The sequence below is a fragment of the Benincasa hispida genome, chromosome 4 (genome assembly GCF_009727055.1).
Source record: "Benincasa hispida cultivar B227 chromosome 4, ASM972705v1, whole genome shotgun sequence".
NCBI classification, from domain to species: domain Eukaryota; kingdom Viridiplantae; phylum Streptophyta; class Magnoliopsida; order Cucurbitales; family Cucurbitaceae; genus Benincasa; species Benincasa hispida.
This window is the reverse complement of record NC_052352.1, coordinates 2,988,602-3,060,690: the sequence shown is the minus strand read 5'-3', so window position 1 is coordinate 3,060,690 and position 72,089 is coordinate 2,988,602. Positions and strand designations below refer to the sequence as shown.

General features: G+C 35.3%; 3 protein-coding genes across 6 annotated transcripts; 1 reads left to right on the top strand and 2 right to left on the bottom strand.

Annotated features, from left to right (window-relative positions):
• Nucleotides 1-29,944: 29,944 nt before the first annotated feature.
• LOC120075357 (UTP--glucose-1-phosphate uridylyltransferase-like) lies at nt 29,945-48,500 on the top strand. Of its 2 annotated transcripts, XM_039028667.1 has the most exons (20): nt 29,947-30,841; nt 30,921-31,021; nt 31,115-31,205; nt 32,098-32,158; nt 32,264-32,341; nt 32,422-32,472; nt 32,574-32,626; nt 41,268-41,340; nt 41,526-41,583; nt 41,676-41,722; nt 41,789-41,851; nt 42,769-42,801; nt 42,959-42,996; nt 43,079-43,154; nt 43,237-43,296; nt 43,378-43,461; nt 43,558-43,656; nt 43,728-43,832; nt 47,800-47,871; nt 47,952-48,500. In XM_039028667.1, the coding sequence occupies exons 1-20, from the start codon at nt 30,189-30,191 to the stop codon at nt 47,979-47,981; spliced, it is 1,926 nt and encodes a 641-aa protein (XP_038884595.1). In that variant the 5' UTR covers nt 29,947-30,188; the 3' UTR covers nt 47,982-48,500. The 2 variants fall into 2 exon arrangements, 1 of the variants encoding a protein (XP_038884595.1); XR_005481313.1 differs by lacking the exons at nt 43,378-43,461; nt 43,558-43,656; nt 43,728-43,832; nt 47,800-47,871; nt 47,952-48,500 and having other exon boundaries at nt 29,945-30,841; nt 42,713-42,801; nt 43,237-43,264.
• Nucleotides 48,501-49,132: 632 nt separating this feature from the next.
• On the bottom strand, nt 49,133-51,128 carry LOC120076461 (SKP1-like protein 1B). Its single transcript, XM_039030297.1, has 2 exons — nt 50,715-51,128; nt 49,133-49,526 (listed from the first exon to the last, which is right to left on the bottom strand). Exons 1-2 carry the CDS (start codon nt 51,012-51,014, stop codon nt 49,353-49,355), a joined length of 474 nt encoding a protein of 157 aa, XP_038886225.1. The 5' UTR covers nt 51,015-51,128; the 3' UTR covers nt 49,133-49,352.
• Nucleotides 51,129-63,207: 12,079 nt separating this feature from the next.
• On the bottom strand, nt 63,208-67,452 carry LOC120075002. 3 transcript variants are annotated; one of them, XM_039028136.1, is made up of 5 exons: nt 67,188-67,452; nt 65,866-66,333; nt 64,251-65,108; nt 63,803-63,827; nt 63,208-63,607 (listed from the first exon to the last, which is right to left on the bottom strand). In XM_039028136.1, exons 1-3 carry the CDS (start codon nt 67,296-67,298, stop codon nt 64,413-64,415), a joined length of 1,275 nt encoding a protein of 424 aa, XP_038884064.1. In that variant the 5' UTR covers nt 67,299-67,452; the 3' UTR covers nt 63,208-63,607; nt 63,803-63,827; nt 64,251-64,412. The 3 variants fall into 3 exon arrangements, with proteins under 3 accessions (XP_038884064.1, XP_038884063.1, XP_038884065.1); XM_039028135.1 differs by having other exon boundaries at nt 63,803-65,108; XM_039028137.1 differs by lacking the exon at nt 63,803-63,827.
• Nucleotides 67,453-72,089: the final 4,637 nt, after the last annotated feature.

Genomic DNA, 72,089 nt, shown 5'->3' with positions numbered 1-72,089 from the left:
TATATGAAACTGTTGTACTAATATGATTCTTTGAGTTTTGGCTTTTAATTTCTCTTTGTTTTCTCAATTAAATTTGTAATTGGCTCTTGCTTGATGAGTTATATATGTTCTTAAGAGTCTGTAATTTATTTGAAGTCATTAGAGTTGAAATTAAGCTGTAAATCAAAGAAACAAGTGAAGAGACCGAGTTGCAGATTTTAGTTTATCAGCCTCTGTTCATGTCTTCATTGAGCTTCAATGGCTAGATGATCATTTAGCTTCATATATTAGACGATGTGAAGAAAAGCTAAACGATCGTGTAGCTTCGGGCATTGAACGTTGAAGTGTTGTGCGCTAGACGATCGTGTACGGAAGCTAAACGATGCGTTGTATTGCTATACGATGGCACTACACGATCGTGTAGCTTCGCATGAGAACTAAATGATGAGTTGTATTGCTATATGATGGCATTACACGATCGTGTAGCTTCGGGTGGGAGCTAAATGATGCATTGAATAGCTATACGATAGCACTGCACGAGCGTTTGCCTCTAAGCAACAGCTAAACGATGTGTTGAAGAGCTATACGATATAATTACATGATCGTTTACCTCTATGCGGTAGCTGAGCGATGCGTCGATTACTATACGATAGCACTACACAATCGTTTACCTTTGCACGCGCTAAACGATAGACACTAAGCGATCATGTAGTGTCGTCCGACATTAGATGATGATACTATGTGATAGAAGGCAAACACTACATGATCATATACCTTGGTTAGGCGCCATGCATTGGTGCTACACGATCATGCAAACACTAAATGATCAGGCAACCGTATGACGATGGTCGTCAATGCTAAATGATGAGCCTTAGCAAGATATTGAGCAAGAGTGAGACTGAGGTCCGGTCTGATTCAGCCTCGAATGGTTTTTTGCTGGTCCGATTCAGACGATTCGGATCCGGTTTAAGCAATTTGAGTTCGTTTTGGAGTGGTTCGAGTGGTCTGGAAGCGGTTCAGAAGCTGTTTTGTAATAATTAGATTTTTGTTTGTTTGTTTTTGCCAAAACCAAAGCCATATCAATTTGTGTTTAATTATTTATGCATGTGATGTATGTTATAATTAAATAAATCTTGTATGTGCATACAGTATGCCATGTAGATTTAAAATTCCATCGTAGGAAACATGTTACATACATTGAAAGTATGTTATAAAATGTTATAATATATAGTATATATGTTAGGGTTTCTTTTATTTAATATAATAGTTATATTAAATATTGAAGGCCTTTGTTGTTTGTCATAGATGTTTAGCATGCTCTAAAATTTTGTAAGCTGTTATAAAATTGGGTTAGACGTTTAAAATCCATAACAAAGAACAACTGCATGCTCACTTAGGTTAACCACCCGTTTTAATAGTTAAAATAAGTCGTTAAACTCATAAAACTAGGGTTACAAACTCAATCGGTTTATAATCCTGTCGAAGACTGGGGGTACTTAAGTTGACAAACTACAGAACACCTTCTACCTGGGGATTATGGCCAAATAATTGAGCGTTGGTAACTAATTTTATGAGCATACGTGAGTGGTGTGAGGTAATAAAAATCGTTTATCACATAGACATCATAGGTTTAAATCTATTTATAAGTGTTATACTTGGATAAAACCACCTAGACTTAGGGTTGTTTTTATTAGCCAAAAAGAACCTAAGTATAAAATTTGCCTAAACATTTAGAACTCTTTAGCGGGAGATTAAAAGTTATTAGCTCTCACCTCCTCAAGTTCACACTGTAAGGTGCATGCTCGGCTTTGTGTCGATTTTACCTCGACTGATCCATTCAGAAAGTGTTTGCATGGGTCAATAACAAGGTGAATGGGGGAAGTCGTTCATAGTAAGTGGGTGAAGGAAATGTGTGAACATTGTGTTATGGTCTCCTCCGTTAGTTTGAATCGTAAAATTTCTATGTTATGCCTACTGTCATTTTTATGCGACACTAGTTAGTCATAAACCACGGCGATCCCCTTAGAGGGTTGTAACATAGGATTCGGAACAACCCAGGCTTCAGTAAAATGAATAGGGTCTTATAGTTCCATCTTGGGCATTGTCTTCTATTTCGGAGGCATATTCATATCATTCTATAAGATCTGAAAAATGGCGAGTCTACACTTACAAGAATTACTAAGTGTTAGTAAAGATCTTGACCAAAGACGATAACTAAATGGCTATCGGAATATGAGTTATTCTGGAGATAGTATTTGGTCAAGAATTGTCTTGCTTCTGTGAATGAATTCTTGACTGCCCCTCGGTAGCATTTGTTCTAAATCACTTAAGTATCGTTGTAAAAATAATGATTATGGGTACATTATCACTTTGTTAAAACTTGTTTGGATTTAAAAGCAATTCATTTATAAAAAAAAAATTTATAATTTCAGAATGATGAGTTTAATTATACAATTGTTGGCATTGGACAAACTTATCGGGGATAACTATGTGACATGGAAATCAAATTTGAACACCATACTTGTGATAAATGATTTGCGATTTGTCTTAACAGAGGAATGTCCTCCCATTTCTAGCTCTAATGAAAACCGAAATGTTTGGGAAGCATTTGATAGATGGATCCGGCCGAATGATAAAGCCCCTGCTTATATCCTCGCCAACTTATCTGACGTTTTGGCAAAGAAACACGAGGATATGAGTATAGCCAAAGAGATTATGGAATCTCTAAGAGGGATGTTTAGACAACCATCCTTCACCCTGAGGCACGATGCTATCAAATACGTTTATAACAGTTGCACAAAAAAGGGGACAAACGTTCGTGAACATGTCCTGGACATGATAGTCCACTTTAATGTGGCAAAAGTAAAATATGTTGTGATGGACGAGAGAAGACAAGTTGGTTTTATTCTAGAATCTCTTCCGAAGAGTTTTCTGCAATTCTGTACGAATGCATTGATGAATAAAGTTGAATACAACTGACTACTCTGCTAAATGAGCTGCAGACTTTCCAAACTATGTTGAGGACTAAGTGTTGGGAATCAGAAGTAAATGTTGATTCTGCTGAGAAGAGAGGAACGTTCTCTAAGCCGGATGTTGCCTCCTCTTTTCAGAGTAAGAGTATTCCTGCAAAGAAGGACAATGAGAAAGGGAAAAAGAAATCTGTTGGCAAGAAAAGCACTGCAGACAAAGGGAAATGTTTCCACTACAACGAAAAAAGGCACTGGAAGAGAAATTGTCTTAAATATCTTGTTGAAAAGAGAGCAGAGAAAGCTAAACAGGCAACTTAGTTCCTGGGGACCGCTTACTCAGCTTGACCAGTGGGAGAAATTATTACTTGTTGATAACATTACCTGCTTTTGTGATCATATAATGAACATATTGTACATATTTTTTTGTTTGAATGAAATGTTCATTTTTAAAAATATGTTTGTTTTATCTTATAGCAACTTTTGTTAAGAATCAAATTGTTAAAAGCCATTTTCATATATTTAGATATTTAAAAATGGCCTAGATCAAAGTATAGTAAAGATTTCTAGATCTAACTATTAACAAGAGTTTTTGAGATAGGTCAGACGCGTCTTACTCAAAGAGTTGAGAGTACCTCAATGTAATGGGAGAAAAGTGTACTTCCTGGTCAATATTGAGAATTATATGCATTCCTTATATAGTTTAATAAGAATCTTATTGTACACTAATATGTTTACAATGATTCTCTCGGCTAAAGTGTTTGAGAATCACCTAGTAAGACTAGGAATACCAGTTATATAACCTAGGGCAAGTGGGAGAAATATCGGGTATGGATTACCGAATGGTAAACCATGGGTATGGGATGCTCTAATTTATTGTATTTTCTATAAAACTCAGACACTCAGTCTTATACTCTTATATATTGATATATAAGTTACCACTGGAGTATTAGTCCAAGTGGGAGTTTATTAGGTTTTATGTCCTAAAACTCGTGGTTTGTAAACAATAGAACTTATTCTGAAAATTCAATAAGTTGTTAATGAATATATTTTTTTTAGAAATCCAATAAACCTAAAAGTCCCTTGACTATTACATGAGTACTTGAAATGTATGTGGAGACATACAAGTGGATCAAGTTTGAGTGAATAGTAAAAAATGATCTATAGTATATGAATAAGGTTAGGTGCCTTATTCTGGTAACACTATTGGATATGGCCTACTCTGTAGTTGTTACAAAGAGTTACAAAGTGCTTGATGACATGCAGAAATGCATGTCATCTTAGGCCTTTTACTTAGAATTATGAAGGTTGTTAGGCAGAATATGCGTCGATCATGATAGGAATTCACAAGAATATGAGCTTGCATCGATCAACATGTCGAATCTCAGCTAGCCCATTATTTTGCGTTAATTATGCGTTCAATGTTCTATTTTTGTAGCCAATGCAGGAAATGAACGCAAATACGGAAACCGAACCATCGCATAGATGACCGCATGCGGAGAAACACTCCATCGTAAGGCAAAAGAATCAATCAACGCATGGATGTTGCGGTAATCGATCGTATGCGTCCATCGCATGGGAGTTGCACTCGTCAGGCGATTGCGGTCATCATGTAGAGTTGTGGTATTAAGCGAATACGGTCATTGAATGATTTCGGCTACGCGACAACACAAATTAATGGATCAATGCAAGGTAGGTAAAATGAACGCATCAACGCATCTACCTCGAGAAAATCCAAAGCTGATGTTGACATTTCACCTACCACGTCGTTACTGGCAGAGGTTCAGAAAAGGACTAATGCACCGAACGTCAGACTCAGAGCAGTCCAATTAATGCTGTCAGCAATCCAAACTTTATAAATAGAGGCCGAAGAGCTGAAATTTGATCATCCGGGGAGATTATTCCTCAACCGGAGATTTTTCTCGCAATTCAGAAAAAATGCGTGAGAAAACGCCTGCATCCATTCCGAGTGATGACTGGAGCCTTTGACTGGAGTTAGATCTCGAGAGAGTCAGCTCCTCCGCCCATCCATGGCACCATCGGTAGCCTTTATACACATCCGCTGGAAGCAAAGTTTTGCTTCCAGCCGGTCATTTCTTTTCCTTTCTTTTTCTATATTGTATTGTATGAAATTTTGGAATTAAGGAATTATACAATCTGTTTTCAATGAATTTCTCTATTCCTTCGACTCCATCTTCATCTTATTTTCTTAGCATCTTTACTTTCATTGCAATACTTAGTGGGATTCAGTCATGTGGATTAGGGATATGAAGCATGTAGCAACCCACTGAGAGGTGTGCGTTGTGCGAGTATGTGAGTAATCTTATTTGCTTAGAGTGAAGCTGCTGCAACGCCTATCTATGGGCTAATGCATTGCTTGTCTATGAGTGTAGTCAGCAACAATCAACTGCCCAAGAGGGTAAGTGGTTGGACGCACTAAGCAAGGTATGCATTGTTCATTAGGGATAGTAACAATCTTAGGTCAACGAAGTTTATGCGATTGTCTTGTATTATGTATGTTTCGTTCGTCTATTAGGGATACTCGGGAGGGTAGTCTAAGGACAGGATCTAGGCTTGGGAAGGTCAGGTCAGAATCTAGGCTTGGGAGAACCAAATTAGAACACATAATACAAGAGATAGGCGCTTAGGAATGAGCACTATTTGTTATTAACATATCGCATGCATCCTAGAGATAGAATACGATTGAATGCGGTCACCTTGCTTTCATGCATTTTGCATCATCGCATAGGACAAGAGTAGAGACTTAGGAATAAGCTCTATGGACACTTTTTCATTCAACACATGCGTCCTAGAATTAGGAGCACCGCATTTCCATTGAAAAATGACTTGTCGTGTATGGATGTAACATGATCGCATAGTCTGACGCTGACTAAGGTTGCCCTTGCTGTCACTCTTAAGGGTTGCAATGAAAACATCTCGGCATTGTATCTATTTCCCATACATTTATTTAATATCAAGATTTGTCACATCTCTACCTTTCATGCATATTCTCATTGCGTTATCTGCTAGATAGGAGTAGGATTAGAATTAACGTAGCAATATCCCCTCCATTCTTTTATTCAACCGCCGCATGCACAATCACCACAAACATATAGTTACAAGTCCCTGTGTTCGACCTCGGATTACTCGAGAAATTTGCGTCCATGTTATATTTGGTATGAATGGAAGAAAACTTGTGGCAGAACGCATGGTCATCACATACATTTATTAACGTATATTCATTCCAACGCATGACCATCGACGCGTGACTATCAACGCATATCTTAGGAACATGCATCGCATACCGCATCCAAAGACAGTTGGTTGACGAGTAAAATTGACTTCCAATTTCCCACCATCAGTACTACATATGAAGTGATCCTAATTCGTACATGTTATCACATGAGGAGTGTTGGCGTCTGTGCAAATGAGTTTTGTATAAGATCGGACCACGAAACCAGTTATTCTTACTTTATAACGTTGTTTACTGTTTAAGACTGATTATTTCAAAGCGATGACCTAGGTAACTTGACCTTAATCCTGAGCTAACTATGAACTCCTGTTTGTTCGGGATTATCCTTTGATCTGCAAACGGTGAGAATAGACCAACGTCTCTGCTCAATAAGCCTCCTATTTTGGGGAAAAGACCGAATGAATAACGGGGACATAGCTCTGCAAGTCGGAATTCACTCCTACCCGATTAAGGTTAGTAGAGAGGTTGTTCCTTTTAAGTGCTGATTCTGGGTCTTGAATAAGAGGCCTCACCCTCTCATTGGTCTGAGAGGGATTCGATTTGTTGATTGGATCAAAAATCAATTGTTCATTAGGGAATTAGTATGACTTAAGGAACAAGAGGTAATTTCGGGGATAAAACCGAGATTCGACCTAGTTGTTATTATGAACAACATGTGAAGGGTTAACTTACTAATCATGGTTATATCGAGTGAACATAATATATCTATAGTGAGAGGAGTTCAGCTAGGGCTTTAGTAGAATCATCCATTAGTTAACGAATGGGGGTTAGTTCGGTCTAGTGAGTTTAGTCGATTAATCTCGGATTGTTAGAGCCTATGATCTGTAGGTTCATGATCTGTAGGTCCGCAAGGTCCCCCTACTAGCTTATAAATGGATTAGTTCTAGAGTAGCATGATAAGTTAATTAGAAATGTTCAAATTAGAATTAAATGAAATTGGAGAATTAATATTTAAATATTTGAAGATGGAATTGTGTAACATTAATTTAATATTTGATATTAAACTAATTAGAATTATTTAAATTATTTAAATAATTATTTATTAATTTTATTAAGAAAATTAAATTTGTAATATTAATAATATTTTTAATTTTATAAGATAAATGGATTTATGAAATCATTTATCAAAAGTTGAAAAAGAAAGAAAGAAAAACACATAATGGAAAATCGATTTTCTCCATTGTCTTCTTCAAGGTGCTCACACTAAACCCATCATCTAAGTCTTTATTTACTCCAAGCATGAGCTGCATCTCATGCAGCTATACTCATTGCATGATAGTCTGCAATATATTGAAGAGATTTGAGTGATTTTAAGGTAATGCAACCAAAAGAATTTTTCTCCAAATTCGTGAGAAGAAAGATGTTTTTCATTTTGGGTTGTTGCTATGAGCATTCTCCAACTTCCCTTAATTCAGGCTTATTTTATGTCCCAAAACTCAACCTAGAGCATCAAGAGGATAGTAGGGAAGATATTGGGGTGGTCTACAATAAGATCTGGAGAAGATCAGCAGTTGGATTCAAGTTTTGAGGAAGTTTTACAAAGGTATGTCACGAAACCCATTTATTTATGTTGAAGCATGCTTTCATTTCTGCCAAAATTAATGAATTAGAGTGCTTATGGATCCTGGTCGTTTCCACTGTGCGATGGTATGTTCCAACAATTCCCTGGTGCACCCCCAAATTATCCAGTAGTTTGGATCATTTCGAGCATGTCTGGTTTCATTTCGAATCTGGCTCCCTCAAATGTTGAGCGCATAATCCCAAATGAGAAATCATATAAATTTGGTGATGCATACTCCCTTACAGGTCTGTTATGATCGTGCGCAAGGAGTATTGAGTTGGCCTATGCCAACGCATTATTGGCATTGTTGGCTGCATTTGGCACCGTAGGGTTGTTCTGTTGGTCCTCCATGGTCCTAGCTATATATATATATATATATATATATATATATATATTTTGTCTTCTTCACCGATCTTATCTAATTCTTCTTTTAAAAGTCCTCACAATCTCTGGGTCAAATAGAAGTTATGGCGATGTGCCATCACTCATATACTATATGCTACGCTTTCAACTTAAGCATGCAATACACAATCAATCGAGTATCTGTGAAAATCAAACGCAATTCAAACACTAGTTAGTTAACTAAGTCTCCAGCAACAACACCAAAAACTTGTTGCATGTACAAAATGTTGATTGCTTTATGTCATACTTATGTAAAATTAATGAGTTGACCTATCTAAATGAACGCAAGTTTTCCTACTTAAACCCAAGTGTAAGTATAAACAAAGTTTCCTAGTGAGTCCAAGGTCGAACATATGAACTTAGACTAAAAATATGCTTGAACTGAATGAATGATCTTAACGAAATGGATACTAAAGAATATGTTGAGTGATGGAGTTAACTATTAACGAGCGAAAGTAATTTTGATCTTAAGTACTCTAATTAGGTTAATTCCATTGAAATAAGCATGCAATTTAACACAAGATAAGGAGCTTAAGAGAATACAACCTTCGTAGCCTAAATTCCTTCTTGGTTTTTCTATCAAATTTGGTTCGTAGACCATTATGAGAGTCTTCTCAACTATTCTTCGGCCTAAGAATGGGATGGTGGGATCTGAATGACCAATTTAGAGAGAAATTGAACAAGGGTTTGAAAGAGAATTAGGGTTATTATTTTTTTTTTCTAAAATCTCATGAATTTCTAATTTTGCCAAGAAAATTAAAAATCATAGAACTCTTTTATTTATAGGCAAAAACATGCAAATCATGCAATTTTTGAGTTAATGAAAAATTGATATTCAAAATTCCATAAACTCTTTAATAGGAATGAATTCGTGGGATTAGTGTCTTCAAGTGGAATCAACACCTAGCAAAAATATTTTAATTTGCAAAACAAATTTTGGATTTTCCCTCTAAAATGAAACTTAGATCTTTCCACTAACTTGGTCACAAGTCAGATTTGACTCTCAAAATCCATAGTTCAATTTGACTTTTTTAATCTCAAAGTCTAAAGTCAACATTTTGACTTTTCTCAATTTTGACCTAGTCAACAATTTTAACTTTTGTTGCAATTTTGACTTCCAATCCAACTTTGACCTCTTTAATTTAAAATTAATTTAAACAATTAATTTTAATTTAAATAATTAATTAAAACCAGTAATCCGATCAATCTTAATTGACCGTTTTTTAAACCTTATTTATAAATTTTCTATATTCAAATCTTATTTAGATATATTTTTCTCTCTACATATGTTTAATTTATAATTAAACATTAGGTTAAATATATCAAATATATTCAATACTTTACTTCAAAAACCAAATTAAAAAACTTTGAACTTGTTCATCACACTGTTATAAGGTTTAGTCTGATATGAGCTAGTAGGGGGACCTAATGGACTTACAAATTATGGGCTCCAACGATCTATGATTAACCAGCTAAACTTTTTAACCTAATTAACCAACATTCTTTAACTACCGGGTCACTCCACTAAAGCCCAGTAGTTGAACTCCCCTCATTGTAGATATATTTTTGTCCACTTGATATAACTATAATCAGTAAGTCAACCCTTTACAGGTTTGTTTGTAATAACGGTTGGATCAAAAGTTGTTTTACCCCTAAGATTAAATCTTGCTTCTTAAGTCCCACCAATCCTCTAATGAATAATTGATTTGTGATCCAATCACCAAACCGAGTCCCTCTAAGGCCAATGAGAGGGTGGGGTCCATTGTTCAAATCCCAGAGTGAACACTTAAGGGAACAACCTCTCTACTGTCCCTAAAAGCAGGTAGCAACGAATTTCATCCTGTACTCTATGTCCTCAGCTATCCATTCGGTCTTACCCCTGAAATGGGGGCTTACTGAGCCAATGTTGATGAGTTAACCCCCACCCATGCAAATATAAGAATAATCCCGAATAAACAGGAGTTCATAGTTAGTTTAGGATTAAAGTCAAGTTACCTAGGTCATCGCTTTGAAATAATCAGTTTTAAACAGTAAACAATGTTATAAAGTAAAAGTGACTTATTTCTTGGTTTGATCTTATACAAACTCTTTACATAGGACACCCTCACTCACATGTCTCTAGATGAACGAATCAGGATCTCATCATTTGCTTAAATTACAAAGTGAACTGCATCCGATAGTGTTTCCATAATAAAGTACCCAATCTTTTCCATATACTTATAGACCATTTAGACTATTTACTCAAACTTGATCCACTTTTATGTTGCTATATAAAGTCCAAGTATTCATGTTATAGCCATGGACCTTAATTTATTGGATTTAGGATTTTCTAAAATAAAATGAGCAATTCATATATTCAATAACAACTTTATTGAATAAACCTCAATAACAACTTTATTGTAAACATAATAAGTTTAAAGATTATAAATTGCAAGTTTTAGGACATATAACCCAATATTGAGTGGATTTTGTAAAACTAAAATGACAAATTGATTATAAGTGATGGTGAAAATGGATGAATGTGAATGGTGAAAGTGATAGTGGAGTATGATGCGTCAAATGTGTGTGAAGGTGATGATACGTTGAATGATGTGGTTGATGGTGTTGGTGATAGATGCAATCACAATTAAAGCAACGTGCGTTGAAATGAAGGAAAAGATAGTGATAAAGTAGGGCTGTGAAAGTTCACTAACATTCTCTTAAGCAATGCATAAGTTATGTGTTCATGTCATTAACTCATAAAATGAAGAATTCACCTCTTAGTGTCTTATGCCTCATTTATCTTATCTCTAAGATGCATGCTCAAGTTAATTTTAGACAAACTTTATCTTTAAAGCTACGTCTTTTCTTGTTTAATTAAGTCCACAATCACTTACTCTCTCAAGCAATTGATTATTTCTACTTAAATCGATTTTCAGATGGATTCAAGCATTGGATTAAGCAACATTAAACAAGATGAACTTTAACTTGTGCAAAACTTTTAAAAATCTCAGTTTTAATCTTCTCAACCCATTAGAAATTTAGTTGCTTATGATGAAGAGAAGAGAGCATGGATAAATGAGAGATAATGGAAATATATCTATATTAAGAAATAACAGGTTTTTGAATCTCAAGATCTTAATATAAATTGAAAATAACACGAAAATAGAGTAAAGTTTAGAAATGAAGATGTTAAGTCGCCCGTTTAAATGTCTTGCTCCCTTTGGCTTTAATAGTGGTTTCTTCAAGGTGGTTGCAATGGAAGTAGATGGTGCTCTCTTACTTTTCAGAGAAGAAGACTGAGCTCTCGCTCATAATTCCTCAAAGAGAAGCTCAAGATTAAAGACAATGGTGGAAAAAGGGAGAAAGTTGGGCAAAATTTCGGTTAATCTCTTGGTAGAAAGTCTAACATTTGAATTGAATCTTGCTAGGCTATTTATAGGCATCAAAAGGAAGCTTCTCAACCTCTTTCTAATAATAATCTGACACCTTGCATTTAATTCTATGTCCTGCGGTTTCAAATCTCGCGTCACATATTCACTAGTTCTGTCGTGACTGCCTCAAATCAACTACCAACTTGTACTTTGATTTGACGTCCACCGCTCATGCATTTATGTTTTCCTTTTTTCATGTTTTAGCTTAACACATAGTTCTTCGCATGCAAGATTGAAAGTTGATTGGATCTCTTTATGCGTTCTTAACTGTAGGTTTTGTTTCTTAGTTGATTTTCGTTTATTTTCATAAAATCTCGTGTTTAAAGACATTAGATTCTATAATTTTCAAGATAACGAGCTTTGTAAATGCTCGAACAAAAAATTTATCTATTTACATGAATTTCATTTCAAGTTAATGCATCTTTTTTCTAAATTTCTCTAATTATTATGAATAAAGAGCTACAATAACTTGTATTTGTTGGGGTTGATGCCCTAAATCTCGTAGGGTCTAGTTTGTAAATGTATTGAACAAACTCATTGTCTATTTAATAAAATATATGATATTTTATTTCATATTTTTGTTGCATTAATCACAAACCAATAAACTAACATCCAAGGTTATCTTGTAACTTTAACATGTATGTAGAGACATACAGGTGGATTATGTTTAAGCAATAACCTAAATGGTCTGTAGTAGATGGATAAGGCTGGGTACCTTATCCTGGTGACACTACGAGTATGATTTACTTTGTAGGCGTTACAATTATTGTAAAGTGCTACAAATAATCTGATCCTAATCATTCATGTATAGACATGTGAGCGGGGATATTCTATACAGAGGAATTTGTATAAGACCGGATCACGAAATGCTTAGTCTCATTATATAACACATTCATAATAGAGACTTACATTTTGCCAGGATGACCATAAGTAACATGACTTGAATCCTGAGTGAGTTGTAAACTCCTGCTTATGAAGGCGATCCTTTGATTTGTATAGGTGAGAGTGGTCAGATCGTCGACTTAACAAGCCTACCATTTTGGGGATTCGTCTGATTGGGGAGTTGGGAACACAGCTACACAATAAGGAATTCACTCATTCCCCAAGGTGGGGGTAAGTAGATAAATTGCTCCCTTAAGGGCTGATTACGGGGCTTGAACAATGTGGCACCACACCCTCTACTAGCCCGAGAGGGGTTTAGTTATATTTGGACTATGATCTATTGTTCATTAGAGGGATCAATGGTACTTAAGGGTTAGATGTAACTACATGGGCAAAATGGTAATTTTGGCCTAATTGTACTTACGAGCAACTTGTGAAGGGTCATCATACTGTTGATTGGTTATATCTAATTGACACAGAAATATATCTGTAGTGCAAAGAGTGTAGCTGTCGGTCTTTAGTGGAGTGCTCAACAGTTAACGGATGATGAATAATTTAATTAAAAAGTTTGATTAATTATTCATGTACTATTGGAGCTTCAAACTACAGATCCATGAGGTCCCTTGGTAGCTCAATAGGATTAAATGAGAATCAGTTTTCGGATTAATTTGAATTGTTCATATTAATAGAGGGATTTAATTATATATGATACAATTAAGTTATTTTAATTATATGTGATATAATTATTATAATGTATTTGGTATATTATAGATTAATTGAAAGGAAATAAATATTTGAATAAGATTAAAATATTATTAATATGAATTGGATTCATAATTGTTAAATTTAATATAAATGTGATTTATATTAAATGTCACATAAGAGAAAAAAAAAACTATAGATTATATTGTATGTGATACAATATTAAATCTATAGGTTATATGTTATATTTGATATAACATATATATATATATATATATATATATATTAAATATCATTTTTTATTTTAAATAAAAATGGGGACTCCATCCCCCTCTTTTCTCCCTACTCACATAAGTGGGTGATTGTGATATTTGGTTTTCTGAAAGATAAAAAAGAGTCTCCTTCTTCCATGATCAGTTCTTCTTCTTGATTGATAATGGAAAAACAACAGAGGAGTTTTGTGTGTAGGAGTTTGAGTTGTTGGTGAATAATTTCAAACCTTCCTCCTATCTACTCAAAATTTCCCTCATTCCAAAATAGCCAGAGTCCACTGCTTCTAGTTTTTTTATTTGAGAATACCAAGAAAGCCTTTGTAGTAGTGTTCGTGCTCTTGATTGAGGTTTTCTTGAAGAGAGTCTTCAAGACGTTCGTGTTCTGTTCGAGGGATTCTTGAAGAAAAGTCTTCATATGTAAGGTTTCTAAAACCTTTTTAATAGCAATGTAAATGCATATCTTATTCTTAATTTACTGTAAAATTTACATTCAATAAAAAATGGGATTTGGGACGATCTTTTTTCTGCTCACGGTTCCCTTCAATTTGAGATCCTTCAGTATTTCTACAAATTATTAGTATTCCAAGTGTCGAATCCCATAGGACTAGGTTGACTTTTAATCCAGTTATGACTATGAATCAATGAAACCGAAGTAACTAAGGAAGAGTTTATATTGTGATGAATGAGAGAAAGCTTTAAAAACAGTAAACAATGATAATCAAATAGGGGAAACAATGTTTCAACCTTTTAGGTTTTGTGCCTTAAGTGATGTGGTCGCATTATACCTCAACAGTGAATCACATGTGAATAAAAAAAACTACACCTATTTGGTCTTATGTCAAGTTCCTTTAGGAGGTTTAAGTAGCTAATGTCTAATGTTTCCTTGGTTAGCTTGATATTAGATTAATTTAAGTTCATTTTCTTTATCCTAAGGTGCACATTATTTCTAAGGTGACTTGACGGTCCTATTTCTAGACTATAAGTCTCATATCTCTTTGTGACGTCTGCTTACACCCTGACCTTCTCAGCACTAGAACTCCACTAGATCGTTAAATTAAGTGGTCAGTTCAACGTACTGATTTTATCTTTAAACTCAACAAAGAGAATGTGAAAAACAAAGTGATATGAAGTGCAACATAACTTAAGCCATAACAACCTTAGGGCATCCACATTGTTGGGCCCTTGGGAAGATTTAGCCTATGATTAATGATAAAATAATGAACTCTATTAAATCATAAATCATAGCTACAATGTGGAGTACGATGTTCAAAGAAAGTAAAAGAACTACAAGAAATAAGTGAATAGAAATGTTGAAAAATACAACTCAGGAGACCTTGGGACAAATCCTCAAATTCCTAATCTTTCTCTAGGTTGATTCCCCCTTTTTCAAGGAAGAATCGTTCGTTATCATATGCTTTCACATAATGAGATGACCTAGAACGCTACGCCTCAGAGGAACTTTCGTTTTTGAGGCTATTGACTTGAGAAGTTGAGAAAATGTCCAAAAGGACGGATGGAAATGACAGAATCTATGAAAGAAGAGGAATGAATTCGAAGGTAGAGAGTTTGTCTCGAAATGAAGGGCTTATCCTCTTTATATAGACTCAAAATCGATTGAAGAGGGCTGAAATCCATGCTCTAAGGATTTACCAGTTGAAATCGAAGCGTGAAAATCGCAACCACCTTTGACTAGGTTGAGTTTAAGAAAATTAAGGCTCACTGATGTGGCTATAATGAATCTAGTGATGCGGCCGCATCGGCAAAAAATCTACAATATAGCCTAAAAGTCCACAAAATTATCTTAACATCAATAAATAACATCTTTTAAACTCAATCAAACCTTCGTGAGCTCATTTTAACTAATTAAGACTAAATTTAAGGGAAAACACATGTGAAATTCCAAATTTTCAAGTAAAAGTGCACAAATAAAGGCCCAAAAACATGCATTCCATGGCATGTATTAAGTATATTATTACATAATTTTATCAATCTTGTTATTTAGCATTAATTAGGATTTTTTAGTTTAATTTTAAAATATCTAATTAGTTTAAATTGAGTATATTTTTAAAAAGTATAGTTAAACCCTATTCACCCCTTTAAGGTTGTAATATATTGGTCGAACAATTGGTATCAGAGCGTCGCTCTTGTTTTTAATCAAAATTTTTTACCAACAGCTTTTTTACTTGATACCTATTAGTTGAGTTATTTACTCCAACAATTGGTACCAAAGTGGGTAGCTCTTCTACATAAATTATTTTCAAGTATTATGTTGATACCTAAAGTATCTTACTAATATTTTAAAAAAATATTTGAAAAGCTTTGCTAAAGTTATATGGTAGAAGGTCAATGTATTGATACACCTCCTTTCTCTAATGGTAAAAATATTTGGAGAAAGAAAATGAAAACATTCTTACTATTACTTTTAATATCTTGTACGTTTGTGAATATAATTTATCAAAATTAAAAATATAATTTATTAAAATTAAAATTGAATGATCAAATGCTCTATTTTAATGCTCAGGACATAATTATCATATATAATGATTTAGATGATCAAGTAACTTTACTATATTAAAAGGGACTATGTAGGGAGAATCTTTACATGCCCCTTTTGCCCTTATATTTTTCATAAATTCTCATATTACCCTTTTGTCGAGTGGTTGTGACTTTTTTGAGTGTAGGTGTCCATTTGAAAGATAGTGAAGGTGACTTATCTAATTTTTAGTTTACAAAATAAATTCATATATTTAAAAAATAAGGTCTTAGGTTGAATAAGTGCAATTGATATTGATGGTATATGACTCTTTGAGATAAAGTGCAATAGATTGCAATTAAAACCCTAAAGACACCTCATTTACGAAACCACGCAACTCAAACAAAATCTTTCATCCAAGAGATATAAACATGCACATATTTATACATTCTTTCATTTGGAATCCAAGCTTTGGTGATGGGCATTTGATTCTCTCTTCTATCCCACTTCACCAAGAGAAATAATATCAATAGATCATTTTATGAAAATGGAATAAATATGAATGGCCCCTCCAACGCCTAAATGATGAACAATAAAAGAAATTTTCTTAGCCGAGTATCTTTGATGGGAGCAATTTCAAAATAGTTAGTTTTATTATTTTGAAATTTTTTATATTGTATTGAAATTATTATTTTCTTGTTTCTATTTTGAAGAGATTTGATTTAGAATTTTATTTATATATAAAAACTCAAATGCCAAGAAAAAATCTTCTCTGTTTGGATCTTCGCAACATGTAATTTTTTTTTATGTTGTATTGAAATGTGTTTGTTTGTTTTTTATTTTGAATTTTGTTGTTTAGTTTTTGGAGGGATTTGATCTAGGAGTTCATTTATATGGAGAGATAGATTTGGATTTCAAATGGGGAGTGTATAAAAGGTGTTTGATGATTTGTGTTTGCATATGTTGACTCTATTGGAAGGATTAATTCAAATTAGGGGTAATTTGTTCATTGATTTTTCGATTATAATTTGGGATAAGTGTATACAATTTATTTAAATTTATTCGTTCTAACTTTTAATGACTCGTTTAATTTTGTTTGTATTTCTTATTTTGCATGAAAATTGAAAAGAAAGAGCACTATGTGAAAAAGAAGATGGAGGAATGAAACAAATGAAGATGCTAAATAATCTCGCCAAATAAGGTACATTCGCCTTTACTTTCCTCACTTTTTCATAGATTATGGGATCAAATGATTTATTGTACTCAATTTTTTTTTTTAATTTAATTGCAATGTATTTAGATATGAAATTCACCACAATAAAATTTATTTGATTTCATAGATTAACTCATTGCATTATATTTTATAACAACAAAACCTAATAAAAATTTATTCGATTTCATAAAATTTATGATCTCCAACATATTTGTTTTACCCAACCTTCATTCTTTTAAATTTATTTTATTTTATTGCATTTATTTAAATTTAATAACTCACTTCAATAAAATTTATTTGATTTCATAGAATATATAATCTCCAACAATTTATTTTAGTCTTTTTTTCATTTTTTTTAGATTTATTTTATATCATTGCATTGCATTTAAATATAAAACCCCATTTCCAATTTGCAACAAAAAAAAAAATTAAATTTTAGATAATATGAGGTAGATTGGATGATAACTATATGGTTTCAAATATATTTTTATATTTAAAGAACCTTGCCAAGGAGAAAAAAAAGGGTAAAGATTTAAGCTCCTTTGGTAACCATTTTGTTTTTGAAAATTAAGTCATCTATTAATCGATTTAAAAAACCAAGCCAAGTTTTGAGAACTAAAAAAATAGCTGTCAAAAAGTTATTTTTGTTTTTTGAATTTAACTAAGAAATCAATCATTGTATTAAGAAAGATGAAAACCATGGTAAGATTGTTTTCCAAAAACAAAAACAAAAATCCAAAATGGTTACCAAATAGGACCTTAGTTTTTGTTTATTTAGCATCTCTTAGATTATTTTCTAATATATGCCCCACCAAAATCCAACCACTTACTTTTTAGCGATGAACCATTAATTAGGTTAAATGTCTACTAAACATTGGTTAGAGAAGAAAAATTAATTGAATGACTTTCAAAATTTTTAGAGTTTGAAAGTTTACATAATTGAAACAACTTTGTGGACCATAAAAAATATAGTATTTAGTAAATATCATAATATACAACATGTTTATTACTATATTATATCAAATTATGCTAAGGAAATCATAACTTTATCACTTTTATTATGAATTATTTTAAAATTTATTATTTATTAGTTATCAAGTGTCGACCTAAAACATAATATAATTGTATATGAATTGTATATAAATCTACATAAGTATAAAATCAAACTTAAATATTTGAAATAATAAACATCAAAACTATATGACAAATAATTGTGCAATTGATTCAAAACTCTTTTCAAAAAGCACAAAATTTTAAATTTGATTTTCACATTCACTTTATACCATATATTTTATATTGTGATGATGATAAACTATCTTATAAAAATAAATTATTAATTAAATCATGATAAATTAACTCTAAATAGTTCAATTGATAACACACATCAATAAATAAAATTTTTATATTATCTTATAAATTTGTTTATATGTTCTAGCATGTCATGCTACTATTATAAATATTACTAGCCACATGTCATGCACGTATTATTGAACTAGTGTGATAAAATTGCAGAATTTGATTATGTATATGATATTTGGAATTTTCTTGATAATATGTATGGCACAGAAAATTCTCCTTGTACTACTAACGATTTATTTGATGTGAAGGAGAACTGTTATTTTCAAAATAAACAAAATTTCTATAAAATGGAAAAAGAAAAATGTGATGGATCCTTTGTGCACAATGACTCATTCAGATAAATATTATGGTGATGAGAGTGACAAAAATGAAATAATCCATAAAACCCTAGCTTATGATGAATTATATGATGCATTTGAAAATATGCAATATGATCTTGAAAAAGTTAGCTCTAAATATTTGAAATTATCAAATAAGTATAAGATCTTGATTGTTGTGAATAAAACTTTGATAGATGAAAATGCATGTTTGGAAAATAGAGCTAATGATGTGCTGGTGCATGATTTTTGTTGTGATGAGAAAAATGTTTTGATTGATAGGATTAAATCTCTTGAAGTTAAGAATGATGAATTCAGATCTTTATCGTGTGAAATGAAAATCGATTAGAATGACTTGAGAAATTTGAATCTTACTATTTGAAATTTAATGATCAAATTGCTAGTTTGAAAATATAATTATTTATTTGAAAACTAGCAATATAGCAATAGAAAAAGAGAACATTTATTTTGTTGACAAAATTAAATTTCTTGAGCATGATGTCTTTGATAAAAATGAACTTCTAAAACTCTAAAAGAAAAAGAGTCAAATCTTGTGAATGAGCTTAAATGTGCCAAAAAAAAATATAAAGAAATTGACAATAGGTGCACAAAAATTGGATAAGATTATGACATAGGTAAACTTTATAATGACAAAAAGGGATTCGGTTATATGAATGAAAATTGTTCATCTCCTTCCAAAATCACTACTTTTGTTAAAGAAAGTTGTTCATCTCCTTCTAAAATCACTATGTTAATGCCGCCATTTATATATCTCAAGATGTTTGGCTAATGTTAGGGACACCGAAACTCCAGATATCTCCACAATGGTATGATATTGTCCACTTTGGATATAAACCTTCATGACTCTGCTTTTGGAACCATCCCAAAAGACCTCATACTATTAGAGATAGTTGTCATCCCTTATAAACCCATGATCATCCCTTTATTTAACTGATGTAGGCTCTGACCAGTTTGTTACAAAAACGACAATTAAATAATATAAAAGAACGTAAAAGAATTGACACACAGATATATATGGTTCACTAATAGTGTGTTAGCTACATCCATAGGGTAGAGGGATAACGGTATTATTAGAGAGAATATTTTCTGAATATACAAACGATGTCTCTAGGGTTAGAGAGTTTATATAACGCACTACTCTAAACCCTAGGGTCATAATCGTAAATAATTACAAATAAATAAATATGTTAAATATGATTTTTGAACAGTGAGACCCCGTACTTGGTTGTTCGAAGCGCCAACAAACAAATTCAAGACATTCCAACACTTAATATGCCTAATTTTATTGAAACTAAACTTTTGCCAAAGCATAAAAAGTTAGAGGCATTCATGGAAATCAAATTCTATACATAAACAAATTCATGCTAGATCAAAATGTGCTCATAATATGAATTTTGTGAATAAGCATGAAAATGCTAGAAATATGTTTGAAAAATCAAAATTTGTGTCTAAAGATGTTTATGAAAAATCTACATGCATGCATACTGCTAAATATGTAAACATGTAAATGCTAGAGATTTGCATGTAAAATCAAAATTTGTGCCTATATGTCATTATTGTGGAGTTAAAAGTCATATTAGACCAAACTGGTTTAAATTGAAAAATACTCCAATAAATAATTTTTTTGAGAAAAAAATTGTGCAAAATCGATTAGTTAAAATGAAATTCTTGCCTAATATTGTATGCTACTCTTGTGGTAAAGTTGGTCATAAAGTTAATACTCGTTATTTGACAAGAATGAATCATGGTAATGTTGGAACTTACTTAAATGGATTCCAAAATGTTTGCTCACTAACAATGAAGGACCCAAGAAATGGGTACTAAAATCTTTTGGTTGAGCTTTGTAGGTGTGATTCAAGAAGTAATTGTTGCTTGGACTTCAAAAGAAGAATTAATTCAAATTGGAGCAACTAGTATATCTTGCTTGAATCTAAGAAAGAAAAGGTTGCATATTTGGTATCTTTTTAATTATTAAGATAATTATTCTATTGGTATCTTTTATGGAAATTATATTTTTTGAATGAGTTTGGAATGTTTGAATTTTACTTATTGAATTGAATTGATCATGAGATTTAATGCCATGAAAAATTATTATATATATATATCTATGTATTATTTGTCTTTATTACTTATATTTTGGCTTTTTGGTCAATTAGATACTTTATTATTGTGGTTTCTTGGTAAGTTTTGAGCAAAAGAATATTGAGTCATGCATAAAAGTTTGTCATTATTTTGATGATTGATATATCTTGGTTATGCTCTTCGATGAAAATAGAAATACTATTACAAATAAAGCTAGACTCGTAGCTCAATGTTATGATTAAGAGGAAGGTATAGATTATGAAGAAATTTTTGCACCGGTTGCTAAATTAGAAGCTATTAGAATGTTGCTTGCTTTTGCTTCTGATGCGTATGTTATTTTATATCAAATGGATGTAAAAGTGCTTTTTTAAATGGTTATATTGTGGAGAAAGTTTGTGTAGAACAACCTCCAGGTTTTGAAAGTTTTGATTTACCTAATCATGTTTATAAGTTGAAAAATGCTCTTTATGGCTTATCCTGATGTTGTGACACTACGGATACTACCTGCTTTGTAGATGTTACAAGTGTTGTAAATGAAATAACTCTTATACAAGAGTACCTATGAGCGGAAGTGGATCTTTCCAATTTCATTGTGACAGAATTTTCACACATACATTCTAACATACAGATATACATCGAAAGACTAATTACTGGCATGCTTTAGAAGATAAAAACAAAAGACCAAGAGAATGTACCAGTTGAAGACTTTCTTTACAAGAACTCAATCCAACGTGAGCGAACTCCTCTCGTTTCTACTCATCCAACAAGTTATCGCCTAGCAGCACCACGGTCGTATACACGAACAGCAGCACACAAACAATAAGTGAACGGGGACGACACCACCACTCGAAGCCCTCGATATTCTCGGAGTGAGATTCCAAATAGTAGACTTTGATGGAATTGGTAGAGGGGAGGAGGAAAAGTGATTGTGTACTACGAACAAGCAAGTGGGAGAAAAGGGAAGACAATCGCATAGTCGAGTGCTTGGTTGTTTAGGTCGGGGTATATAATCGTGTAGTAATTGCTAAGCGATCATCTATCAAAAGTTAAGCAATCGTTTAGTTACGCTCGGTGCACTAAATGATCGTCTAGCAAACGTAAGCGATCGTTTAAGAAATCACAGATGATCATTTAGTAAACGCGGGTGTGCGATCGTTTAGTTAGGCAAACGCTATCGTATAGGCTCTCAACACTAAGTGATACAAGGCTTTCACACCGTGAGCGAATTAGCGTGTCTTTTTCGTGTCTCTTGCAAAATGAAAACTATTTTCATTTTATTTTTCAGTTACTAGAACTGAATTGAACTTCCCACTTTCGCACGAATTCGGAGAAAACTTCGGCCAATTATCTCATAACCGCCTAATTGATAAAATAATAAATATAATCATATTATATTCTCAACCTATAGTTTAATATCATATATCAACTATAGTGTTTTCTCTTTTACTTGATATAAATCATATTTATATCCAATTTCCTCTAAAATAATGTATCTCATATATTTAGTCAATCATATCATATATAATTAACTAGTTCAATTATATCATATATAATCAAACTCCCTCTTGTCAATTTGAACATTTCAAACTGACCTAAAGACTGATTCTCAACTTCTATCCAAGCTACCAAGTGGACTTTATGGACCTATGGCTCGAAGCTTCAACGGTACGTGAATAGCTGACTAAACTTTTTAGCCACGAGATCCACCATCTGTTAACTACTAGACACTCTACTAAAGACCGACAGTTGAACTTTCTTTCCACAGATATATTTCGGTGTCAATCGAATATAATCAATCATGAGTACGATAACCCAAATATAATCAATCATGAGTACGATAACCCTTCACAGATGCTCGTAAGTACAGTTGGGCCAATTTACCATTTTGCCCTTGTAGTTACATCTCACTCCTTAAGCACCACTGATCCCTCTAATGAACAATACAACATAGTCCAATTATGTGTGAACACCTCTCTAGCCATGAGAAGGTGTGTAGCGCTACATCGTTCAAGCCCTGGAACCAGCCCTTAAAGGAGCTATCTTTCTACTTACTCCTGCTTCGAGGAATGAGTGAATTCCATCTTATATATCTGAGTTCCCAGCTCCCAAATCAGATGAATCCCTAAAGTGGAAGGTTTGAGTCAGTGGCCTGGCTATTCGCACCCATGTAAATCAAAGGACCGCCCTTAATGGCAGGAGTTCCCAACTCACTCAAGATTGAGGTCATGTTACCTATGGTTATCCTAGTGAAGTGAAGTCTCTATCATGAACGGTGTTATATAACGAGACGTTAACACTTCGTGGTCAGGTTTTATATAAACTATTTGTATAAGACGCCCCCGCTCAGATGTTCCTTACACGAATGATCAGGATTAGACCATCCGTGACAAGTCACAACACTTGTAACTCCATAAAGTGGGCCGCATCTGTAGCGTTACCAAGATAAGATTTCCCTCCTATATCCATATACTACAGACCATTTTGGTTATCCCTTAAGACATGATCCGCTTATATGTCACCACATACATGTTTAAGTTACATAACGGCAACCAGGAATTTTAGTTTATTGGTTTGTGGTAAAGCAAATAAAACATTCAGATGAGCAAAATCAAGAAGTGAAGTAAATATCATTTATTATACATCACAAATGTTCACAAAAATTGTTTACATACTACAAGACACGAGACTTTAGGGCATCAACCCCAACAATCTCTCACTTGTCCTAAAGCGAAGTGGAGTTGATAACTAACAGAAATGCCAGTTATTATAAGCCTTTTATTTAGAATTATGAGGGCTAACAAGTAGAAAATGCGGTGATATTACTTAGAATTTGTGAAATTTTAAGTTTTGCGTCGGTCAGCACCTAAATCCTCACTAACCCCAATATTATGCGTTATTCCATGCCAAAGTGTCTATTTTTGTAGCTATCGCAGGTATCAAATGCATCTATTGGAAATAAGCAATCGCAAAATCAAATGCATGCGCTAAAGCCAGGACAACCGCATTCGGTGAAAGCCGAGCTATCTCATAGACGAACGCATGCGGTGATCGCATGTGTCCATAGCATGGAAGTTGCAGTCATCAACCGAATGCGTCCATCGCATGGAAGTTGCGGTCATCAGCCACATGCGTCCATCGCATAGAAGCGGTCGTAAAGCGAATGCGGTCATCAATGAGAAGTTGTAGTCATCGAGCGAATGCAGTCATCACATGGATGTTGTGGCTACAAAGTTATAACCATAATAAAAGAGCGATCGCAAGATGGGTGGAATGCGTCGATACTTCAGTTGAATCAAGCTCGAACGCATACTTTGGGAGTATCAACAAGATAAGATGATGTGACATTGCCCATACCGCGACAAAGGCAGCAGTGAGACATAATGCAATCATGATTGCTGTCGGCGTTTAAACTCTATAAATAGCCCCTTAGACCTTCATTTCAGAGCATCTGAACTTCTGCCTTAAGGCCGAGGTTTACGATCACAGATGAAAGCATGAGTAAGATTTTCTGCGAGGATTCTTCATCTCCACAAACCAGTCCGAGTGATGATCGAAGCTTTCGCGGGAGATAGAGCTTGGGAGAGACGTCTCCACCATCCATCCATGGCACCACCAACGACCTTGACGCAGATCTTTCATTTCTTCTCTAATCTCTGTATTGAGTACCTGTGAGCGGAAGCGCACCAACTTCATTGTGATAGAATTTTCACACATACATTCTAACATACAGATATGCATTGAAAGACTAATTACTGGCATGATTTTAAAGATAAAAACAAAAGACTATGAGAACGTACCAGTTGAAGAATTTCTTCACAAGAACTCGGTCCAATGTGAACGAACTCCTCTCGTTCCTACTCGTCCAGTAAGCTATTGCCTAGCAGCACCACGGTCGTCTACACGAACAATAAGCGAACGGGGACGACACCACCACTCGAAGCTCTTAGTATTCTCGGAGTGATAATCAAAAGGGTGGACTTTGATGGAATTGGTAGATGGGAGGAGGAAAAGTGATTGTGTACTACGAACAAACAAGTGGAAGAAAAGGGAATACTATCTATAGTCGGGTGCTTGGTCGTTTAGGTTGGGGTACACGATCGTGTAGTAATTGCTAAGCGATCTTCTATCAAAAGGTAAGCGATCGTCTAGCAAAGGTAAGCAATCGTTTAAGAAATCGTGGGCGATCGTTTAGTAAATGTGGGTGTGCGATCATTTAGTTAGGCGGGCTCTATCGTATAGGCTATCAACACTAAGCGATACAAGGCTTTCACACCGTGAGCGAATTAGCGTGTCTTTTTCGTGTCTCTTGCAAAATGAAAACTATTTTCATTTTATTCTTCAGTTTCTAGAACTGAATTGAACTTCCCACTTTCGCACGAATTCGGAGAAAACTCCGGCCAATTATCTCATAACCACCCAATTAATAAAATAATAAATATAATCCTATTATATTTTTAACCTATAGTTTAATATCATATATCAACTATAGTGTTTTATCCTCTACTTGATATAAATCATATTTATATCCAATTTTCTCCAAAATAATGTATCTCATACATTTAGTCAATCATATCATATATAATTAACTAGTTCAATTATATCATATATAATCGAACTCCCTCTTATCAATTTGAACATTTCAAACTGACCCAAAAACTGATTATCAACTTGTATCCAAGCTAGCAATGGGACTTTATGGACCTATGGCTCGAACTCCAACGGTACGTGAATAGCTGACTAAACTCTTTAGCCACGAGATTCACCATCCGTTAACTATCAGACATTCCACTAAAGACCGACAGTTGAACTCTTCTTACCACAGATATATTTATGTGTCCATCGGATATGATCAATCATGAGTACGATAACCCTTCATAGATGCTCGTAAGTACAGTTGGGCCAATTTACCATTTTGCCCTTGTAGTTACATCTCACTTTTTAAGCACCACTGATCCCTCTAATGAACAATACAACATAGTCTAACTATGTGTGAATACCTCTCAGGCCATGAGAAGATGTTTAAAGCCACATTGATCAAGCCATGGAATCAGCCCTTAAGGGAGCTATCTATCTACTTACCCCTGCTTCAGGGAATGAGTAAATTTCATCTTATGTAGCTGAGTTCGCAACTTCCAAATCAGACGAATCCCCAAAGTGGTAAGTTTGAGTCGGCGGCTTGACCACTCGCACCCATGCAAATCAAAGGACCACCCTCAATGGCAGGAGTTCTCAACTCACTCAGGATCGAGGTCATGTTACCTATGGTCATCTTAGTGAAGTGAAGTCTCTGTCTTGAACGGTGTTATATAACGAGACGTTAACACTTCGTGGTCAAATACTATACAAACTCTTTGTATAGGACGCTCCCGTTCGGATGTCCCCCAAATGTTCAGGATTAAATCATCTGTGACAAGTCACAACACTTGTAACTATTCTACAAAGCGGGTCGCATCCGTAGCGTTACCAGGATAAGGTTTTCCTCCTACATCCATATACTATAGACCATTTTGGTTATCCCTTAAGACATGATTCGCTTGTATGTCATCACATACATGCTTAAGTTACATAAAGAAAACCATGGATTTTAGTTTATTGGTTTGTGGTAAAGCAAATAAAACATTCAAATGAGCAAATTCAAGAAGTGAAGTAAATATCATAGATTATACATTACAAGCGTTCGTACAAACTGTTTACAAACTACAGGACACGAGACTTTAGGACATCAACCTCAACAGTAAAGTGCTACAAATGATCTGATCCTGATCATTCAAACAGAGACATATGAGCGGGGGTATCATATACAAAGAGTTTGTATAAAACTGAACCACGAAATGATTAGTCTCATTACCTAACGCCGTTAATAATAAAGACTTACATTTCACTAGGATGACCATAAGTGACATGACCTGAATCATGAGAATGGTCAGATTGTCAAGTCAATATGCCTACCATTTTAGAAATTCGTCTAATTGGGGAGCTGGGAAACAACTACATAAGACGAAATTCGCTCTTTCTTTAATGTCGGGGTAAGTAGATAAATTGCTCCTTTAAGCTTGAACAATGTGGTCGCACTCTCTTTTGGTCCGAGAAGGACTTGGTCATAGTTGGACTATAATTTATTTTTCATTAGAGGAATCAGTGTTACTTAAGGAGTTAGATGTAACTACAGGGGCAAAACGATAATTTTGGCCCAACTGTACTTACAAGCAATTTGTGGAAGGGTCATTGCCCTGTTGATTGGTTATATTTAATGGACGCATAAATATATTTGTAGCACGAAGAGTGCAACTGTCGGTCTTTAATGGGGTGACCGATAGTTGATGGATGTTGGGTAATTTAATTAAAGAGTTTAATTAATTATTCAAGTACCATTGGAGCTTCAATTTACAGGTTCATAAGGTCTTCTCTATAGCTCAACGAGGATTAAAATGAAAATTAATTTTGGATTAATTTGAATTGTTCAAATTAGTTGATGGAATTAATTATATGTGACATAATTAATATAATGTATTTGATATATTATAATATAAAGTATTTTGAGAGGAATTTGAATATGATTCAAATACTAATTATATGAACGAGATTCATATAATTAAATTTAACATAAATATGATTTATGTTAAATACCATAAATAGTTGAAAGGAATTAAAATATTTGAATATGATTTGAATATTAATTATATAGATGAGACTCATATAATTGAATTATATTTATATTATGTCATGCATTGTTGAGAGAAAATAAAACAATTGGTTATATTGTATTTGATACAACAATATAAAACTATAGATTATGTGTTATATTTGATATAATATATATATATATATATAAGATGGTTATTATATATATTTTATTTAAATTAAATTAAATTAAAATTAAAGTTTTAAATTTAATTAAAGGGAAGGAGTTACAACTCTCTCCCCCTAATTCTCTTAGGAAAACGTGCAGTGTGAGGAGTTGAAGAAAGGGAAGTCGTCTTCTTTCATTTTGTGTGGAACCAAATAAAAAAAAAAAAGAGTAGAGAATTCTCTATGGTTTCACTCGCAATCACACAGAAAAGATAAATTCTTCTCCTCCCTGTCATCCTCTTTTCCCCCTTTTAAGAATTCAAGCAAAGTTCACAACTCTTGCTTGAATCTTAATCCCAAGAGAATACATAGGCTTCTCGTGGCGGTTTCCAATTGGGATTTCGTTTTGAAGATCGGTACTTGATTTAGATCAAGAGGAAATACGTGAAAAAAATTGACTTCAAAGGAAAGTAAACTTTCTTCCATGTCATCTTCTTCCCTAATTCTCCCTCAAAAGCATGTTGTAATTTAATGTTTCTTAATGCACATTTTATTGATTGATAAAATTTATGAATTATGTGAAAATTAAAATGGGAACAATCCCCGCTTTTGCTGCGAAACCTTCGATGATTTCCCTTCAGAAACAATTTTGAAGATGAAATACCCAAGGATCACGTGACATGCAAATCATCAAATTGGACTAATTATAGAGTGTCACTTAGAGCTATAGAGTGAGTGACACATAAGGCTTAAAGTTGCCATGGGTGGGTTTTATTTTTATTTTCTTAAAAAAAGTTTATATATTATTGATTTTTTTATTTTATTTTATAATCTTAATTATCTCTTAATCTTCACTTTTAATTTAACTTTTGCTCAACCCAATGACCCAAATTAAAATCTTATTTTTATCTCACTTTCCTCTCTTTTTATACTTCATTTTCCTTAAATTTTCAATAACTTTTCACAACTTTATAATCCCTAAAAAATGGCAAAAGACAACCATTGTTGATCTCTATTAAAGCTCTCAAATTTCTTTATTTTCATCTTGTTCTTAAGAGAATTTTTATTGTATTTGAAGATTAAATATTGTGAGCTCAAACTTATACATTCACTATTTTTAAAGAGTTTCATTGAGTGTTTTAAAGCTTGAAGAATATTGTAATGGTTGGATCTTGACCCTTGGAAAGGATCGAGTTTGCCAACCCGGAAAAGGAGCAAAGTCGCAGATCGACTCTCATATGTGAAAAGAGTCAAATGAGATTTTTAATTGAAATTTCAAGAGGCGCTTGAAAAAGTGGATGTATGTCGAGTTTGATCAAACTACTATAAAAATCACGGTTCCTAATTATTTTTGCATTTACTTTTAATTACATGCTTTTGTTGATTGGAATTGATTGAGTATAGTATTACATAATTTTTATCAATCTTGTTATTTAGCATCAATTAGGGTTTTTTTTATTAATTTAATTTAAAAATATATAATTAATTTAAATTGAACATATTTTTTAAAAAGTTTAATTAAACGTATTCACCCTGTTCTAGAGTTGCTATACGAGTCCAACACCACTATCATAAATTACCATTCCCAACTATTTGATTGGTTATCTTCAGTTCCAACTCAGAAAAAACTTTCTTTTAAATATAAATTTTGCATACAATCTCTTAGGAAACAAGATTCGGAGAATTTTTCGTATTATTACTTGTTGATGATGGGCCCTTACATTTAACCATCAATTTCTTAGCAGGTTTTTGAACCAAATTCAATCCATACACATTTTAACTCATAAGTTCGTACATGATTATATAAATCAATCTTAAACACATATATGAAAAAAAAATAAAAAATGAAGACATACGAAGCATTAGTAAATCATAATTGTTATCTGTCTTCTTCTTATAACTCCACGGCCCCAATTTTATGTTCTTTAATTTATGATTTTTTTTGGCTAACTCTAACTTTTAAAATTATTTTAGATATGTATTTAGGTTTGTTTTGGCAACATAAGCACAAAAAAAATTATCAGTGAATTTAATGACAAAGCCTTTAAGGGTTAGTTTGAGAAGAAAAAAATTTCAAACTTCTAAAATTAAAATGAGACTTTTCAAAATTAGAAGTATAATTAAAACCAACCTCATACATGTTGTGTATGTTTATTATTATTATTGTTTTGATAATTTAAACTTGAAATTAGAATTTTGTATTATAATTTTGATCTTTAAAATATATTAACATGTCCTGTTTTTTTGAAACGTTAATATGTCCTCCTTAGAGATTTGAATCTTAATGAATGTTGATTTAGAGAAAAAAAAAAAAATTCCTCTAAGAAAGGTTTCTGTCTTAAACCCTAAAATACAAGAAATTGGCATTCAGCTCTTCCAGCGCCAATTTATCGTAGAATTCCGATGATGGGAAGCTGGTGACGGCGGTGTGAGGTCGTCGGAGTGGGAAACGGCAACGAGTAAGAAGAAAAGTTCAGAATCTCAAGAATCACGCGGCGGCTAAGATGACTCTTCACTCCATTTTAATTCAGAAGCTATTGAGCACCAAAGCCCATGTTGGTCGTCAGGTTGCCACTCACCATTTCAAGCTATATACCTATGGCTTCCGCAATCGAATGGCGATCATTGACTCCGATAAAACCCTAATTTGTATGCGCAATGCCTTGAACTTCATTGGCTCATTGGTCCGCCAGAAGGGTCGTTTCATGTTCGTTAATACCAATTGGCTTTTCGATGAAATCATTGAAGAAATGACGAAGAAGATTGGATGCTACAGCCCTAACGCCACCGCACTTTGGAAGATGAGTGGAATTCTCACTAATAGTGGAAATCCTAAGAAGTTCAGGTCGAGGCATAAGAAGCTCTGTTTTGGGCCTACTCAACCGCCTGATTGTTTGGTGGTTATAGATACGGAGAGGAAATCATCGGTGATTATGGAGGCGGACAGATTGCAGGTTCCGATTGTGGCCCTTGTGGATTCGAGTATGCCATTGGAGATCTATAAGAGGATTGCTTATCCTATTCCGGCCAATGACTCAGTTCAATTTATCTATTTGTTCTGTAACTTGATAACGAAGACCTTCCTTTATGAGCAGAAGCGATTGGGTTCTACTGAAGCAGTTGCTGTCGAAGAGGAACTTCCTAAAGCTCAACCAAGGTACCATTTTCAGTTGTTTTTAAACTCTTTTCCAGTCTTTTATTCATGAAACTGAGTTGTTTTGCACGTCATTTGTAAGAGAGGGATTGGATCACGTAGAGGAGCAGATGAAAATCGATGATGTTTTGAAGAAAGAATTGCTTCTTGTTCCCTATGGGAGTTTAGCGCCTCTTCCAGATGGTAACGTGTTGTTTTTGCTTCTCCATTAAGAAAAATATTACAGTATGGAAATAAATATGATGCCGAATGGTTCTATATGATTTGATGTTGTAGACATAGCAGAGACTAAAAATCTTTTGGATAAGCTCGTTGTTTTGAAGTTCAATGGAGTTTTGGGCACAGCTATGGGTTTTAATGGGCCCAAGTAAGCGTCATTCTTAGTTCCCAAACTATATACAGTACAGTGGACGTGTTAAATTTTGATGGTTTTTGTGATTCAAATTTGAAGAATGTATATCTTAGCTTATGTAGTTATTCTGTATTTTTGATATAGATGAAACTCACTGTGATTGCCTTGTTCATTCAATGGCTTAATCCCAATTGTCGTGATTTAGTGGTTGTAGTATATCATAGTTCTGTATTTTTGATATAGGTGAAACTCACTGTGAATGCCTTGTTCATTCAATGGCTTAATCCCAATTGTCGTGTTTTAGTGGTTGTAGTATATCATAGTTGTGAAATATCTTCTCTACATAGAAAAAAATGTCAAGACTTGAACTTGCATGTTTTAAACAATTAAAAGTGGTGGGCAGTACAAAATTTCAACTCTGGTAAATATATTCCAATTGTCTGCAAATCTGTGCAAGGCTATCTTTCTTTTCTTCTCTTTCAAATTATCTTTGTATTTTACCTTCTATTATGGTATTGGATAATATGCCATCACTAAAATCTGCTTAAATTGAAACGTGGGATAAGATTTATGAACACAATTCTTGTTTTTCTTCATTAAATCAACTCTGGGATTTAACACTGTCATTTAATAGGTTGTAAAGAATACTGACCTTTTTCCTCCCCCTTAATGACATATTATTAGTTAATTATATCATTCTCCATCAATGTTCTTACCATCTCTTCTTGTACTTCTCAATTTTCATGATGCTTCCCATAATCATTAAGCCTTCATGATGTCAAAATTTGAAGGACGAGTAGGTCTGTTTGTTATTTTTGAACTTCAAAATGTGTATGGCTCATGTTTCTTCCATCATCTCAATGTTGGAAAGTTAAATACTAGTTCTGGCAAATGATCTATTATGCAGATCCGCAATCAAAGTTTTTGGTGATTCAACACCCCTTGACTTATTTGTTGAGCAAATTGAGGTCAGTTTTTTTACTAGTACTGTTGATAACTTAGTCAGCATCAGCGATTTTCATTATATCTATTTGACAACTAATTGCGCATGTGCTACCATTCTAATTTTTCAGTTCCTAAATGGAAAGTATGGATGCAATGTTCCATTGATTATCTTGGATTCTGCTGAAACTCACGATGAGACATTGAAGGTGAAATCTGATCCCATACTTTATAATTTTCTTCACTTGGATAAACCTTCAGTGTTCTAATTGTTATTTATAATCTGTAGGCCATGGGACAATATAAGAAGTCGAGAATTGATGTCCATTCTTTGATTCAGGTTTATGAATCTAGAGCTTATTTCTCAGCAATATCTTATATGAATAGAAGTCCTATAAAGCCTCATTTGAGCTTGCGCTTAAAATTCTGCTTATTTATCAGGGACAAAATTTGCAGCTGAATCCATTTCAAAAACCAAAGGAACATGATGATTTGTAAGTTCTACTCTGTGATATAATTCTTACGAAATTTTTGTTTCGTAAAAAAGAAACCAGAGTTCGTTTGTTTGTTTTTTTTTCCCTATAAGAACAAATTGCTTTTACTGAGAAAAAAATGAAAGAATACAAGGGCAGGCAAAAAAACCAAATCCAAAAGAAAGGGGCCCTTACAGGAAGGGGTCCCATCCCAACTATGCAAAATCATGCTCATAGAATAATTACAAAAGGTCTTTGAAATTGAAGTGTAGAGAGACACATGAAAATGAACAAGGGACCAAAGCTCCCTGTAATCCCTCTCCACACCTCTAAAAACTCTATTGTTTCGCTCCCTCCCATAAAACCCATAAAATCGCACAAATACCAGCACTCCAGAGAAACCGGCCTTTCTCTCCAAAAGGCGGATTGAGGTGGAACTGCTCGATCATAGCATAGACGTCTCTGTGGTAAGCACGGGACACGCTGAATGTTCGGAGAGAAGAGTCCCAAACACCACTCGCATAATCACAGCACTAAAGAATGTGATCTAGGTCTTCCTCCGCCTTCTGACAGAGAATACAAAAAAAAGGCTCGACAAGCGAGGGCAACTTTCTGGCGAGCCTATCCAACATATTAACACGATTGTGAAGGATCTGCCAAGAAAAGAATTGCACCTTTCTAGGAATCTTGATCCTCCAAAGCACTGAAAAGACCGACTCGCATGAGGGGGAAGGATCAACCAGACACTAAAAGAAAGATTTACAGGAGAATCTGTCCAAAGGACTGGGATTCCAAACTCTCACATCCCTTCTACCCAATCTAAAGGGGTGGCTCTCGAGTAAAGAAAGAAAAGAAGCCATGTCCACCGTTTCTTGATAAGAAGAGGGCGACGAAAACCGAAAGAGAAGAGGCAAGAGCTCCCCATCCACACTAAGAAATCACAATGAAGTTGTTTTTAAGGGAAGACAAATGATACAAAACGAGGGAACCTAACACGGAGAGGTCTCTCCCACACTCAGTAGTCTTCCCAAAAATAAGTCTCCCCCCTCCCCCACCACGCAACCGACCAAATGAGCGAAAGAAGAGAGTTCTTTTAAGATATCTTTTCACAAATTCCGACGAGTACCTTTAATCCCTTTGGACAACCACTCAAAAGGATGGGGACTGTGTTTACTTACGATGATCCTATGCCACAGCGAGTTAAGCTCAGTGGTGAATCGCCACAACCACTTAGCTAGAAAGGTTTTGTTGCAAATCGTAAGATTCCCAATTTCCAAGCCCTCAAGGGTACTGATCTCTCAATGATCTCCCATTTAATCAAATGTGAACCTTTGCCTTTCCTTTCGTCAATCCCCTCCCAGAGAAAGTCGCGCATAGGCCTTTCTAAACACTTACACACCTCACCCGAGGCCTCGAAAAGGGAAAAGTAATACACAGGAATGCCAATCAAAACAAACTTGATCAGATTGTGCCTTCCAACAATAGAGAAAAAACCTTTCTTCCAAGATGCAAGTCTTTTTTGCACTTTATCCATCACGGGATCCCAAAAGGCAACTGACTTAGGATTGCTTCCCAAAGGGAGGCCAAGATATAAAGAAGGGAGATTACTGACGTCACACCCAACCCACTCAGCCTACCTCTTGAGCTTATCCTCTTCGCAATTGATTTCCATGACACTACATTTCCCCTTGTTGATCTTCCGCCCTAACATTTCTTCAAAAAAGCCCAAGACATGATTCAACATTAAAAACAAGTTTTCCTCACCCGAACAAAAAAGAAAAAGAAAAGAAAAGAAAAGAGGAAAAAATGTAAGATGGGAAAGGGGAACCTTATCCACCCTCACCTCAAAGGGCTTAATGACTTTGCTCTCGATGCATCTACTCACCATCCTACTCAGGACATCCACGACTAGGAGGAAAAGAAAGGGAGAAAAAGGATCTCCCAGTCTAAGGCCTCTTGTCGCTACAACTTTCCCTCTAGGGCTACCATTAATAAGGAAAGAGTATCTAATGTTCCTCAGATAGCCCCACATCCACATACACCCCTTATAATCAAAACCCTTCCTCTCCATGACCTTATCCAAAAAATTCGAGTCAATGTGGTCATATGCTTTTTCAAAGTCAATCTTGAAGAGTATGCCTTCTTTCTTTCTTCCTCTATAGTCCTCAACTGCCTCATTGGCTATAAGGGATTGATCTATAATTTGTCTCCCAGCCACGAAAGCCCCTCAAGTCGGAAATAGTTGATGGGAGCACCCTTTTTAACCGATTAGCTAACACTTTTGCAATTATTTTGTAAACACTCGGAATAAGGCTGATTGATCTAAAATCCTTAACCCTATTCACGTTCTCCTTCTTCAAGATCAAAGAAACAAACGTTTTCGGGATGGAATTGTTAAGGATGCCCCTTTCATAGAATTCTTGAAGAACTCTAACACCTTTGACTAAAGACCAATTGTCTTGATAAAAAGCCAAAGAGAACCCGTCCGGGTCGGGGGGATTTTGAGCTATCACTCCCAAAAGCAGTCGTCTTAATCTCCTCCGCAGAAAAGGGTTCGAACAACCCATTTCTTTCTCCTTCGAAAATGAGGTTCCAATCAAGCCCTTGGACAAATGGTTCAGCTCTAACCTTCGGCCTGTACAAATGGGAGAAGTAAGAAATGACTTCCTCTTCGACCTTATTCTTATCGCTAATAATCTCCCCTAAATCATTAATCAATGGCCCAATCCTATTTCTGACCTTCTTGCCACTAGCCACTCTAAGGAAGAGGGAAGTGTTGTCGTCCCCATCCTTAGCCCAAGCCACTTTAATTTTTTTGTCTCTAGCTACAAGTTCCCTTTCTAATCACTTCCACAAGAAGAACCTTAAGGGAGTCCTTTTCAGCCTTCATGGCCTCATCTGACAAACCATCTAACTCCAACTCATCCAACCCCTTGTTCTTAGATAAAATCTCCCTTTTTTGAAGCTTAACATCTCCAAACACCTCCCTATTCCATGACTTAAGCTCACCTTGCACAACTCTCAACTTATCCATAAAGTGGAATCCTTCCCAACGGCCTTGCATAGGAATGTTCCACCAACTGGGAATTTGGGTCTTAAACGAAGGGTGTTAGAGCCACATGTTCTCAAAATGAAAAGGAATGGGCTCCTAATTTTGGCACCTTGACAAAAGGATAACCCCCCTGGTAAACCGTCATCCAATCCACAGAAAGTAGAAATCTGTCAATCCTACTCCTCGCTCTACAATTGGCCCAAGTAAACTTACCATTCAACAGAGGAGGGTCAATCCAATTACCTCCCTAAAAAAAACCATTGAATCTTCGATTGGATCTAGTACCTCTCCCTAACGGAGCCCTCTTAGCTTGCGAGCGAGTCATATTGAAGTTACCCACAAAGCACCAAATAGAACCACACAACCCAAAGAGATCCCTCCCTTGAGTTCTAAGGGGACCATACACTCCTGTCACCCAAATAATCTCACCAACCTTCCACCTGAACGAAATCGAGAGCAAAAAGATGCCCTTAATCACCTCCAAAGCAGTTGATCCACATGAACACAATACCCCAGGCTTCCCCACCAAATCAATGCTTTCCTGCTCCAGCCTTTTAGATTTCCAAATACCTCCAATGAATGTCTAATTCATTCCATTTATCTCCATCAAAACCACAATATCCGGGATCTCTTACCTCAAAACCTCTTTGATTAATCTCCTCTTATCATGCACCCCTCCCCCCACCACCACCCAGGAGATAATTTTTAACATTGAGATGGGGAATTCCTGCTTCCTTAGAAGCCTTCTTTCGGTCATAATTGACTAAACTTTCGAGCTTGTGCAACTCTGTCACCACTAGGGATTCCCCGATTAGGAGGGGAATGGGGGAGGGAGTGGGGGAAAAAAATTCCCTGTGAACTAAACGGGGATGGGGACAGGGAATGCATTCCTTGTCCCCGCCCCGATTAGCTTTTACATATTTATTTTAATATAGTTATCTAATGTTATGTTATTATTATTATTATGTAAATATTACATTTTAAATTTCAAATTTTGATTATTTATTGGGAAAGATAATGAATACGTTCAAATTGAATGTTTAAATTTAGATTATATATGTGAATAATTTGATTTATATTTATTTCTTTTCTACTAAAAAAAATTAATTTGCTTTTTTAGGTCAAAATTTGAGTAATTTATCTTTAAATTCAAATTGTCATATAAAATTAACCATAATAAACAATTTAGTGATAAAGTTCATTATTTAATTAAAATTTGATCACATTAGTGATTTAAATCAATTGGCTTTTTACAAAAAAAAAAAAAAAAAAATGTAACGGCGGAAAAATTCCCCGCGGGGAACCCGATCCCCGCGAATTCCCCGTGGGGAATGAAATGGGGAGTGGGGATGGGGATGGGGAATGGCATCCCCGGCCTCGCCCTGCCCCGTGGACATCTCTAGTCACCACTTTGTTGCTCCCTTTCCTAAAAGATTTCTTCCCAACAAGCTGTTTCCTTTCCGAAACTGGAGTTGGATTAACTTCCTCAGCCTCCGCTCTTTGAATTCCCACAGACGCTAAGGCTCCCCATCCATAGGGCCAACTACAACAAGGCTCCTCGTTTGGCGTCAAGTACGGAATCAAAAGAGGGTTGGAGAAGGAGTGAGGATCCCCCAATAAAACCCCATTCGGCATGAGCAGAGAACCTCCCTTGCCCCTACGTTTGTCACGTTAGGCCAAGAAGCAACCCCAGAACTTCCCACACCTAAATGAAACACTGGTAAAAAGGGAAAGGCACCATTGGAATTAAGAAGAGAGTTCGGAGAAGGAAAAGGAAAAGGAGGATAATTTTCATTCCCTCTCACAGTCGATGGGTCACCCACTGCTAAAGGCCTCAGGCCCAACCCCTTAGGACAAAAGGACACGACCCCCTTTCCACCTGACTCCAAGACACCCCTGGGAGGAGCAAGATTCAAAGAACGGGAAGAAACACTTACCTAGTAGGTTGGACCAATCGGTCTTAATCAGAGGAGTTGGCTGAGAAAGTTGCCACTGAGCAGGACCCAAATGAGAAACTCCATTGGAACAAGGATGGGATCGGAACTCCCCTTCAGCTTCTAATAAAAGGTGATGCATGGGTTGAACCTCTTCGATCGAAGAAAACACTCTTGTAGTTCCTTCTTTGCCTACAACAATGGGCTTCTGGTTGACATCCTTGACATTACAAAGCAATCCCTCCGGCGACGAGCTGTGCTCAGGAATGAATGAAGAAGAAAGAAGAAAATAATCGTTTGATAAGCTCGCCACTGACGGGTTTGATGAGTTATAGTCTAAGTCATCGCAGGTTAGGTCGGAGGTATCCAGACCCAGGTCTTCTTCCCAATCCAGAATCTCCTTCTTTTTGGGCCCTTGAGGTTGGGTTTCCCCAGAAACCTCCATTACAACCTCTTTCCTAAACCTCTGAGTGGGCCGACCCACTTCTAACTGAAGCTTATTTGTCTTTCTGCCTGAGGGCTTTGGGTTAGCAAGAGGCCCATATCCAGATGAAGGCCCAACTCGCCAACTCACTACCCACCGTATCACCTACAGTACCCCCGTGAACCTTACCGTTCTGCTGCAACTAACACTTCTGCTGAGGAGAGGACAGAGTTAGGTAGGACCATACCTGAAGGCTTTGGGGAATCCCGTCCCACCCTCCTCTGCCTCCACACCTCTCCGGCCAATTGCAAGTCTAATTGGGAAAGAGAATGCATCGAAGTTAACTGGGTAGACCATCGGAATGAAGCCATTACTGTTACCTTTTGCTCGAAAACAAAGCTCCTCTTCCCATACCTCCGAAACTTCAAAGCTCTCACTTTCCGGCAACCCCCCACACCAATTCACCACTTTAGCTAAGAAATTCTTAGTTATTAAGAAAGGAGGGACATCCAAAACCAAAACCCAACCTCCTGCAAATGCCAACTTTCTTCCTTCGGCCACCAAACAGAAATTCCAAGCCGAGATCACAAAATCCTCCTTGACCACCTTACTATCACATACACAGACCATGAGATTAGAACAAAATAGACGGAAAGAAAATTTTTGACCCACTCACTTCAACAACGATTTCTCAATCTGAATCCAGCTAACCTCGGCCTTCAGACGTTCGATCAACACTGTTACTGAGAAATCAAACACAAAATCATAAATCCAATCGGAGAAAATCTCCTTCTCAGCTTCGTTTGACACAACCACCTTGCCACTTCCCTCTTCCACTCTACCTTTTTCCTTCCTTGGAACCCTTCAGGGCCTACCACTTCCTGTTAGCTGGTAAAGAGAGAGGGGTAGGTAAGAAACTGGTGAGCTCTCCTGCAATTGTTTTCCAACCTTTTTTTCTTGGATCCCTTCGGAATGTAAATTCGATCATTTCTTCCTTTGAAGGATTCCAAAGACACCAAAGCAAAATGCCCCCTTGAATTCGATAGCACTTGGAAGAAAATGATTGTTGGATCTAGTCTTCTTCTGCGTCGAAACCCATCTACAGCTCTTGAAGCCACCACCGAGTTCAAACAGCCATGGACCCACGCAGCCGTCCCCAACTCCAGCTCTAGTTTACTCACCCTAGCCCCATTCCGTTCTTTGATAGGAATTCATTTACCTTTGCCTGAGCTTTGAAGGTCGAAGAATTTCCTATCTACTGCAAACCCTCCCATAGATGTCACATTGTAGAGAGCTTTTAGAGAGAGATAATAAAACATGCAGTTTTTCTAGAGGATGACGTTATAGAAACCAGTGTTTGTTTTCATAGCTTCATTTTTTCTTTCTAAGAATAAGAAACGGAAGTAAAGTATACCTTATCGATGATAGTTAAGCTTCGGAGCATGTCTTTTCTACTCTTATACGTCCCTGGCTTTGGAGTAAACTATATCGGGAAACAAGAAAAAGAGAAACCAACTTGATAGGTGATCAGTAGCGTTTTCTTGTATGAGAAAACTGCCAACTATGATCTATGTGTAATTTATGTAAGTCTTCACTTGTCATTTTGAACTTGTAGCATGATCAATGATCATCCATCAACTGCATATGTTTCTCTTCTCAAAAGCAATCTTCCATACACTGCATACCTGGTTTCTCTTAATAATTTAGAAAACTTGGCATATTCTCAATTTCTCGAGCAGCATATTTTTCTGGGTTACAGCTTTCCATTAAGAGAAAGTAGGTACAAGAGAAGGAAAGATAATAAGGGTGTGGGCTCTTGATATTGGCTCGATCTAGTAAACTGTGGTGCAGACACTATTTTGAGTTGGTTTCTATTTGTCCTTTGTTAACCCCCATGCTTTAGAAACTAGTTTGAGTTTCTCTTAAATTTTCACTCTGGATACCCTTTCCATGGTAGCTCTAAGGCACATCAATATTTATCACTAAAAAAGGAAGCTCACATTGGTCACAAAAAATGTAAAATACAATGTGAGGTACCAGTTGTCCACATTTTTTAGATATCATATTCGGTTTGGTAGATAGCCTACTCTGGCCTTTAATTATATTCTAGGAAGCATAGATACTTCTAATTGTGCAGAGAATCAGTATCAGATACGTATACGTCCAGATATGTGGCAGATACGTGTCTGATACGTGATTTGAAGTATCTGATTTTTTTATTTTTATTTTTAATTTTCAGATACGCGTATCTGCTTCCAGATACCTGGGTCAATTTTTTGTTTCAAATTTAAGCCCAATCATTTAAAAAGCCCAACCTACAACCCATTTTATTTTAGTGCATCTTTAGGAGTGATTTTAAAATCATCAAAAATCAATTTTTTTCATTTTTAAAATCACTCGAAAATACAATTTTAATTACTCAAAATTAATTTAATTTTCAATTTTATACTTTTAAATGCAATTTTCATATCATCAAAATTAGTTTTGAAGAATTAAACATGTTTCAGAGTGATTTTGAAAATGATAAAAGTGATTTCAACCATTTTAAAATTACTTCCAAACATAAAAGTCCACTTAAATTGAGCACTCCAAAACAAAATAAATTAAAAATGATAGAACATAAATTTTTTTTATTAAAAAACCCGAAACATAATTAAATCTTCATTATTCCATTCTCTCTCACTATTTAAATCATGATTCACACCTCCTTCATCCTCAACTTCATTATTCAATCTTCATCTTCTACTTCTTTCCTACCGTCTACTTTAGTCACTCAACAATCACTCGACGTTGCTGGATTTTTTTTAAGTTTTCACTCTCTTCTTGAATCTATTATAATCTAACTTAAAATATGTATTATAGCAATTAATTAGACATATATATATATATATATAATACGTATCTTCAACGTATCCGTATCTTAGTTTTTTAGAAATTAACGTATCGCTGTATCGTATCGTATCCGTATCTGTGTCTATGCTTTTTAGATTATATTGATACTGATGGCAATGCTGGAGTCTCTGTAAAATTTTCTTATTTTTTATGCAAATAAGTGTAGATTTCTTTTGTCGATTATATTCTTACATCTTTTGTAAATAATGCCTTAGAGCAATGCCCTCATGTAATGATATACATTTGGACAGGAGAAATGGAGAAACTTCATGGTTGAAATTTAGACTGTTCGTTTGATCTGACAAAAATTTCATTTTTTGGATGAGAATTATAGTCCATATCTTTTTATTTCATGTGCAGGTATACTTCTGATCATGGCCCGCTGCTCCTTTCCTTGCTGACTGGTGGAACTCTAGACGTACTATTATCAAAGGTTGGACTTCTATGCTTAATGTTAGCCAATTGATAATACATTATTTTATCAGAGAGATGGTGGGTGAAAATACTTGCATATATTATATATAGTCGTTTGGAAAGCTAGGGGAATAGAGAAGAACGGTAACTTGCAAGAAAGGGATTCCAACATCAATCTAATATTTTCTTTAATTCATTTTCCAGGGTAAGGAGTTTGCTCTTGTTGTTGGCTCAGATAATGTTGCTGCTGTTATTGACCCACGTATCCTTTATTCTGATCTGATCTTTTTTAATCATAATACAATGATTTATCCTTTTTTTTTTAATCATGAATTTCTTGACTGAATGATTTAGAAATCTTAAATTATTTGATCCAAAATAAGATCGAATTCTGCTTGGAGGTATGCAACAATATTGCTATATACCGTGCTTCCTTAGTTCAACTCTTATGCCTTTCATTCTTATAGGTAACACCTGCAGCAGCATTGGAATCAAGTAGCAGCACTTATTCAACTCCAGAGAGGTGTCAGGTTGGTATTGTCATGAAACATTTCAATCTTTCACCGGTATCTATTGGAGTTTATTGTGTTTTGACTTTTGCCATTGTTAGATCATTGCACATCCTTGTATTTATTACTGCCCGTTTCCTGTCCGCTTTCCAGTCTAGAAATAGATCTTGTTACATGGGAAAAAATATATATACATAACTTTGTTATATATTGATCAGAATCATTATATTCAAAAAGCAAGATATGATAGGAAATATAGCCCTCCATCCTTGGTAACTTGCATTATTATTGAAATATAGCCCTCCTCCTTTGTCCTGTATGGGGATATTTTGAATAAATGCATATCAGAAAGCACACAATAAAAGGTTCCTTGAATAGTTTGATTGCCCAGGGTTGCTGTCATCAGTCCAATGTCATCTTCCAATACCTCAGTAACGACTAGTTGCAGAAATCAATCTCAACAAGGAATTAGGTTCAATATGAGAGATGTACTGATGTGAAAGTTTGAAACTTAGATTAAAATTGTTTGTGTTGGTGGCTAAACTTGACCTTGGATTTTTGAGGATAAAAGAGCCTTGACTAAATTCTTTGTAATAGTTTGCAGCTCACTATCCCTTGGTGGTGCTGTAGTCACCAGAAATTCTTTTGTAATCTTACTATGATTCTTTGCTACAAGCAGGTGTTTCTTGTAATCCTTTTGGGCCCCTGCCCGTTGGCTGTTCATTTGTCAATTGTATTTTTATATGCTCTGTTTCTATATTTGGAAAAGTGAAAATATATCCTCTGTTTCTAATATATCCTCTGTTTCTTACATTTTAAAAAACGAAAGTAGTTGCTTAAAAAAAAGGTGGTCGTAATATTGTTATTATTTTGTTCTTAAAGCTAGGGTGTTTTAGGTTCTTGACGACGGGTTTGATGTACATTGTTTCTCAATGCAGCTTGCAGATATTTCTCTAAATTCAAGTCAATCTGTAAGTGTCTTTCCATTATCTTTCAAATTTTTTGTTGAATTACTTATCCTTTTTAGATTTATGTTTTGTGGTGCTGTTAGTTTGTTTTTTTTTTCCAGTGGATACTTTTTAATTTATCTAATTGATTGAAGTTTCTCTTTATGTTAATTTAATCAAGCCAATGGTCAAGTTCAAATTTTCTGATACAAGAAGCTTGTGAGTACGAACTTTCTTTACCTTTTTGCCCTCCTAGCCATTGGATATGTACTTGACGTCAACTTTGTGCTATATTGTTCAGGTGGCTGAATTTGACTACCATCAAGAGACTAGTAGATACAAATACACTAAAGATTGAGACCTCTTCATTTTCAGAGGTCAAAGGCCATTTACAAAGCGACTCACCTTTATATTTTTTATCCTTGTAGAAGATACTGATGAAGTTACTTGTCTCATCAGGTTGGAAGCAGCGATAAACAATTGCTCTTGCAAAAAACTGCAGTAGGTTCAATGATTAAGGTTTGTTTAAATTGTAGATTTTATGTTGGGTCACATTGTATGACTACTCTTTTCATGCTGTACTTTTAACTATTGAGACAGTTCTTTGATCGAGTTGTTGGAATAAATGTCCCATATCCTCGTTCACTACAACTGAGTTCAACTTCAGATTTACTTCTTTTACAAGTAAGTGTATATATGTGAACTTACTGTGTACCGAATATTGAATGAGACAGGAAAACCACATCTGGTGAAACTAATGTTTCTTTTACATTTTTGCAGTCAGACCTATACACATCTAATAAAGGCTTAGTAGTAAGAAATGCAGCAAGAGCTAGCCCTGTAAATCCATCAATTGATTTAGGTCCTGAATTTGAAAAGGTAAAATTTGGAAGTTCCACTAGTACGGTGATTAAATATTATTCTACTTGTGCTTATTCCTTCTTTCCCAGATTAATGATTTCCGAAGTCGATTCAAGTCAATTCCGAGCATTGTTGAGCTGGATAGCTTGACAGTAAGAGGAGACGTATGGTTTGGGTTGGGTGTCGCCCTCAAGGTGCATACATTTCATCTTTATATTCAATACCCACATTGACCTCGCCTTTATTTGACATGCTCCCTCTTGTGGAGGCAACTATAAAAATGAAGTGCATATAACTAAAATGAAATGTTCATGTATATGTGTGATCTAAAGATTCAACCTATTCTACCATCCATTACTTGATAAGAAATAATACCATATCAATCCAAATTAAGCTACCCAATTCAGACAAAGTATATTATCCAACAATCCCAAATCAGATTCGAATTCCAATATACAGTGGAATAAACTAATTGAAATTCGTAGGCTTGAAAGAATAGATACAATAATCTAAGCTTCAAGCAATAAGAACAATCCTAAATCAAGTTTAAGGGAATAGAGATGTATTGGTTCACCTAGTGTAGGCTATGTCCAGCTATCTGCTACCGATGTAGGTTTCACTAAAAATGATGGGGATAAGAACCCAAGAGTTTACCATGCTCAAAGAATATTCTCTCTTAATTTTCTCTAAAGAAAATGATCACAAATTACTCTTACAATAGCATTCAAACTCTTTAATTGGAAGAAAACATATATGCACGAAGGCCAAGAGAAAACACATAAAAAAATAGAAATTTCGATGATCTTCTTCAGCATGAAAAACCCATGGGCAGGGAGCAAATAAGGCTCCTGTCTTCTTTTTTTTTTTTCCTTCCTCACATACTATTTTCAGTAATCACCTACGAGAGAACCCCCACTGCAGTTTTAATTTTTCAGTTATCGTGTAAATGGGCCTTTTGCTTATTTGGGCTCCATATTTCTCGACAATCTCTCACTTGGAGAGACAAAACAAGCAACATGTCCCCCTGCAACGATAGTGACTCCTCTCTACTCAGGGAGAAGTCTAACTGAAGCTGCACACAACTTCAGTTTATCAATAGGAATGGCCTTGGTACACACATCGACTGGATTCTTACTCCCTGAAATCTTTAAGCATCAGCACACCATCTTCCAAAGTTTGATCAAATAAAATGGTACCTCACCTTGATGTGTTTCATTCTTGAATGAAACACTAGATTCTCTGTTAAATGTATAGCACTTTGACTATCACCATGAAAAGACCCCTTTCCCAGTTTCAAGCCAAGTTGTTCTAAGAAAGATTGAAGCCATATCATCTCTTTACTTGCCTTAGTTACTGCAACATACTTAGTCTCTATAGTAGAAAAAGCTACTATCTTCTGCAGTCTAGAAACCCAACTAATAGCAGTATTACCCAAAGTAAAGATATATCCAGTAGTACTTTTTCTGCCATCTATATCACCTGCCATATCTACATCCACATAACCTTGTAGTTTGAAATCTGATTTTATAAAATGCAGAGCATAATCAGTTGCCCCTCTTAGATATCTCAAAATCCACTTCACATCCTCCTGGTGCTGCTTCCCTAGATTACTTGTGTACCTGCTAACAACTCCCACTGCATGTGCAATGTCTGGTCTTGTGCAAACCATGACATATATTAGGCTACCTATAGCTAAAGTATATGAAACTCTAGTCATGTGATCTCTTTCCTGCTTAGTAGTGGGTGAATGCTTTTTGGATAATTTAAAATGAGAAGCCAAAGAAGTACTCACAGGTTTTTCATTTTCTATACGAATCAATTTAGTACCTCTTTCACGTGAATCTTGTGACAATGTCAATGTACCATCTTTCCTCTTGATCCTCATTACCAAGATTTGTTTGGCAGCTCCCAAATCTTTCATATCAAACTCTTCATATAACTAAGCTTTTATCTTCATATTTTTTTGTTTGCCTGTACCAAGCTTTTATCTTCATATTTTTTTGTTTGCCTGTACCAGCTATCAACATGTCATTAACATATAGTAGTAAAATAATGTTAGAGTTACCTTGAGATCTTATGTAGTAACAATGATCTGTCTGGCACCTATAAAATTCATTATTGCAAATAAAGTTATCAAACTTCTTATACCACTGTCTGGGAGCTTGTTTGAGACCATACAAGCTTCCTCAAAGTTTGTAAACCATTTTTTCCTATTCCTGTATTATGAATCCATGTGGTTGTACCATGTAAATTTCTTCCTCCAAATCACCATGAAGAAACACTGTCTTTACATCTATTTGTTCTAGGAATAAATCCTCTTCTACCACTATCGATAATACAGTTCTAATAGTAGTTAATTTAACTACTGGAGAAAATATTTCATTAAAGTCATACCTTCCTTATGTTGAAAGCCTTTGACCACAAGCCTTGCCTCGTACCTTTTTTTGTCATTAGTTTCTTGCTTGATTCTGTAAACCCATTTGTTTTGCAAAGCTTTCTTACCTCCTTGTAACTCAACTAGTTGCTACGTCTGATTCGTCATAAGAGAATCCATCTCCAACTCCCACTTGACAAAATCTTCCATTTGAACCGCCTCATCATAACATTCAGGTTCATCTCGGTCAGTCAATAAAATATAATTTAAGGTAGGGGAATATCTCTATAATATGAAATGATGCACCTGAATCTAACACCCATGTATCATGAGTGCTCTCAACTACCAGAGCTATTGCAACCTGAATCTCATTTACATCTACATTTGCATCAACTTCATTCTCGGTTTTTTCACTTACCACAATTCCAACATACAACCTCGTCGTTTTTGGACTTCTATTATTTTTCGATTTGTCTTTGTTCCCTTGACCTCTATTATTACTCCTTCCTCTATCAACATTATTGCTGAATTAGAAGTAGATGCAACACCCGAGTCCTTTCTACAAATATCTTCTGCGAGGGCAGAGTGTCTAACCTATGAAAACTGAATTTCTCTTTACCACATGAATTAGAAAATGCAGCTTTCATGCTTTCCCAACTATCAGGCAAAGATCTCAACAACAATACTGGATTTACTTCATCAATAAATTTTAAGTCGATAGCAGCTAATTTGTTAATCGAAAAATCAAATTCATTCAAATAATTGAAAATTTTAATTGCGAGATTCACCTTGTTATTTACTGAAGGCTTTTCATACATGTTAGACAGAGTTGTCATTAGTCCTGCTGTGGTCGTTTCCTTCGCCACATTACTTTGTACATTCTTTGTCAAAATTAGGTGAACAGTCCCCAACACTTTCTTGTCCAACTTTTTCCATTCAGCTTCTCCCATGTCATCAGGTTTTTCTTCTAACGGCAAATCCAAATCTTTGGAATGCAAGTAGTCTAGTATCTGACACTTCTAGAAAGAAAAATCCGAACCAATTTTTCATCTCTATCCGACATTGTTCTTCAACCCAACTTGGCTCTGATACCAGTTAATTAGAGATATCAATCCAAATTAAGCTACCCAATTTAGACAATATATATTATCCAACAATCCCATATTAGATTCAGATTCCAAAATACAACGGAACAAACTAATTAAAATTCTAGGCTTAAAAGAATAGATAAAATAATCTAAACTTCAAGCAATAAGAACGATCCTAAATCAAGTTTAAGGGAATAGAGATGACACCGATTTATACTGGTTCACCCAATATGGGCTACGTCCAGTTTTCTGCTATCAATGCAGGTTCCATTAAAAAGGATCGGGAGAAGAACCCAAAAACTTACAACGCTCGTAAGAAATTCTCTTAATTTTTTTTCAAAGAAAATGCTCACGAATTACTCTTACAATAGCATTCAAACTCTTCCATGGGAAGAAAACATACATACACAAAAGCCAAGAGAAAGCATGTCAAAAAACAGAAGTTTTGATCTTCTTCAGCATGAAAAACCCACGTGCAGAGAGCAAATAAGGCTATTGCCTTCCTCTACTTTTTTCTTTTTTCACACACTGTTTTTAGTAATCACCCACGAGAGGAAACCCCACTGCAGTATTAAATTTTCAGTTATTGTGTAAACTGCTTATTTGGGCTCCATATTTTTCAACATTACCCATCATCATAAAGATTAATTTCTTCTCTTGGTTACATTACTTAGCTTCATGATGGATTTGGTTTTGAAGGGGAATGTTAGTATCATTGCAAAACCTGGGGTAAAGATGGAAATCCCAGATGGTGCAGTACTCGAGAATCAGGTAAAAACATCAAAATTCTGAGTCTTCGTCAGCATTTATAGTTTTCAATTTAAATGGAATGTGCTTTGGTTTTCATCCAGGAGATCAACGATCCCACGGATATTAAATGATGAGATCATGTCTCGGCGAAGCAGGAAGCTTTAACAGAATAATGTTCTTTTCTCATACAAACTGGTTTTAGAGCTCTACCCTTCTCCCAGAATTTCTTCAATCTCTTCTTGTTTCATTTTTAAGGATGGGATATAGGAAGTCGTGGCAGAGCAGAAGACATTCTTTCATTAGCACTGAACCAAAAAGTATGAAACACAGATTCGCCTAGTAGACAGAATTCCCCTCTGTAACTTCATGAGTTCAATAAGTTAGCCTTGACCCCATTTATGTATGTTGGCACCACGAGAGATGGCTCATAATATCGGGAAAATCAATTCAGATCATTCATTAAATCATATTTTGCGATACATATTTAATGGAAACAACAGGTACTGTTCTAGAATCAATAGTTTCAAATTTGGACTAGGGAGGATATCCACATTTTCAATGTTGTAACTTTTGGTCTTTCAAATTTATGTGATGTTCAGCTAACTGCGGGCATCTTTTTGCCCCTAATGTATCATTTCATTTTCTTGCAATTCTGTGGAAATGTTGATAATTTGTTTCTGCATAGCTAATAGCTGGAGGTTTTGCAATCATCCCTTTCATTTTACCATTTTGATGATCCCTTGGAAGTGATATATATAAATGTCATGGCATAATTATCCGTAGGAAATTTCATGGGCCTTGTTATCTTTAGTTGAAATTTAGCAGATCGCAGGGAGAGAATGCAAAAATACAATTTCCTCGACTAACATTCCAAGGAAAACGATAAAAGCGAAACGTTTAAAGGGGGTGGTGGGATCCGATGAAAGTTTTATTCCCTACTACTGTCATCCTCATTAAATAGGCTACAGGCTATGATGCTAGCTTGGAGATGAATGTTCCAACCTCCAACGCTAATATGCATAAAATGTATGTACCATTATAAGTTTAATAAGTTTAATTTGATACCGTTCCAATAAAAATTAGAGATTGCCTTGACGTTATTCATGGTGATCGAGCTTAAAAAAACATGTACTGGATGCACTGTCTTAAAACCTGTGATCTATAATTCAAACTGTAAAGTAATAAAATACATGTAAATGGCCTTGAGAGTTATAATGTAGGTCAGGAGTTCACTACTCCCAAAGTTTCACCACTTCATTTCTTGCCTGAAAAAACCTTTGAGTTAACAAAAATGAAAACATTCATGGAAAAAGACAATGTACGATATTAATAAAAAATGCCGAAGTCTGGTAAGTTGGATGAAAGATAACATTGTAGAACATAGTTAAAACACCCAACGAACATTACAGAGTTTTAACATAACTGATAACACAAGCATCAAACATTACCATGCGACAAGAGAAAAGTAACATTATAAGTGATCCATTCTCCTTTGTTCTTTTTTATTCAAAGGCCCATTGGTTCTCCCTACGAACCTCCTCTTCTTCCTCGGGCGTAAAGTCGTTCTTGATGTTAAATGTCTTACGGATCTCCTCAGGAGTCTTCCCCTTGATCATGTCTGCCACTGTCTGACAAGTCAGATCAAGCAAGCTTTTGATGTTGAGATAGTTTGCAGCCTGCAAAGATTCTCACCATAGTTATCACACGTCAATTTCAGAAAATTAGCAGAGATCTGAACAGTGACCACCAATGATGGTTCTACTTTGGGGAGTTTCAAATGGTAGGGCCGCTATTTCAAGCAAAAGTTTTAATATAATAGATACAGCATCTTCACCATATCCGCTCATAACATATATAGCAAGTGAATTTTTGAGAGAAAGATAAGAGACTTATCATTAAGAAAGAGTATATAGCAAGCAGATTGATTTAATGGATACCATTAAAATTTTCAAAAACGTAAAAAAGATTACAATCCAAAAAGGATTTAGGTGGATTCAAGATGATGCTAGTATAGAAGAGAAGGCAACTTCTTGGTTATCGTTTGTCAAAAATACGATGAAATAACTGGGTACAATTTAAAGTAATTGAGAAGAACCAATAAACTTTAGATAAACCACAACCAAAAACACACACACATACAGATGAATGAATAACGTATGATAAGTGTCATATGATTAGCAGGAGTCAAAACAGGAGAAACTTCATAATATAAATACAGAAATTCAAATGTTCGAACAAACTAGAAATTTCATTAAAGTCTTATAAGAAAGGACCAAAAGTAGAAATAAACTCATTCAAACCAAAACAATTCCGAAAAATCAAGTTTAACGGGTAAAAAGAAAACGATGATTCATCCATATCACACTCGCAGATAAGCAATTTACATCGAGTTACCTCAACTAAACTAAATGGGTACTTCCATATCCACCATAAAGCTTAAGAGATTGGATTAAACATGTTAAACAAGTAGAATGGTAATCGGAACACCCGTGTGGTTATTTTGCTAGTAGTTCAAGCATTTCTAAACTAAGTGGGTACTGCCAAATATTTGCGAACCTTCCATACAAACCCTTATAAATCAATAAATGTGCTCCCCTACCGACTCCAGTTCGAAAATAAAACTGCAGGAGGCATTCACGTTTCAGTAATTTTGCAATATCCCATTTAACAATTTGCGATATCTCATTCAAGCATCAGACCAGAACAGAAAACAGTTTATGCAAACTTAGAGTAAGTACCCAAATCTACCGAAACCCTAGACTCCAAAATTAACCAAACAATCGGAGGGAGGGCATAGATAGAAAGGCAAAAAGACAAAGCCCTAAGGAAAAGCAAGCGAACTGAAGAAAGTAGAATGGACAAACCAGAATGAGATCGAATAAGGTAGCCTGGTCGACTTTGACGAATTCGCTGTCCCAAGTCTTGAGGTCGTCGTCGACGGAGCCAGTACGATCCTCCGGCTTAGGGGACTCGACGTGCTTCTTGCAGTACTCGATAACCTTGGACAAGATCTTGCTGTTGACGTTAGGAAGGGGGATTCCACTATCGGCGCAATCGTCTTCAATCATGTGCTTGATGGTCTGAGACTCCAAGGCCACCGCTTCGTCGACCTCAAAGATCTCGCCGTCGGAGCTCTTCAAGGTAATTTTCCGGCCAGAAGACATGGTGGCGTATTTCGGTTTCTGGAGGATTCGGTGCGAAAACCCAGAGAGACGCTTTGCGATTTGCGAAAGAGAGAAAGAAAATGTAAGAAACTGACCACAAAATGGCTTTTAAAGATCAAACCTCACCGATAACCCATTGCCTTTTATAGAACAACAATAATTATTATTATAATAATTTTGATTGTCACACCGTTCTAAGTTTCAATTTTTGTTCTATTTTAATAATAGATTTAAAACATCTAGGCTATATTCACAATAAATAAAAGGTAATTTGAAAAGTGGGATCCACTTTTTTGCGTTTGTTAGTATTTATTGACGTTCCGCATCCTGTAGACTCTAGTTGAAAATCCATAATGATTGACAGTAATCAGAATGAGGGACGTGGAGAGGTCAATCGAATTATGTTTGAATATTGAGTGGGACCCACACCCTCTTTGTTGATAACTTGATTCGAGTTTCCAAAAGTTGTCCTCACACGTCATTAGTTATTATTACACCGCTTGGGTTGATTGGTGATGGTGAGTGGTCTAAATGATTGTTCCCGTTCATCCAATTTTTAAGATTTTTTATCTACCGTTAACTAAATAGGAATCCGTATCGATAAATTTATATTTTATCATTCCCATTATTCATCTTCATATTTTTCATATATGTGTTCACTATCAGTATGTGAAATGTTTGTTTGTTGAAGAATTTGGCAAGATTGATCAAACCCAAACAAAATATATTATAAATAATATAGGTAAGTTTACATTTTTTCCAAAAAATATATTTTTTTCATGGCGGATGGTGATTCGCCAAAACACATTAACCAAAAAGAAGAAGAAAAACATAATACACCTTATTTCGAATCGTTGGACAAGATTACCAGTGCACATCGAGCCTTGTTCTTCATCTTTTTGGCCACCGTCTCCCTGTCAGTAGATCCTTTATTAGCACGACGACAATTTTCTCTGTGACTCTGTTCCCATCTTCTTCTCTTTGTTCTCCTTAATCCTGCCTATTGGGAAGGGCAGTTGACTGAGCTAAAGGATGTCTCGCAGGGGGAAGGCTTGTTCACACTTGGCTATGAAGGTTCCTTCTCGTTTTTGGAGACAATGTGAGTGATAGATGTGGGGGGACTCGTTGTTCGAGCTTCCATTCGCCTTGTGTGCAACTTGATACAAAGAGTCGTCCATGGATGACTTTGGTGTGATTGCATCGATTGGTGGGCTCTCTGGTTCTGAGCTCGACCACTGAGAAGCCGATAGGTACTCATATGAGTTGAAACTATTGTCCCTATCAGACCACATTTTCTTTTGTCCAAGAGAAATTTGAAAATTTTACATAATGCTAGTTGTATATATACACTTGAAGGGGTGCATGGTTTGAGAGAGGAAGATGGAGGGACGTCTGGTTATTTGCACTGACACATCGATTTACAAATCACTACATAATTACCGTTAGCATTTCCATTTTGAGTTATCGTTCATATGAACCCAAATGATAAGCATATACATGTGATGCCCATATGTGAACACGTAATGTAATAGTTATCGTTCGATCATCTAATTGAATGCATATATTCAATAGGTAGATTAATGGCGTTTGTTGGGGTTGATGCCCTGAGGCCTAAAGTCTCATGTCCTGTAGTTTGTAAACAGTTTGTACGAATGCTTGTGATGTATCATATATGATATTTACTTCACTTCTTGTTTTTGTTCATCTAAATGTTTTATTTGTTTTACCACAAACCAATAAACTTAAAATCTTTAGTTGTCTTTATGTAACTTAAACATGTATGTGGTGACATACAAGTGGATTATGTCTTAAGTAATAACCAAAATGGTCTATAGTATATGGATATAGGAGGGAAACCTTATCCTGGTAACGCTATGGATGCGGCCCGCTTTGTGGAATAGTTACAAGTGTTGTGACTTATCATAGATGGTCTGATCCTAATCGTTCGTGTAGGGGACATGTGAGTGGGGGCGTCCTATACAAAGAGTTTGTATAAGACCTGACCATGAAGTGTTAACGTCCCGTTATATAACATCGTTTATGACAGAGATTTCACTTCACTAGGATGACCATATGTAACATGACCTCAATCCTGAGTGAGTTGGGAACTTCTACCATTGAGGACGGTCCTTTGATTTCCATGGGTGTGAGTAGCCAGGCCGCCGACTCAAACCTACCACTTCAAGGATTCGTCTGATTTAAGAGCTGGGAACTCAGTTACACAAGATGAAGTTCACTCCTTCCCTGAAGCAGGGGCAAGTAGATAGATAGCTCCCTTAAGGGCTGATTCTAGGACTTGAATAACGTGGCACCACACACCTTCTCATGGCCTGAGAGGTGTTCACACATAGTTAGAACATGTTGTATTGTTCATTAGAGGGATCAGTGGTACTTAAGGAGTGAGATGTAACTATAGGGGCAAAACGGTAAATTGGCTCAGCAGTACTTACGAGCATCTGTGAAGGGTTATTGTACTCATGATTGGTTATATCCGATGGATACAGAAATATATCTGTGGTAAAAAGAGTTCAGTTATCGGTCTTTAGTGGAATGCCTGACAATTAACAGATGGTGGATTTCGTGGCTAAAGAGTTTAGTCAGTTATTCACTTACCGTTGAAGCTTCGAGCCATAGGTTCATAAGGTCCCCTTGGTAGCTTGGATACAAGTTGAGAATTAGTTTTGAGTTTGAAATGTTCAAATTGACAAGAAGGAGTTCAATTATACATGATATAATTGAACTGGTTAATTATATATGATATGATTGACTAAATGTATGAGATACATTATTTTGGAGGAAATTGGATATAAATATGATTTATATCAAGTAGAGGAGAAAACACTGTAGTTGATATATGATATCAAACTATAGGTTAATAATATAATATGATTATATTTTTTATTTTATTAATTAGGCGGTTATGAGATAATTGGCTGAAGTTTTCTCCGGTTTCGTGCGATAGTGGGAAGTTCAATTCAGTTCTAGTAACTAAAGAATAAAACGAAAAATAGTATTCATTTTTTTCAAAAGACACGCTAAATCGCTCACGGTGTGAAAGTCTTGTATCGCTTAGTGTTGAGAACCTATACGATAGTGCTCGCCTAACTAAATGATCGCACACCGGCATTTCTAAACGATCGTCTGCGATTATCTAAACGATCGCTTACCTTTGCTAGACGATCGTTTAGCGCTGAGGTAACTAAACGATCGCTTAACTTTTGATAGATGATCGCTTAGCAATTACTACACGATCGTGTACCCCGACCTAAACGTCCAAGCACCCGACTATACGGTAGTCTCTCTTTTCTCCCACTTGTTTGTTCGTAGTACATGATTGCTTTTCCTCTTCCCCTCTACAAATTCCATCAAAGTCCACCTTTTGGATTCTCACTCCGAGAATACTGAGGGCTTCGAGCGGTGATGTCGTCTCCATTGCCTTTTGTTCATGCACTGCTGTTCGTGTAGACGACCATGGTGGTGTTAGGTGATTGCTTGCTGGACGAGTAGGAGCGTGAGGTTTTAGTTCACGGTGAGACTAAGTTCTTATGAAGAAAGTCTTCAACCGGTACATTCTCTCGGTCTTTTGTCTTTATTTTTTAAAGCATGCCAGTAATTAGTGTTTTCAATGTATATCTGTATGTTAGAATGTATGTATGAAAATTTTGTCACAATGAAATTGGAAAGAACCGCTTCTGCTCATAGGTACTCTTGTATAAGAGTTCTTTCAATTGGTATCAGAGCCAAGTTTCTGATATTCCAATTTCATTGCTGCAAAGAATTGTATATACATTCTTGGTGGGTGCAGCATATCTACTCTCTGTTTAATAGTTAAATTCGTTTGTGGATGTGTGGATTAATGAAGTTTTCCGGGATGAAAGCTCGGTTTGTTAAATTCTTTTACATTGTCAATTAATTGTAAAGGCCCCTGCATTTTTGGGCATAATTAATTGTTATTGAGTCTGTAATTCAAAGTTAGTTTGAGTTTTGCATCGTTCGTGAAGAAGTTCGAAGCAAAGGTTGTTGTTCTTCGAGGAAGAAGACGATCAAGAGTTGGTCGGGTCGTGTAGACGATGGGGTAGGCGATCGCTGAGTATCGATACTCGGGTTGTCGTTTAACGCGTGCATGAACTAGACGATCGTATAGCTCAGCAGCCTCATCGCTTAGTTACTGAACTATAAAAATCTCGAAGTAAAGGCGGGGTAAATCGTTTACCCTTTTTCGCGTGTTAAGCAGTTCGTACTAGACAATCAAGCTTCGCACCTCGTTATCGTCTAAGCGACGTTTTAGCTTTCCGCATTATCGTCTAGTGTGCGATAAGCGATCGTTTACCTGGAGGCATTTACTAAAATGATCGGAGCTTTCGCCCGGCGGTTTCACAGACCCGATTCGTCTGTGAACCGGTTTGCTCGATGGAAAAATGTAATAGATAGAATTTTTCATTCCGATTTTGTGTAGGTTCATCCCGGTCCATTAATCTTTGGTATAATACATGTGATGTATGTTTATTTATATGTCATATGGTATGCACATATAGGAAAATCCCACCTTAGGTTATGCATTGGTCATGCATCATCTCTTTATTATAAATGTTATAATTTAGAGAAGCATGATTTAAATTACGTAAGAACATGCTCATGCATCAAATATAAGAGTTATATTTATGCATGCATAAAAAGCATTGACATGCATCATCTTTATATATAATTGTTATAGTATAAGGGTGTATGGAAAACATGTTTGCTTGGTTATTACATGTATATAAAAGTTATGTATAGTAATGACCGGACATTGCATGAAGCATGACACATTATTTTATAAGCGTTATAAATATCTTGTTATGTGCAATGTGTTTTAGTTGTTTCTTTTTAATAATTAAAGAGAAACTAGAACTAAAAGCAATAAAAAAGACATGCATGCTCACTTAGGTTTAATTCATGGGTTTAAAATGTTTAAAACTTGGATGACATAGACCTAAGATCACGGTTCTGATATGATTAGCAACCTTTAGACTTTAATCTTTTAATTAGTTTAATAGGATTAAATTGACTAATAAAAGGTTAAAGTGTAGAAAATCTATCTATAAGGGACCTTTTGTCTGAGGCGGGTTCTGTCTAGGCTGGGTATTTAAGTTGACGGAAACGTAATACCCCTACCTGGGAACCTACCTGAAAAGATGAATTAGATAGATTTGATGCATGCATGCAAGTTAAGGACAGTCCATTAAAGTGTTTAAATGTGACTACTTGAGCTTATTTATTTCATAGACAAAAGTTGTTTATGAGCGGACTTAAAAGATGACTTAGACTAAAATAAATAGTCGGATTGTCTAGGTTAATGAACCCCTAGGTAGAACATTCAGTGGGAGGTACTTGGGGCATATGATACTTCATTTAAACCTTTCACGTTTCTCCCATATAGTCTACACCGTGAGATCTATCATCGGCCTCGTGGCACCCTGGGAGTGTCGCCCTAAAAGATGGTGTTTGGATAGGTCAATATCAAAGTGGATGGAGAGAATGTTCATAGCAAGTGAGAGTGAGAAGTACGACAACATATCCCACGATCTCCCTCATTGGATTGAATAAAGTTCATGCGCATTGCCTCGAGGCACCCTGGGAGTGTCCCTCCTATAGGATGGTAGTTTTGCACGTTTCTTTATTTAATCTTCTGTAAGAGGATTATGTTACTTAGTCTCTTGTCCTAATCTAATTCTTCCCTACGGTGGGCTCATTAGGGCGGGACTCTGGCATCGAAAGCGAGGGGTCATACTTACGCGGAATTGTTAAGGGTTAACAGTTCTTGACATAAGATGGGTGTGTTGTTAGTTCTAGTATTCAGAGTTGGTTTTCTGCTATGTTGAGAATGATTCTCATCCAGGAAGGTGCAATTATCCGCACTGTTATGACGTTTATCTTCTGTTGGGCATCATTGCAAATAGAAGTCGTTATACACTTAGGTACTTAGAAACTGTTTTGCTAAATTAATTGGTTTAATGTAGTTTTAGAAAAATCTTATAAAAGTTTGTTGTTTTTTAGTGTAACAAGTGGTTTAAAATGGCATAGCACTTTAGTTTGCTTAGCACGGAAACTTACTGGGCAAACAACTTTTCGAATGGGAATATATTATTCCATGACAATTATATATCGAGGATCTATGCTGCCCTTACAAAGTTCTCTCCTTTATTCAGTCTTCAGCGTCGCTCGGGATATGTTCGGGAGCTATAAGCGATGGACACGGGACAAATGAGAAGCCCGAGCCTATATCATGGCAAGTCTTTGACGTGTTGGCCAAGAAGCTTGACCCATGAGTCTGCGCGTGGACATGGATCCCGCTGGGTATGTTTTGGACAACCGTCTAAACGATCAAGTACGAAGGCTTTAATACATTAATTCAACTCTAATGGACGAAAGGACCTCTATTCGTGAACATCGTGACATTAACATGATGGTCCACTTCAATGTGGCGGGGTGTTTGAATGAGTGTAACTATCGATGAGGGTAGTTAGATTAGCATCATCCTACATTCTTTGTCGGAGAATTCTTGTTACATTGTTAGTAATGTGATTCTTAATAAAGTGAAATACACCCTTACAATTCTCCTCAATGAGTTGCAGACATACTAATCTATTACTTAAAAAGTAAGGAGAGGAAAAAGGTTGAGGGCAATGTTGCTTCATCCTCAAGGACGCTCCATCGAGGTTCGACCTTAGGAATGAAGTCTGCACCTTCTACTTCTAACTCTCAAAGGGGAAAGAAGAAAAAGGGGTGGTAACGGGAAAGGGAAAGCGCCTGCTAACCCGTTCACCTACCGCCCAAGAAGGCGTCCACCACCGGTTGAAAAAGAAAATGTTCCAATGCAATCAGACGGCACACTAGAAGAGGAATTGTCCTTGTCGGCAGAAGGAAAAGAAGGTCGCCAAGGCAGATAAACGGTAAATATAATTTACTTGTACTAGAAACATATTTAGTGGAGAATGATGATTCTGTTGGATAATTGATTCGGCGCCACTAATCACGTTTTTTTCTCTATTTTAGGGGATTAAATTCTGGCAACAGCTAGAGGCTAGTGAGATAATGATGCGAGTAGGCACCGGGCATGTCACTCAACTGTGGCAGTGGGGGGCATCCAGTTATCTTTTCATAATAGGTTTCTAGTTTTAAACGATGTATATGTTGTTCCTGAACTTAAGAGGAACCTTATTTCTGTAAATTGTTTGTTACAATGTAAATATACGTTTTTTTTTTTTTTAATGTGGATAAAGTGTTTATTTATAAAAATGATGTTGAAATTTGCACAACTTATCTGGAAAGTAATTTGTATGTACTAAGACCGTTAGCCTTAAGTTCCCTCCATAACACAGAGTTGTTTAAAACTGTTGTAACTCAATCTAAACGTCAACGAATTTCTCCAAAAGAAAATGACCATTTTTGGCACATTCGATTAGGGCACGTCAATCTCAATAGATTTGAGAGATTGGTGAAGAATGGATTTCTAAGTGAGTTAAAAGAAAATTCTTTACCAGTGTGCAAATCTTGCCTTGAGGATAAAATAACTAAAAGACCTTTTACTGGAAAAGGTTATCGAGCCAAAGAGCCTCTTGAGTTAGTATATTTTGACCTTTGTGGTCCTATGAATATGCGAGCCCGGGATGGCTATAAGTATTTTATCAATTTTATTGATGATTACTCTAGTTATAGGTATATTTATCTGATGCAACGGAAGTCTGGATCCTTTGAAAAGTTCAAAAAGTTCAAGGCTGAAGTTGAAAACGCATTGGATAGACGGATTAAAACACTTCGATCGGATCAAGGTGAAGAGTTTTTAAACTCGGCATTCCAGGACTATTTGATAGAATATGGAATCATTTCCCAACTCTTAGCGTTGGGTACACCTCAGCAAAATGGCGTAGCGAAGAGGAGAAATAGAACCTTGTTGGACATGGTTCATTCGATGATGAGTTACGCTTCCTTACTGGACTCGTTTTGCGGTTTCGCAGTGGAGACTGCAGTCTATATACTCAACTGTACTCCTTCCAAGAGTGTTATGAGAACACCTCTGGAGTTGTGGAATGGGCGTAAAGCTAGTTTACGTCACTTCCACATTTGGGGTTGCCTTGCACATGTGCTTAAGGCGAATCCCAAGAAGTTGGAACTACGGTCGAGGTTATACCTCTTTGTAGGCTACCCCAAAGGTATACGGGGGGCTATTTTTATGATCCGTTAGAAAATAGGGTGTTTGTTTCCACGAATACTACTTTCCTAGAGGAAGATCATACTAGAGAGCACAGTCCATGTAGTAAAGTCGTGTTGCGTGAGCTTTCCAATGAAACTACCGAAACTTCAACAAGAGTTGTTGAAGAATCTGCTTCATTAGCAAGAGTTGTTGATGATAGTTCATCTAGTAGGTTGATTCCACCTTAAGATTTTAGGGAACCTCGATGCAGTGGGAGAGTTACGAACCCGCCGTTTGCTATCTGAGTTTCACGGAAATCCTTGCTTTGGTAGCAGATGGCGATGTTGAGGATCCGTTGTCTTATCAGAAGGTAATGGAGGATGTAGACCGGGATGAATGGGTCAAGGCCATGGATATTAAGATGGAATCAATGTACTTCAACTCAGTATGGGATCTTATAGATCAGCCTGATGGAGTAAGACCTATAGGTTGTAAATGGATTTATAAGCGCAAACGGGTTACTGATGGGAAGGTTACCTTCAAGGCTTGACTTGTGGCAAAGGGTTATACCCAGGTAGAAGAAGTCAACTATTAGGAGTCTTTCTCGCCTTTTGCATGTTAAAGTCGATTTGCATCCTCCTATCCATTACAGCTTATTATAATTACGAGATCTGACAAATTGACGTCAAGACGACCTTTCTGAATGGAAATCTTGAGGAAACCATTTACATGGAAATCTGAATAGAAATCTGAATGGAAATGCCACAACTATATAAGTATTATGCAATGGTACAATAACGTTATGCAGTTACTATTGAATTTTACTAACCCTTGAGATTGATTCGAGGAACTGAAAGACAGTTCTCATCCTGTTGCTAAGATCAACAAGCACGTTCTTCATCTCCTAGATTTCGTTCTGTAAGTGGCCCATGCATTGATCAATTAATGAGGATGTTGCCTTAACATCCTAAATTTCATTGTGCAATTGATCTAGACATTGATCAATTGATGGAGATGAGTTGTGCGAGTCCCCGTACATGTTCATCCTGTTGTGTACTACTTGACAGAAAGTATGAGACATCATTAACGTGAGTTTCCAGTGGACCACGTACAAAATCGTCACTGACGAGTTCACTTATATGGGCATCAACAATGGAACAACTGACATGGGGTTTCAGAGGTATGGTGACTGACATCAATGAATAGTAGGTTCAATTGGAGGTCCTACGTGCAATGGGCTCTCATGTACTAGGGTGGATGCATATGCATGTTAATCATCTGACATGTCTAGCACCATATGTACCACAGTCTACACAACATTCCATAAAATATCTATAAGTTTTGGTGCTTGTCTGTTATCAAAATGCACAAGAATGAACACTTACCAATGCAGAATTAAAAACCTTATCTTGCAAGGTGAGAAGTGGTGTTGGTCGTAGGTAACTCCAACAAAGTATTCGAGAAACCGCGGTGATATTTAATTTCGTTGCAGCAACACCATCAATCATGGACAATGTCTCATATAATCAAACTTATCAATTCTTGCACAAAAGCATTAGAAATAAATTTCATGTAAGCACGGAAGATGCATACGATGAATTGATTGAATTATAATCATGTACCCGAACTACTTAACCTGAAACACAAGTGGAAACCAAGGAAGGCTGAACTTTATGACGTAAGATGGATTCTTTGATGTATTGTCCATGTACATCCTAGCCTTCCTAACGCAAGCCCATTACAAATTGTCCAAGGTTCTCTCCCATAACATTGACCCCCCAATCCATAATGTTGAAATAGTCGAGGTCATCAGCAGCCTGTAATAGTTACTGATCAACGAACATATGCTTATCCTTTCCCATCATTGTAAGCTTCGTATAGTATACCAATGAAACTTTAGCAGCATCTTCATCATTTTTTAACTCACTTTTCAGGTACTCTTTCTCCAAGACAAACAGCTTAAGTCTTTCACAATTGAAATACATGTCTCACAAATGATAACCAATAAATTTCGTCCACTCAACGACAAGTGTTGGCGACAATAGTCTCAACACCAATAGGAATTTTGCTTTCCCAAACGTCACAATGCTCCCCATAATATTGAATGACATGCAGTCTTCTCTGTTATCCACAATCTCTCTCGGTAAGGCTTCATGAATGAGACCACTACTGAATATAATATTTAAATCTATAAAATGACCGAATATTGTTCTTTTAAACATATCCAATTGTGCAAGACTCAACTTCCGCTTGATAACGATGTTGGCATGCTTGATATGGAATAGACTGGTGTACTTAGTAGGAAACCACTCGACCTTAAGAATCTTATACTGGATTTGTGCCATGTCAACTCTGGAACAATTTTTAAGTAAGAGACATAGATATTCAACTTTTACCATTTAAGTTCTCGTTTGAGTTAGCGTTACTTATTTATCATTTCTATTTAGGTTCAATGACATGGTTAGATTTACGTGATGATTGATCCTAAGCGTATCACTATCGAAAACAAAAATGGAAACGTAAGGGAAACAGAAGCGGAGACGGAAACGGCTACTTTAACAGTGCGATAACTTCAGAATTATTCAGTAGAACATGAAACTACAGTGTCAATGATAAAATAGATTATGTTTTATCAAACTCTAAGTACAAGTTCGAGAAAATAGAAAAAAGAACGCCGCGATTTTTTTGGCCCTAGATAAACAATTATAGGGAGGAAAATAGGATATATTCAGGTTGTGAAATGAACAACTAATAGAGCACAATAATCGAAAATGGTGCACTTATTGATGATCGGTGCCCAGATGCTAAACCCTAAAATGTTAATCGAACATTAGAGTCAGAGGAAGAAGAAATCAATCGAGCGTTCCAGATAAATTTTCGAATGTTTGCGAAAATGGGCTCCGTTAGTTGTCCAAAAAATTGATTTATAATGGAGGGTATTTTCGTAATCTTGTTTTGTCCATCCAATTACAACTCCTAAGTACATAACCTCAATAAGGGCTAGATTACCTTCGTAAAATGCATAGGTAAACGTGATTAATTGTACTCAAATAACCATTACAATTGAGGCACATTTCCATTGATCCATCAATGCAATCCAATTCGAGTTGCACCAAATTCATTACCTTTCCATAAACATGGCCTATATTTAAGGACAATATTACGACTTTTGAAAGTATAGGAGTAAATTTGAAACAAAAGACAAAGTTTAAGGATATTTGTCATAATTGTCTTTTATACATGATAGTTTCTTATAGGATTTCAATTTTTTTAAAAGAAGTTATCTAATAGAATTTTCTACTTTTAATTTGGTAATTATTTTAAATGATAAAAATATTTTCAAATATAACAAAATATCACTATCTACACATCTATTAGTGATTAGTAACATTTTGCTATATTTGTAAATAAATTGACTCATTTTCCTTTATTTCAAAACAACCCTCCAATTCTTTGTTTAGTATATTTGTGAAGATTAAAATTTTTGAGAATGTAGGATCTAAATTCGAAATTTTGAAAATACAACAAAATAGACATAAACATCAAAGTTCATGAACTAATAATTTAGTGTGGATATATTTTCAACCTTTTTTTAGTACAACAATTGAGAATAGAGAATTCAGACCATAACCTCATGGTTTTTACCAATCAATGTCAATTGAGCTATATTCAGGCAAATATATTTTCAAATTTCAACATTTACTTTAATCTACACAAAATTTATAAATGATAACAACCAGGAGCTTTTCAAGCACTTATCAGTCGAATTGACACAATTCCAAACCTTTCAAGCACATATCAGGAGCTTTTTAACAACCAAATTTGTAATTTACCTACGAGTTGTTTTTTTTTTTCCTTTGACCAAATAAACTGCTTTGTTCAAGAAAATGGACTCTTTCTAACTTGAAAACAAGAGTTCTTTCTTGAATCTACTGAGTTTGTCAAATCAGTAAACTTCATTATTTGCACATGGTGGAAAATTCCTGAACAAAAAAGATAAGTTTTTGAAAACACAAGATCTTTTCCCCAAGAATGGGAAATCATTCAAATATATGATATAAATGTCAATAAAAGAAGTAATCTTTTCCCAAACAATGCGAGAAATGCTTCAATAAAAGCTAAAAGAAGAACAAGTGTGAGATCAGCTAACAGCAAATGCAGCCAAATACAATACCTTAGAAAAAGGCAACAAGTTTCTATAAGCTTTAACTAAAAGTATATATTCAATACTTTACCATATATTTTCTAACTTAGTATTGATGCTAAGGCAAAATGAGATAAGATGAAAACTGACAGGATCATCCTCAGTTAGACTAGAGACTAGAACCAGCTTCTGCAATTTGTTACACCCCCACTGACCTTTACCTTGTAGCAGTAATTAAGCAATGCGCCCTGCAGATTGCAAGGACAAGCAGCTTTCCTGCAGATTCAAGAGGGGAAAAAGATTAATTTATAACTTGTCTCTGAAATACATAGTTAATTTCAAATGCTCCTGAGATTAGAATAAAACAAAAGGAAAGTGAGAACAGATTGTTATGTTCAAGCTTTTGGTGAATGTATTTAACAAAATGAAATGATTCGTTTGACGTGACAAATGGAATATGGAAGAAAGTACCTTAAGCTTCGTCCATTTGCCGCCACTTCAAGGAGAAAAATCCCACTTTGTTAGTCAAATATTTAACCTTTTCTTAAAAAAAGGAAGTCAAATATTTAACATGATAAAATATGTACTCTCTCTTTTCATTCAATATCAGGAAACTTGGAAAGGGTTAAATTAAAACGAATCAAACATGTGCAGAGTCGTGAACTCTTTCTGATGCTCCTCTGTTTTCCTTGTGTGTGTTAGATTGGGGGGAGTTCCTAAGATCCCTTTTGTCATGTTTAAAATCACTCCAAAATAGAGCTTTAATCACTCAAAATTAATTCAATGCTTAACTTTACACGTCTAAATTCAATTTTCATATTATTTAAATTTATTTTGAATGACTAAAAGCATTTTCTCCAAGTGATTTTAAAAATGACAAAAGTGATTTTAACTAAGCACGTAGAGTTAAGACTCTTACTAGCATAAAAGATTCTGGAAGCAACACTTCACTTTTCCTCTGGAAGAGTTCTGAGTGTAAGACATCCAATCGCTGGAGGCAAATATGGGCCTTTCAGACAAACCAAAACCCTCTTGGCAACGTACACAGGCAGGAAAAGAATGACACATTTCATAAGATCAATCAGAGAGACCAATTAGACCGAACTAAAAAGGCCATCATTTTGGCATTGCCGTCTGTAACATATGCAATTCCTGGCTTTAAGTTGAATCTCTTACTCATGTTCAGTTTGACATAAGATTCAATCTGAAACTGATTCCCATCTAATGGACCTCCAAGAATCCCACTTAAACTCATTCCCCAACCTAAGGCATCTTCATTATTATTATCAGCCATTGACACAGCCCATTGCAAATATTTGGGATTTGATTGGCTCAGCTCAACCCAACCTCCAATTCTGGTTACTTCATCAAGTTCTGACTCCAGCAGCAAAGCAATAGATCCCCTTGAAATAGCTTCCCCTGAAACTGTTAACAAACGTGGATCAGGTGCCTCAACTGTTTCAGAAGATTTATGTCGACTAAGACACACTGGAATTGTAAGAGCTCCAAGATTGACATGTTGATTAGATAATTTTGTTGCTTGGAGAAGACCCAGAACCGATAATTTTGTTCCTCTTGGAAGTTGACACACCAGTTGCCCAAAAGTACCAAAGTAATGCCGAATCCGATCAAAACTTGGTTGAATTCTCTCCGTAGAAATAAATTGAGCTAAGGAAGCAGTGACATTGGATTTTCTCACTGTTAAACCCACGGCACCACCACTAGGCTGATCCAAAAGGGGTGGTCCAAAAGATGAAGTATCAGTAAGACCCTTTTCCTACCACATAGAAGCACCATTCAGGTTAACTTCATAATTTATAAACCAAATAGATAATGCACTCTTAGATAAAAATACCAGGGAGCATCCACAAGCACTACTAGTTGGTTGGAATATATTAGTATTAAATACATACATAATAACTGGGCTCAGGAAATAGTTTACCCAACCAAAATACCACCAAATAATTTGAGTTCAAAATTAACAATGATATTAAATATAGAACAAGCACTCCTCTACCCTCATATCATCCAACATAACTGCAAAGAGTTGGATTAATATTGACATATAACATTAATTTGAAAGGAATATGCATTAAAGCAAAAGAGAATAGCACAAAAAATTATAGTGGTTTATTCAATTTGAGCTACAATAACTTTTTTATCTAAAGCAACTTTCATTCCCATGGAGGAAGATTACTTGTGACTTGTGATTGTTTGAACCAATTTGTGTGCACTTCAATTGATCTCACAGGACAGCCACTCAACTCTAAAACATTTGGTAGTTAGAAAGCTCCAAAAATGTTAATATTTTACATAGGAAACCATCATAGTATTTGAACACGTTTTCCAAAACAATCCAGATATATGTGCATTTAATGGGTTCGTTTACTTTTCATCCTTACTACTTCAGAATTACCTCAACCTACAAACACTGCATCAAATTACATACTACTCCAATCAACTGATAAAGAACTTCATAAGCATACACCAGATACTTACACTAGATAGAAAGTCGTGATTGCAATCAAATATACCTGATGAGAAGGATTTGCAATTACAGCAACATCCCTACATCGAGCTCCAACAGGAACAACAATTGCAGACATCCAATCTCCCACATTAGCCTTGTAAAGAACTTTAGATAGAGTAAGTTCACTTCCAGAATCAACACCAAAATCCATCGTGGCTTTCTGATTGGCTACAAACTCTGCAACAAGAGAATCGCTCTCTCTTACAGTTGTTTCAAAAGTCAATCTTGATTGAATTCCTGTTGAGATTCCTGCTCGACGAAGTGTATTGAAGCTATGATTATCAATAACACTCATCAATAGCAATGCGCCCAATATATTAACCTCTCCTTTTACATGGGTGGAAATTTCTTGGAATGGGCTACTCCTCTGTGTATTATAAAAGGATAGTACCTTCTCTACCTTGTCTTGCCTGTCCCGGAGTCTCATTAAATCTGAAAATGCTTCCCTTTGTAGCCGCTTCAGGATTTCAATCTGAAATTATGAACTAGCAATAATTTTTAATTATCATGCCACAAACATTTATGGTACCAATGAAATCATCAAGTTGCAGAAATTTATGATTGAAACTGGAAAGAAATCAGATCACTGCATTATCTCGTCTGCTAAAAATACATGGCAAGAGAAAACGAGAAATTCACTTTAGATGATACCCATGGGCCAGAAATTTGTTTTGGAAAAAGATGGTAGGAAAATATACCTTGACCATGACAAAACATTTAATGGGGCAACCACTACTAATAATCTCTACCCTTAATAACCACTAGGTATAAATTCGAAATACTTATTACTCATACATTCAAAGATGAAAAACTATCAGTCACATTGTGGATTTCTCCTTAACCACCCAGTAGTTTTTTTTTTTCCTTTTTTTTTTAATACAACAATTGTGGGATGAAGGATCCAACCTCCCAACTCTAGGATGGAATGTTATGCCAATTACCGCTGAGCTAAGCTCACTTTGGCAACAACCCAATAGTTAATAGTTGACTAACCAACGGAATTATAAACAGAGTCATTTACACTAATGTATCAATTTCCAAAGCCAGATTAACAATATTCATTAAAAGTTCAACCAAAAGGTTCATCTAGGACAGTCATAGGGCAACCTATAACAACGTTAACACAAAACGATCAAATTCTGGAGATTAAAACTTGCTATAGAAAACGAGCCAGTAAAATCGAAGTCTTGCTGATCTAAATACAAAAAACAGCATCATAAGAACAAAAAGAACAGGCAAAATTCAGGCGAGAAGAAACACATATTGTGATATTACATAAAAAAAAAAAAACAAAAACAAAAAACAAAAAACAAACAAAGCCATTACCGGATTGCGGCGAGATGATTTTTCGCGACGATGAACTAAGCCATCAAAGAAATTCTGGGTTGCAGTCCCAAAACCTTTTAATTTGTCGACAACAAATATAACAGGCTCCATGATCAGGGGAACCTGAAGAACAGTTGCTTGGACCGGCCAGAAGTGTATTTCTAGGGTTTTCTTTATGATTTTCAAACAATTGAATTCGATATCACCAAGCGAGGTGAAGCTCTGAATTTGAAAGATGGGCGGCAATTTACCAATCAATTAGGTTGCTAATATGCACCTAATAAAAAATTTATAATAATACTAATAATAAAAAATTGTCGAATTTGGAAAATTTGTATGGATGGCTCTATCTAGGAGAATTTTTCCCGTTACTATTTTTTTATATAAAAAAGCTAATTAATTTAAATCATTAATGTGAGCAAATTTTAATTAAATAATTAAACTATTAATTTTATCACTAAATTGTTTATTATGGTTAGTTTTAAATGAAAATTTAAATTTAAAGATAATTACTCAAATTTTGGCCTACAAAAACTAATTAATTTTTTAATAGAAATAAATAAATATAAATTAAATTATTCACATATTTAATCTAAATTTAAACATATTCATTATCTTTCCCAATAAATAATCAAATTTGAAATTTAAATGTAATATTTATATAATAATAATAATAACATAACATTAAATAACTATACTAAATAAATATGTAAAAGCTAAGGACGGGCAATCCCCACTCCCTCTTACATTCCCCGCCTAATCGGGGAATCTCCGCCCCGGGCCCATCCCGTGAGGAAATTGGACATCTCTACTTGTGAAACGCTACTCTATTTTAATAAAATAATATATATTTATATAATAATTATTTTATCATAATATATATTAAATATAACATATAACCTATAGTTTAATATTGTATCAAATACAATATAACCTATAATTTTCATTCTCTCATTAATGAAGAGTATTTAATTTAAATCTCATTTATACTAAATTTAATTATATGAATCTAATTCATGTAATTAATATTTGAATCATATTCAAATATTTATTTCATCTTGAATAAACTTTATATTACAATATATCATATAAATTATAGTACTTATATCATATATAATTAAATTAAATTAATTTAATTATAACACATATAATTAATTTCCTCAATTAATTTGAACAATTCAAATTAATTCAAAATTGATTTTCATTTAATCCTTGTTGAACTATAGAGGGGACCTTATGGACATGTAGCTTAAAGTTCTAATGGTACTTAAATAATTAATTATACTCCTCTAATTATATAATCCAACATCAAATCTATCTAATTCACCTTTCCAGGTAAGTTCCCAAGTAAGGGTGCTACGTTTCTGTCAACTTAAATACCCTAGCCTAGACAGAACCCACCTTAGACAAAATGTTCCTTATAGATAGATTTGCTACACTTTAACCTTTTATTAGCCAATTTAATCCTATTAAACTGATTAAACGATTAAAGCCTTAGAGTTGCTAATCATATTAGAACCGTGATCTTAGGTCTAAGTGATCCAAGTTTTAAACACTTTAAAACCATGAATTAAACCTAAGTGAGCATGCATGTCTTTCTTATTTCTTTTAGTTCTAACTTCTCTTTAACTTTTAAAAAGAAACAATTTAAAACCTTTGCGCACAACAAGGTGTTTATAACATTTATAAAGTAACCTATGTATCATGTTTCATGCAATGTCCGATCATTACTATACATAACTTTTATATAACGCGTAATAACCAAGCAAACATGTTATCATTCATCCTTATACTATAACAATTATAATATAAAGATGATGCATGTCAATGCTTTTTATGCATGTATAAATATAACTCTTATATTATATGATGCATGAGCATGCTCTTACATAATTAAATCACGTTTCTCTAAATTATAATATTTACAATAAAGAGATGATGCATGACCAATGCACAACCTAAGGTGGGATTTACTATATGTGCATACCATATGACATATAAAAACCATACATCGCATGTAATAAAATTAAGGATTAATGGACCAAGATGAGCCTTTACAAAAATCAGAATGAAATAACCCTATCTATTACATTTTTCATCGAGCGAACTGGGTCTTAAACTGCCAGAAGGACTCCATTGTGTAGTAAACGCTGAAGGTAAACGATCGCCCAGCGAACACTAGACGATAGATGCAAAAACTAAACGATCGCTAGACGACAACGAGGCAGCGAAGCTCAATCGTTTAAGTGATCGCTTAATGCGGCGACAGGTAAACAATTTACCTTGCGTTATTAAGCGATCGTTGAGTAAGTTACTAAGCGATGAAGCTTACTAACCTAAACGATCGTCTAGTGCATGCACACGTTAAACGATGCATGAGCATCCCATCATCTACACGATCCGATACTCAGCGATCGCTTACCCCATCGTCTACATGACGCGATCAACCTTCGATCGTCTCCTTCCTCGAAGAACTGCAACGCTTGCTTCAATATTCTTCACGAACGACTCAAGGCTCAAACAGACTTTGAATTATAGACTCGATAACGATTTTATGTCAAAAAACGCAAGGGCTTTTACAAACAACCGCAAATGTAAAAGAATTGAATCAAACCGAGGTTAACATCCACTAATTCGCACATCCACAACAATTTAACAATTAAACAGAGCAAACATGCACCCACCAAGAATGTATATGTAATTCGTAGTAACAATGAAATTGGAATATCAAAACCTGGCTCTGATACCAAAATACAACATATACATTCTAACATACAGTCATGCAAATTCACACTAATTGAAGGCATGCTTTGAAGAATAAAAATAAGGAAAGAGTTCTCATACCAATTGAAGACCCTCTTCAAGCTTTAGAACTCAAATGCAGTGGAAGAACCTCCACCCGTACTCTATCGCCCAGCAAATGCCTTTGCTGCAATAGCACGATTGTCTACACGAATGGCAGAAACACGAATAGTCACGACAAGTGAACAACAGCATGGATGACACCACCAAAATGGAGCTCTTGATATTCTCGAAGTGAGAATCCAAAGTGTGGTCTTTGGTGAGTTTGGTAGAGGTTGGAGAAAGAACTAATCGTGTAGATGATAAGCAAGTGGGAGAGAAAATGAACTATCATCTAGCTAAGTGCTTATCATTTAGAAGAAGCTACACGATCGTGTAGGTTTTACTAAGCGATCGTTTAGTAAAAGATGGACGATTGTTTAGAAAACATGACATACTATGCGATCGTCTAGGAAAGCTAAGCGATCGTTTAGGGACTAGCGTGCGATCGTTTAGGCGCTGAGCGACTATCGTATAGGCTCTCGACTATGCGATCGTTTACACTTCCACACCGATGCCAATTTTTACGAACCCTTGCAAAATGAAACAAATTTTCATTTTATTTACTGGTTACCATAACTGAATGAGGCTGCTCCCACTAACGCACGCCTAAGAGAAATTTTAGGCAATTATCATATAAGTAACCAATTTAATAATTAATGAATATAATCATATTATATTCTTACCCTATAGTTTGATATCACATATCTACTATAGTAATTTCTCCTCCACATGATATAAATCATATTTATACCTAATTTCCTCCAAAATAATGTATCTCATACAGTCAATTATATTCTATATAATTGAACTCTCTCTTGTCAATTTGAACATAAACTGACCCAAACACTAATTCTTGGCTTTATCCAAGCTACCTAGGAGACCTGATGGACCCGTGGCTCGAAGCTCCAACGGTACGTGAATAGCTTATAAACTCTTTAGCCACGAGATTCACCATCCGTTAACTGTCAGACATTCTACTAAAGACCAACAGCTGAACTCTTCTTACCACAGATATATTTCTGTGTCCATTAGATATAACTGTAGGATCTAAAGGCAACACTAGAGGGGGGCGAATAGGGTTGACTACCATTTTTTTAAAAAAATAATTTTATCTTAAAAAAATGCTCAATAAAGTTAACCTACTAATTTGATTAAAGAAAATTTATGCAAGACAAAACTTAAATCATGCAAGCTATGATAACTTCAAATTTAAAGACATTTTAATCAAGGATAAATTTAAATAACACACTAAAAATTAAATCATGCAATTTGGAAAGATTAAAAAATAACTAAGACAAGAAGAAAAAAAATTGAAAACAAGAAATAAAAGAGAGAGAAGAAGAGAAAACACCGAGAATTATAGTGGTTCGGCAAATTACCTACTCCACTCTCCAAGACTCATTTTTGGGTATTTCACTAAGTGATCCTCTTGCAGGTGAGGACCAAACCGACACACGACCCTCTTTTTCCTAGGTTAAAGAGAAACCCAAGATCCTCTTTACTGATTCAGGATCAAACCAATTTCTTTTTCTCACAACCAAATGTGTGCCCACACCTTAATACAATTTCCAAAAATTAAAAGAAAATCTCACAATATTACATCTTGAAGGCTAAATACACAAGTTGAGCACTAAAAAAAAACTCACAAAAATAACTCTAGGCCAATTTAGGAGCAACGAGGACAAGAATTTGAGAGTAGAGAGAATTAAGAGCTTAAGACTTAATAGCTTTTTAGTGTGTTAATGAAGAGTAAAATCAAGTCAAATTTATAGGCGAGGGGGATAAATTTTGGCCATTGGATATGATTGCAAATGAAGGGTGGAAATTGAATAAAAATAGAAAAAGAAAGGATTTGAAAAGGAATTTTGAAAAATTGAAATTATTGAGATTTGAAGAATAAAAAGGATTTGAAAGATGAAAATTTAGGAAGGAAATCAAATTTGAAAATGCTGAAATTTGGTGAGAATTTAGAGAAAATTGGATTAGGAAATTAAAGGAAAATAAGAGAATAAAAATGAAAATAGAAAATAGCCGGATGATATGAGCACCACGTGCACA

Excerpts from the sequence above, each read along its gene's own strand:
- LOC120075357 (XM_039028667.1), top strand. The coding sequence starts at position 30,189 with ATGACTCTTCACTCCATTTTAATTCAGAAGCTATTGAGCACCAAAGCC. Across the intron at positions 31,206-32,097 it reads ATGGGTTTTAATGGGCCCAA|ATCCGCAATCAAAGTTTTTG; the intron begins GTAAGCGTCATT and ends TCTATTATGCAG. Across the intron at positions 32,473-32,573 it reads ATGTCCATTCTTTGATTCAG|GGACAAAATTTGCAGCTGAA; the intron begins GTTTATGAATCT and ends CTTATTTATCAG.
- LOC120076461 (XM_039030297.1), bottom strand. The coding sequence starts at position 51,014 with ATGTCTTCTGGCCGGAAAATTACCTTGAAGAGCTCCGACGGCGAGATC. Across the intron at positions 49,527-50,714 it reads CCTTATTCGATCTCATTCTG|GCTGCAAACTATCTCAACAT; the intron begins GTTTGTCCATTC and ends GAATCTTTGCAG.
- LOC120075002 (XM_039028135.1), bottom strand. The coding sequence starts at position 67,298 with ATGGAGCCTGTTATATTTGTTGTCGACAAATTAAAAGGTTTTGGGACT. Across the intron at positions 66,334-67,187 it reads AATCATCTCGCCGCAATCCG|ATTGAAATCCTGAAGCGGCT; the intron begins GTAATGGCTTTG and ends TCATAATTTCAG. Across the intron at positions 65,109-65,865 it reads TTGCAAATCCTTCTCATCAG|GAAAAGGGTCTTACTGATAC; the intron begins GTATATTTGATT and ends TCTATGTGGTAG.